General features: G+C 38.4%; 5 protein-coding genes across 6 annotated transcripts; 3 read left to right on the forward strand and 2 right to left on the reverse strand.

The window, feature by feature from the left end:
* Positions 1 to 1,487: 1,487 nt before the first annotated feature.
* Positions 1,488 to 5,848, forward strand: LOC137709979 (uncharacterized). Its single transcript, XM_068448954.1, has 4 exons — positions 1,488 to 1,609; positions 3,756 to 3,917; positions 4,026 to 5,703; positions 5,837 to 5,848. Exons 1-4 carry the CDS (start codon positions 1,488 to 1,490, stop codon positions 5,846 to 5,848), a joined length of 1,974 nt encoding a protein of 657 aa, XP_068305055.1.
* Positions 5,849 to 6,496: 648 nt separating this feature from the next.
* Positions 6,497 to 13,123, reverse strand: LOC137709980 (uncharacterized). Its single transcript, XM_068448955.1, has 3 exons — positions 12,974 to 13,123; positions 12,535 to 12,765; positions 6,497 to 6,577 (listed from the first exon to the last, which is right to left on the reverse strand). The coding sequence occupies exons 1-3, from the start codon at positions 13,121 to 13,123 to the stop codon at positions 6,497 to 6,499; spliced, it is 462 nt and encodes a 153-aa protein (XP_068305056.1).
* A 1,569-nt stretch (positions 13,124 to 14,692) lies between these two features.
* On the forward strand, positions 14,693 to 36,156 carry LOC137709981 (flavin-containing monooxygenase FMO GS-OX-like 4). The gene is made up of 6 exons (XM_068448956.1): positions 14,693 to 14,749; positions 14,908 to 15,060; positions 15,157 to 15,239; positions 15,334 to 15,469; positions 15,580 to 15,753; positions 35,878 to 36,156. Exons 1-6 carry the CDS (start codon positions 14,693 to 14,695, stop codon positions 36,082 to 36,084), a joined length of 810 nt encoding a protein of 269 aa, XP_068305057.1. The 3' UTR covers positions 36,085 to 36,156.
* Positions 36,157 to 38,065: 1,909 nt separating this feature from the next.
* Positions 38,066 to 42,056, forward strand: LOC137710629 (flavin-containing monooxygenase FMO GS-OX-like 4). Of its 2 annotated transcripts, XM_068449703.1 has the most exons (7): positions 38,066 to 38,720; positions 40,070 to 40,140; positions 40,536 to 40,688; positions 40,816 to 40,898; positions 41,025 to 41,160; positions 41,267 to 41,440; positions 41,729 to 42,056. In XM_068449703.1, the coding sequence occupies exons 1-7, from the start codon at positions 38,069 to 38,071 to the stop codon at positions 41,927 to 41,929; spliced, it is 1,470 nt and encodes a 489-aa protein (XP_068305804.1). In that variant the 5' UTR covers positions 38,066 to 38,068; the 3' UTR covers positions 41,930 to 42,056. The 2 variants fall into 2 exon arrangements, 1 of the variants encoding a protein (XP_068305804.1); XR_011064987.1 differs by lacking the exons at positions 41,267 to 41,440; positions 41,729 to 42,056 and having other exon boundaries at positions 38,078 to 38,720; positions 40,536 to 40,707; positions 41,025 to 41,077.
* Positions 42,057 to 42,242: 186 nt separating this feature from the next.
* LOC137710630 (pentatricopeptide repeat-containing protein At4g18975, chloroplastic) lies at positions 42,243 to 46,703 on the reverse strand. The gene is made up of 6 exons (XM_068449704.1): positions 46,508 to 46,703; positions 45,725 to 45,844; positions 45,354 to 45,473; positions 44,147 to 44,290; positions 43,146 to 43,358; positions 42,243 to 43,000 (listed from the first exon to the last, which is right to left on the reverse strand). Exons 1-6 carry the CDS (start codon positions 46,535 to 46,537, stop codon positions 42,800 to 42,802), a joined length of 828 nt encoding a protein of 275 aa, XP_068305805.1. The 5' UTR covers positions 46,538 to 46,703; the 3' UTR covers positions 42,243 to 42,799.
* Between the last annotated feature and the right edge of the window lie 25,118 nt (positions 46,704 to 71,821).

Below are 71,821 nucleotides of genomic sequence, written 5' to 3' on the forward strand. Positions count from 1 at the left end.
CATTGGGGAAAAGATACAATGGTAGGAAATTCAGAAACCACGACAAATGGAACCTCGTATGTACAAGGATTTGGACCAGAGAGTGGAGACAAGGACGTAGCCCCACGATGGAAGTCATCAAGGCTCAACGCGATGGTAGGAGGAGTACCATCGTCGCGGAGCCGCGTCACCACCACCTCCATGACCCAGTAGCCATGGCAATGCCACCAAGCCATAGGCCAAGCTCATGCATCGCTGTCTTTGCAGCGCACAGGCCACCAAAACCCTGAGCAAGAGGCCCAGGTCCATCCACTAGCTTGCGGGTAGGAGGCCCAGGTTCATGGAGTAGCAGGCCGAGCCTAAAAGGCCGAAAACACTGCAGTTTAAGCCAAGATAGGCGAGGCCCAATCAGCAACTCAAATCGTAACAGTCCAGACCCAGCTTGCTGCCGAGGTAGCTCGAGCGCACTTGGTTGCCAATCGAGCCCAAGCCCATGAAGAGCAAAGCGCAGCCCAGAACGCAGCGCCGACCCAAGGCCCATCCTAGCCCAAGGCCAGCCGCCACACTCGTGAGCCCAACACACTTCTATGCACGTGCTGACTACCCAGCTGGGTTGCCCTGCCCAGCGACCTGTTTCGACGACCTGGCCCACGACCCAATCCAATCCAAGGTCATCTTCAGCAATCCAGATTCCGACCACAGGTCCCGCAATCGATTCAAAGTTATTTTCACCTCACTTTTCTGCATGAATGCCCACTCTGAGCTTAAGCTTTGTACCTGCAGTCCGCTACACTTCCACAACACATGGAGACACCCATTATCCAGACTCTTCCCATCTAAATGGTGAGCACCACCTACCTTAGCGGGTCATCAATTTGACGAGCGCCCTCACGCAGCAGACCACCTTTGTGAACCCGCTCCTCGAGCACATCGAGATGCAGAGCACCCCAGATGAGGTGTCCCGAAGCAGGATAAGGGCATAAGAACGTGACTTATTCCAGCGACATCCCGGCAAAGAGTCGCTCAACCCGCCACGAACTGTGTGTTCGGCTGGTGTGCACTTTCGTTTGGGTCCTCGGGGAAACGTCTTCTCCCGCCTAGATGTGCAGAGAAGCGTTCATTCCCAACTCGACTCATGAGTCATTGTGCATTCAAGGTTGGGTCCATACTCCGATGAGCATTAAGGACATTCCAGGAGAAACATCCACACGAGGCTAGGCCCACAAGGAGATCCTCTTACGAGGCACCGGAGTAAGCAGCTGCATGACGGACAGATGATAGCATGAGAGCATGACAAAGAGATAACAAACTATGTGCACCATAATCACGGCATAAACGAGCAGGACATGCTGAAGAGCAATATGGACCAGCAGGTTAACACCGGGGGCAATTAGAGGCTCTGTTGCCCCTACCAAGTTCAAATCCAGAAGGAAGTACAAAGGCTCGTAGCAGAGCAGTTACGCGGATTTCAGCGCATTGATACTACCGACAATGCCCTTCGTAGAGATATGGCTAACCTGAGAAGGTCACCATTCACAGACGAGATCGAGCAAATGGATCCACCGCGGAAGTTCAGCCCACCGCACTTTACCTTGTTCAAAGGAGATGAAGATGCGGATAGACACTTGATGTACTACCGAAACACCATAACCTTCTACACCAACTACGACCTTCCATTATCTCAAGATATTATTTCCCATTTAATATCTTGAGAATATTTCTCCATAAACCTTGGCCAATTGGATGCCGTCACATGTAGGGTAAAACCCTAACACCATGCCTGACCCTATCCCTATAAATACCCTATATTCTGCTAATTTTCAGAAGCTTTTGCTACCCCTAAAAAGCCCTAAACACTTTACTCTCTCAGAGAAACTGACTTAGGTATCGGAGATCCATTGGCCTAACCCCCCCTTCCCCCATCACGTCGTGGGCACGTGAGGCTTAGGTCTTTGATCAAAGGTGTTGATTGTTTTGCAGGTGCATTTTCGTTAAGATTGAAGACGACGGAAATTTGCATCGACAGATAACACCATGGATCACACAAAGTATGATTAATAATTGATCTTATTTCTTGATTATGCTATTGGCTTTGCAAAGACGAAGAAGGTTTAAATGCATTATAAAAGAGATAATTGCAGCATGATTGAAAACATGCTCATCACGTGATTAGGGTCCTAATTTTTCCAGGTTGTTGCAGGCTTCCTCTTCCTTATAGAATATTTTGTTCAACAATCCCAAACAAAAACAACTATTTGATTTGTTTCAGTTAACATATGAGTGGCTTAATTAAGAACTTGCTTTTGTTGTAGAAGTTTGGACTATACAAGTGCATGTGCAATGTGATACACTCAGTGAAATGATATGTCATTTTCCAATCTAAAGTTCATTATTTTGTAGTGATTTTAGGAATTTAATTTTTTAATTTATTTGATTGGGAGCAGTGACGGAGCCAATGGGGGGGGGGGGGCATTGGGCTCCCTTGACCCCAATAGATTTATAAGTTATCCCTTTAAAAAAATATTTGACAATAAAAAAATATTTGACCCCTTTAATAAACTTTCAATTTTCCAGTCCTGCCCTCTTCTATCAGAAAAGTGACTTTTCCCAAAACCCATTTCTCACGCTATCAGAAAAGTGACTTTTCCCATAATCCAGTCCACACCAGAACCCAGAACACACCAGAACCCAGTGATTTCTCTTGTTCTCCAGGTGCGTTCTTCCGGCATTGCGATCTCTCTTATTCTCCAAGTTGCATTCTTCCGGCTCAGCGTCCTTCCTCTAGTAAGTTTCTCTAATATGAAATTTCATTATTTATTTGTTTGAGTTTTTAAATTTGGAGAGGGGAGAATCTGAGTGAAAGAGGGGTGGGAAATTTGAAACCATCGTAAGAAAAATTGAATCAATTCATTCATGTTAATTAATTCCTGTATTGTAATTCTAAACCAAAATGAATGATAACAATGTAAGATTTTAACATACGATGATGAAGTTGTAGCAGGAAAAAGATAAGGCAATCAAATGGAAAATAAAGGAATAAGACAAATTCAATCACATGTAAAATGAAATCTGAATTGCATAATAGAATGGATTGGGGAAGGAGGAGGTTTGGGTATTAGACTTAATATATTTCATAAACAACTATAAACACTAACCTGAAAGAATCCATAAATTATGCTCAATTGACATAGTATTTGAAGTCAACATGGCATGTAGGAAACTGATTATGCAGAGTGATGCTGCAAACTGATTCTGCAGAGTGATGCTGCAAATTAATGCTGCAGATTGATACTGCAAATTGATTCTGCAGATTAATTGTGCGGTTTATCTTAAGGTTTGTGGGGTTTGTATTGGTCTATGATTATGTGAGCTCTGCTTATGTTAATTTGATCAAATTTTTATTATGTTGTTGACTCTTTTTGGTATTATTTAAAACAGTTATGGAGATGTATTTTAAGAGAAAAATCAACCGAAGATAACCTCTCACCCTCTACAACGGATATTCCTGAAAGTTTAAATGAAAATAACATAGAAAGTATACTGGCAAATCTTCCAGGAGATCCTGGGCTTCGACTCTGGATATTAGAAAATGATCCAAATATTAGAGATCAAGTTCGAAGAGCTTATTTACAAAGGGAATTGGTTCAACCTCGAACCCATCAACTTCCATATACGTGATTTGCAGGAGTACAAAGTCGTTTCAATCCGAAATGGTTCGATGACTTTCCTACTTGGTTGAAGTATAGCATATCCAAAAATGTTGTTTTTTGTTGAAGCTATTATCTCTTCAAGCTAGAGATTCTGGAGCAAGTAGGTAATGACAATTTTACTAGCAAAGGGTTTCATAATTGGAAGAAAAAATGTCGACTTCGAGTTCATGTTGGAGGTCCTAATAGTGCTCACAACCAAGCTTTACTTCATTGTGAAGCTTTAATGAATCAGAATCAACATATTAAAACAATTGTCCACAAGCAGTCGGATCAAGCACGTATTGATTATCACACTCGTTTGAATGCATCACTTGATTGCATTCGCTTTTTATTGCGACAAGGTCTTTCTTTTCGTGGTCATGATGAAAGTGAAGATTCAAACAATAAGGGTAATTTTCTTGAGCTTTTGAAGTTTCTTGCAGATCATAATGAGGGTATTAAAGATGTGGTGTTTAAAAATGCTCCTGAAAATCTCAAGTTAACATCACTTGAAATTCAAAAAGATCTTGTGTATGCAGTAGCATGTGAAACCACCAATGCTATCATGTTTGATATTGGTGATGTTACTTTCTTTTCTGTTTTGGTTGATGAATCACGTGATGTATTAGTCAAGGAGCAAATGGCAGTTGTACTTCACTATGTGAATACGAACGGACAAGTAGTTGAAAGATTTATGGGCATAAAGCATGTTCCTAATACCACTGCTTTTTCACTTAAAGAGGCAATTGATCAGTTCTTCTCTATAAATGGATTAAGCATATCTAGATTGCATGGACAAGATTATGATGGGGCTAGCAATATGCAAGGTGAGTTTCATGGCCTTAAGACACTTATTTTGAAAGAAAATGAAAGTGCATTTTTTATTCATTGCTTTGCACATCAACTTCAACTTGCTCTTGTAGCCGTGGCAAAAAATCATATTCAAATTGGCTCTTTTTTCTGCATGGTTAATAAAGTTGTTACTATTGTCGGCGCATCATATAAATGTCAAGACATGGTTAGAGAAAGACAACAAGCCAAAGTTATGGAAGCTATTCAAAATTATGAGCTTCTAAGTGGGCAAGGCTTGAACCAAGAAACTAGTCTTAAACGTGCAAGTGATACACGTTGGGACTCACACTATGGTACCTTAGTAAGCTTGATTAATATGTTCTCTTCTGTAATTGAGGTGCTTGAGATGATTGTAGAAGATGGTGTAAGTCTTGATCAAAGAGGTGAAGCGGATATTTTGTTGAATCTTTTGCAATCTTTTGATTTTGTCTCCAGTCTTTTTTTGATGAAAGAAATATTGGGAATCACAAATGTGTTGTCACATGCATTGCAAAAGAAAGGTCTCGATATAGTGAGTGCTATGGCTTTAGTCAAAGCATGTAAGCAACAACTACAAGCAATGAGGGCTAATGGATGGGATGCTTGGCTTGATAAAGTTTCTTCTTTTTGTGGCAAGCATGATATTGATATTCCTGATATGAATGATATCTTTGTAGCTCGAGGGAGGTCACGGCATAAAGTTGAAAATTTGACAAACCTTCATCACTACCATGTTGATCTCAATGTTATTGATAAGCAACTTCAAGAGTTGAATAGTCGTTTTAATGAGACAAGTACAGAGTTGCTTCTTTGTGTAGCATGCTTAAGCCCAGATGACTCATTCTCAGCTTTTGACATTGAAAAGTTAGTTCGTCTTGCCCAATTTTATCCAAAAGATTTTTCTGATATGGAGCTCACACTTCTTGAAGATGAACTGAAGAATTATATTTTTGATATGCGTTTGCATAATGAATTTTCTGCGTTGAAAGGAATTAATAGCCTTGCACAAAAGTTGGTGGAGACAAAGAGGGATAGACAGTATCCCTTGGTGTACTTGCTAGTGAAATTAGTATTGATTTTACCTGTTGCGACTGCTTTAGTTGAAAGAGCTTTTTCGGTCATGAAAATTGTGAAGAATCCACATCGTAGTAGGATGGGTGATCAATGGTTGAATGATAGTTTGGTTGTGTACATTGAGAAAGAGGTATATGATTCTATGAATAATGATGTTGTAATACGATATTTTCAAAATATGAGAACACGTCGTGGACAATTATAAATGAAAGTATATCGATTTTTGAAAGCTATTTTTTGACCCTATTGTCTTAAATTCCTAGCTCCGCCACTGATTGGGAGGCAAGACGAGGAATTGGAGATAATTAATTATGTTGGGGGTTAATTGGTATCCTCCAGCAAAAGGTTTATTTTTATTTTTTTTATTTTTTATTTTTTTATTTTGACGAGTCCTCTAGAAAATGTTAATATTATTTTAAATTTTTATGTGGTTCTTGGGCTTTAATGAGGCAATGTCCTATTTGTAAATAAATGAAAGTTTAATTCTAACAATAGTGGGCTGACAGAAGTCAGGGGCATGGATGGAAAAGGAATTTCTTATTTTGCACGTGAGGCTTCATTGTTTTGGTTGTTCTTTCTAGTTTTTTTTCCTTTTCAATAAAGATTAAGCTATTTTTATTAAATAAAGTTAGTAAATGGTTTTTGGATAGTAAAAGTTTGGACAATCATTTTTCATTGAAGTTCCCTTTTCTAAAAGCACCACAATCCCAAAAATATACTACCATATGATATTTCGTGCTAATTAAATAAGGACACGTGAATAAATTTACACATATATTTATTTTATTAGCACATAACTTTAAACAAAAAAAAATATATGATCAATAATAGTACCATTTGACAACTTGACAACATAAACATCTAGACATCCTACTAGTATACATACATCCCAGATTTTACTTAATTCGTTCTTTTAAATATGGCTAAAATAACAAAGACTTGTAACTCAGTTGGTTAAAAGCATTCACATTTACTCTCGGAATCTTGAGCTCGTCCCTCAATATCTATAGTACAAGAAAGAAAAAAAGATAAGGTAAAAGTTATAATACATGCATGATTGTGTTTACTATTTGCTATAATTATACAAGAGATCTATGTCTTTGTGATTGTAAGGTGGCGTCAACTCTGGCTCTCAGGAGATTTTCCAAGGCAGCGGATTCTTTAGATGACAGAAAACTTGAAGAGATAACATGGATTCCATCCATGTTAATTTTCACAAACAGACCCTTTCCGCTGGTTTCAACTAGTTTACCATTAGGAGCTTTGTTTTGGACATTTTCGGAAGAGCTTTTGTTGCTTGAAGATTCTTCCCAAATTATGATCGAATTGGAGGCAACCCACAACTTGAGCAGAAGCAGTTATGTTTTTATTTATTTATTTATTTTTTGGAATAATAAAAAGAGAAATAATTAGCAGAAATTAAATTTTCACTAATTAATTCATACAAAATCTTATACATAAATTTATACAAAACATGAGGAGAAAATGTTGTAAATGTTTGCAGGGCACAAATAAGAATTAAATCATTACAGAAATATGAAAGAACTTGTCAATTTGCATATAACAAAGTTTATAATTGCAATAAAAGACATTAAGAAATAAAGAATAATGTAATACTGTAAGAGATATATAATATCTATGCATTGTTGAAGTAGATTTGGTAATTAAGAAACAATGACGGAGAAACCAAAATTGTGCATGAAAATGGAAGAACAGATGGTATGCTTGGACAGACCAAAAAATCAAGGTATCATCAAATCTTGACAAATTATATTCAATCTTTTCGGTAGCCTCTACCGAAATTATGAATCAAACGTTGCCTATTGTCTTCCAAATCACAATGCATACAAAAAATACGAAATCATTAATCCAAAAGAAGATTTCAAATTTCAATCAATACCCATCTCAGAAAACAACAAAATATCCATACCCAATTCTCAAAATTCAAAATTTCACTGATATATTCAATCAAATAAGCTCAAAAACAACAAAAATAAGAAATTTATAAGAAAAAAATGGCACCTTTGGAAAAGGGGCTCAGAGGAAACCAAAGAACTGGTCAGGTGGTTTGTTATTGCAAAAGAATAATCTGATTAGGAATCATCTGAAACTTTGTTCAGAGACAACAATCTGATGATATCTCTCCACCTGTCCCTATTCCATGATATCCCTTACAGAGATGGTATGCGTATTCGGTGGTTTTGAGCGGGGCAATGAGAATGCTATTTGCTCAGCAATGCCTCACTAGTTCTTGCTGAGTTTTGCATGTGGCTGGGTTTTCTTTCTGTTATGTGTTATAAAAGGATTAAAGTTTGAGAGATAACCTTTTAAGTGGTAGGTACAAGGTAGATGTAAAATGCCACACTAAAATTATAGCACAGGCAGATAACAAATAAAAGGCAGAGGAGTAGATGATGTTACTAATATTTTTCTCTAGTTTTCTTTCTTCTTCTACTTTCTGTTACATGCGGAGTGCTCTATTTATAGAGCAACTCCAAACTGATGCAGTTAATGCATCTTGAAATTTAAAACGCGTCCTCTGACATTACAATTCACTTTCCACTTTCACTTTGCATGGGCATTGAAAACTTTGCCCATGCAGAAGACTTTTGCTTTGTGGGCATTCAATGCCATCAGACATCAGACTTTTCAACACTCCCCCTTGGATGCCCACATATCAACATGAGTTGCCTCGTTAAAACCTTGCTTGGAAAAACCCAGTGGGAAAAAACCATAGTGAAGGAAAAAGAGTACAACTTTTCCTGGATCGTTGATATAGTGTCAAGTATGCTTATGTTGCCTCGTTAAAACCTTGATAGGAAAAACCCAGTGGGAAAAATCCTAATCGAAGGAAAAAGAGTACAACAAGCATGTATCATGGATACTCCCCCTGATATGTATCTCCCCCTGATTCCGCATTCTCCAAATTTAGCTGTTTGGTAAGTCGACGTAATCCGATGCCTTGCACTAACTTCTGAAATGTGCACTTTGGTAAAGATTTGGTGAACAAGTCTGCCAGATTTTCATTTGAACGGATTTGTCTGACTTCAATAACTTTAGCCTTCTGAAGCTCATGTGCACTGAAAAACTTTGGAGATATGTGTTTAGTCTTATCGCCCTTGATGAATCATTCTTTCATTTGGGCAACACAGGCTGCATTATCTTCATGGATGACAATTGGATTGTCTGTCTTCGAAGTTAGACCACATGAATTCCGGATATGATGGATCATTGATCTTAACCAAGAACATTCACGACTTGCTTCATGTAAAGCAAGTATTTCTGAATGATTTGAAGATGTAGCAACTAATGTTTGCTTGGTTGAGCGCCATGAGATTGCTGTATCTCCATTCTTAAACACATATCCGGTTTGTGAGCGGGCTTTATGCGGATCAGAGAGGAAGCCAGCATCTGCATATCCAACGAGGACCTGGTCATCTGTGGAGTTCTTTGAGTAGAAGAGACCCATGTCTGTTGTCCCACGAAGGTATCGCAATACATCTTTGATACCCTTCCAATGGCGAATTGTTGGAGCAGAGCTATACCTTGCTAACAAATTAACTGAAAAAGCTATATCTGGTCTAGTACATTGTGCTAAATACAACAAAGCACCTACTGCACTCAGATATGGTACTTCTGGACCAAGGACCAGCTCATCATCTTCTTTTGGACGAAATGGATCTTTCTTAATGTCCAAAGAACGAACGACCATTGGCGTGCTTAGTGGATAAGCCTTGTCCATACCAAATCGCTTCAGAATTTTTTCAATGTAAGCTGATTGGTGGACCAAAATTCCACTAGCACAATGCTCGATTTGCAGGCCGAGACAATATTTTGTTTTCCAAGGTCTTTCATTTCAAATTCGCTTTTCAGATATTCAGCAGTTTTATTGAGCTCTTCAGGAGTCCCAACTAGATTCATATCATCAACATATACTGCCACTATAGCGAATCCAGAATTGGATTTCTTAATGAACACACAAGGGCAAATAACATTGTTGATATACCCTTCTTTGATCAAATACTCACTGAGACGATTATACCACATTCGTCCAGATTGCTTCAAACCATACAATGATCGCCTTAATTTGATCGAGAGCATACCTCGTGGTTTATTACTTGTTTCAGGCAACTTAAGTCCTTCTGGGACTTTCATATAGATGTCAGTATCTAATTCTCCATATAGATACGCAGTGATGACATCCATAAGTCGCATGTCAAGTCTTTCTGAAACCACTAAACTTATTAAGTAACGGAACGTAATTGCGTCCATTACAGGAGAGTATGTCTCCTCATAATCAATTCCAGGTCTTTGGGAAAAACCTTGTGCAACGAGTCGTGCTTTGTATCTTGCGATCTCGTTTTTCTCATTGCGTTTCCTTGTGAATACCCATTTGTAACCCACGGGGTTTACACTAGGCGGGGTTTGGACTACTGGTCCAAAAACATTCCGCTTTTCCAAGGAATTTAATTCTGCCTAGATTGCATCTTTCCACTTAGGCCAATCCTGTCTCTGTTTGCATTCATCAACAGAGCGGGGCTCAATATCATCACTTAAGATGATTTCAGTGGCTACTGCAAATGCAAATATATCATCGATGATTATTTCATTCCGATCCCACAATTCATTTGTACATGCATAATTTATGGAGATTTCTTTGCTTTCATGTACTTCTGTCTCTTCAGGGACAGATGTCTCATCAAGGACATTTTCTTTTTTCTGGAAGTCCAGAATTATGAATTGTGGATGTATCATTCATTTTCTCTTCCTGAATGACTTCATTTGGATTCAGTTGTGCCCTCGACTTTCTCTTTCGAGGGGCAGAATCTTTTGAACCTGGGGGTCTACCACGCTTCAGGCGTGCACCAGATGAATCATTCGCTGCCACTTTATTTTGTCCAACAGGGACATCAATTCTTGCAGGTGCATTTGCAGCTGGTATATGTGATTTTGTCACTTTCATAGCATCATTAAATGCATCTGGCATTTGATTGGCAATGCTTTGAAGATGAACGATCCTTCTCACTTCATTTTCACATTGAATGCTGCGAGGATCAAAATGAGACAAGGTGGGAACAACCCATGTCAGCTCTTTCCGTTCTTCTGGAACGGTCTTTTCTCCCCCTAACGACGGGAAAATTGTCTCATCAAAGTGACAATCAGCAAAACGAGCTGTAAACATATCACCTGTCAAGGGTTCCAAATATCTAATGATAGATGGTGAATTAAAACCCACGTAAATTCCCAGTCTACGCTGAGGTCCCATTTTAGTGTGTTGCAGCGGTGCAATAGGCACATAAACAGCACAACCAAAAACTCGTAAATGGGAAATGTTTGGCTGATGTCCAAACACGAGTTGTACTGAAGAGTATCGATGGTTGGCTATAGGTCTCAATCGAACCAATGATGCAGCATGTAAGATGGCATGTCCCCATGCAAAGACTGGCAATTTGGTTTTCATAAGCAGAGTGCGAGCTATTAACTGAAGCCGCTTGATCAATGCTTCTGCTAAACCATTTTGAGTATGGACATGAGGAACAGGGTGTTCAACATCAATGCCCAATGTCATGCAATAATCATCAAAGGTTTGAGACGTAAATTCACCAGCATTATCAAGTCAGATTGACTTAATGGGATAATCTGGGAACTGTGCTCGTAACTTAATTATTTGAGCAAGAAGTCTTGCAAAGGCTACATTCCGAGTAGACAAGAGACAAACATGTGACCATCGGGTAGATGCATCAACCAAAACCATAAAATATCGAAATGGTCCACATGATGGTTGAATAGGCCTACAAATATCCCCTTGAATTCTTTGCAGAAATGATGGGGATTCAGCATCAACCTTTAGTTGTGATGGTCTAATTACCAACTTCCCTTGAGAACAAGCTTTGCAAGGGTTATCATTTAAGGCAGCAATGTGTCTGCTCACTAATGGATGTCCATTAGAGTTGGTAATGATCCTACGCATCATGGTAGATCCTGGATGACCCAGACGGTCATGCCAAAGCATGTAAACCTTTGAATCAATGAACTTCTGGTTCATGACAGTATGTGATTCAATTGTCCTTATGTATGTATAATATAATCCACTCGACATACCATGCAACTTCTCCAATATACGCTTCTGAGTATCATTGGAGGTAATGCATAGATACTCCACATTTTCTGCACTTTTTGTTTCAATGTGGTATCCATTTAGACGTATGTCTTTGAAACTCAACAAATTTCGAGTAGATCGAGTAGCATACAATGCATTCTGTATGGACAATATTGTTCCATTTGGTAACATAATCTGGGCTTTCCCTGAACCTTGAATTACATCTGAAGGTCCTGATATTGTTGTTACCCCTACTTTTGTAGGTATTAAGCTTGAGAAATACTTTCGATCACGAAGTATTGTATGTGTGGTTGTACTGTCTGCAAGACAAATATCTCCGCCATTTCTCATGTTCTGAGAATAACCACAATTTTTATCCATGCTCTCTTTAATGATTCAATCGGACCGATATACTTCATTTCCCCTTTCCACAATATAGTCTGAAACATCTAGATGAGTTGTGTTCAACTGCCCTGATAAGTCAAACACTGGATCAGGTATATCCATTGGTCTAGCCTGGTCGAGAAAGTTGGTCTCGACACCCTTCTCCTTGAGGGAGGCTTGATACAGATCCACTAGATGTTTTGGGGTACGACAAGTACGCGCCCAATGCCCATTGCCACCACACCTATGGCAGGCTTCTTCAGAGTTTCTAGGAGCATTGTTCATATGAGCTTTGCCTTTGTGGCGATTCGCATTTTTGAAGCTCGGGCCTGAATTATGCCTCGGAACCTGGTTGTGAAACTGAACTCCATGGTTCTTGCCTTTCCTATTCCATCGACCTCGCTTGTGGCCACGTCTTCGTTTATGATTATCACCACCAGAGGATGTGGCGTTCACTTCGAGGGAAGCAGCATTCACTTCTGGGAATGGTGCAGATCCAGTAGGTCGGGAATTATGGTTTTTCATCAGGAGCTCATCATTCTGTTCAGCTACTAAGAGCACAGATATCAGCTGGTTGTACTCAGTGTAGCCTCGCGCTCTATACTGCTGCTGCAGGAGCACGTTGGAGGCATGAAATGTGCTGAGAGTCTTTTCCAGCATATGCTCCTCAGTAATAATATCCCCACAGAGCTTCATCTGAGAGTAATTCTGAACAATGCAGAATTGTATTCTACCACTGACTTGAAGTCTTGGATCCTCAGATGAGTCCACTCATAGCGGGCCCTTGGAAGAATCACCGTTGTCTGGTGATTGTATCTGTTTCTCAAGGCATTCCAGAGAGCTAACGGATCTTCAACCGTTAAGTACTCTTTAGCGCCTCATCAAGATGGCGGCGAATGAAAATCATGGCCTTTGCCCGATCTTGAGAGGATGAGTTGCTCTCTTCCCTGATGGTATCTCCAAGATTCCCTGCTTCCAGATGGATCTTGGTATCCAGTACCCAGGTCAAGTAATTCTTCCCGGTAATATCCAGGGCAGCAAATTCAAGCTTCGCCAAGTTCGCCATTTTCTTTTCTGAAAGAAAATGAGATGTGTAAGAACTTGCAATAATATGTATTCCTGGAGGAATATGATGTTAGAACTTCTGGTTCTTACAAATTTTTCATTTTGATCTTCAGGCCAAAATGATAAGCACTCGAAACTTCTGGCTCGAGATTTTCAGGGTGAATGAGAAGGGCGATCGTACCGCACCATTCTCATTGAAATAATGTAATATAGAATGGGCGATTATTCCGCACCACTCAAGTAACAGGAAAATTAAATATGCAGAGCAGCGTGGGCGATTATACCGCACCACATAAAATTGCAATGAAATTAAACAGCAGGTAGATTCAAATATGCAGGGTAGGGTGTGCGATTATATCGCTCCACCTAAAAATTGCAGTAAAATTAAATCTGCAGTCCAAGATAGGCGATGATACCGCACCGTCTTGGATCGCAGTAAGAATAAATTTGCAGTTCAAGATGGGCGATTGTACCGCACCATCTTGGATTGCAGTAGAATTAACATAAATAAATACTGGGTTAGTAATCAATCTCTACACCAAACAAGTAATCAAAGATGTATGTAACCGTTAGTTGGAGAACTAAGAGCAGGCATGGAGCAAACAACTCGTCGCGAGGGTACATGGCACAGTTGAGACAGAGGAAGAAGATGAACAGTAAAAACCTTAAAGGAAACATTTTTTCTTTCTTTCGTTCGTTCGGCGAAGAGAGATGAGAGAATAATTATATTTAGAGACTCGTGCTGATAACGTGTTATAAAAGGATTAAAGTTTGAGAGATAACCTTTTAAGTGGTAGGTGCAAGGTAGATGTAAAATGCCACACTAAAATTATAGCACAGGCAGATAACAAATAAAAGGTAGAGGAGTAGATGATGTTACTGATATTTTTCTCTAGTTTTCTTTCTTCTTCTACTTTCTGTTACATGCGGAGTGCTCTATTTATAGAGCAACTCTAAACTGATGCAGTTAATGCATCTTGAAATTTAAAACGCGTCCTCTGACATTACAATTCACTTTCCACTTTCACTTTGCATGGGCATTGAAAACTTTGCCCATGCAGAAGACTTTTGCTTTGTGGGCATTCAATGCCATCAGACATCAGACTTTTCAACATTATGGGCATTTTTGAAAACTTATTTTGGTTTGTGTTGGGCTTTGTAACCCAGCTCGTTTAGAATTTGGGGGCTCTGTCCTTATGATTAATTTTGAGATGTTTTTGGTTAAAGAAAGATATAGGGTGATTTTTTTCTTAAAATACTCTTGTTTCAAGCCCTTTTCGTTAAAGCTCCCTTATTTTTAGTCTAATTAATAGAAATTAAGTGAGGGCAGTGTTGGTATAATCAGAACCATGTAAGGGCATAATTGGTAAAGAAAATCCATTTCAATCCCCACATGTCAAGGAATTCAAATGCCTCCCTCAGGTAGTCCAATTCCTCCAAAAGGAGAAGTTGATTCCTAAATTCGTGTGGACAGTATGCATTTTGATTTCCCAAAGTCAAAGCAAATAAAGGAGTATCTTGTAATCGGAATCTAATTTCATAAATTTATTCCAGTCATAGACACTTACACATGTCATCTAATTACAATGTTGACCTTTGTATTCTAATAGATACTATACTAATAGCGGTATATAAATCAATTATATATCTTGGAATCTCTCATTGATTGAAGGAAGCAAATCGGTTCCGGTAGAGTACTAAAGTTATTACTTGTTTTTGGTTTCCTTTGCTCAAAAAATGTATATGGTGGTTAGCTTATCTTATCCCTTTCCATGCTTTGCATAGGTTGTAATCTTGCTAGGGAGCGCACCTAGTGCCATTGATATTTCACGGGACATAGATGGAATCGCTACAGAGGTTCACATTGCATCTAGATCTCTCCCGGATGAAACCAATGAAAAGCAGCCCGCCTATGATAATATGTGGCTCCATTCTATGGTAATAGACTTTACCAACGGAATTTTCAATTTGGTTTAAGACTGATGCTGGGAAATAGGTATATCCAAGGTACTGCTATTGTTTCAACAAATGCAGATCAAAAGTTTCCATGAAGATGGTAGAGTTGCTTTCGAAGATGAGAGCGTTGTCCTCGCTGACGTCATTCTTCACCGCACAGGGTACACTGCTCTGGCTAATTTTAGGACTTCAAGCTATCAATTAGTTTTCTGTATTGAATGAAAGAGGTGGTAATATATATTTTTTCTTTTTAAGGTACAAATATCATTTCCCTTTTCTTGAAACCAATGGCATTGTGACCGTGGATGATAACCGTGTTGGACCACTGTACAAGCACATCTTCCCACCCGCCTTGGCTCCAACACTTTCCTTCGTTGGGTTAACATGGAAGGTATTTCTCTTCTGTAAATTGTCTACCATATTTTTGTTGGGTCTTTTGACTCTTTTTGGTTCATTCTTCTTTTTATGTTTGAAGTAAATGGTTGAACATTTTGGTGCCAGGCTGAGCCTTTCCCTATATTTGAACTTCAAAGCAAGTGGATAGCAGGCGTTTTGTATAATCGTATTGCACTTCCGTCACAACAGGAGATGGTGGAGGATGGCAAAGTTTCCTACTCTTCACTCGAAGCTTCGGGCACCCCTAAGCATTACACTCACAACATTTATGCTTATAAGGTAAACTCAATCTCTTTGTTTCCCTGCCTATTTTGTTTGCTAGTCTCTCTGCCCTCATAAGCTTTCTTAGTGGTTAAGACTTAAGATGCTGGGTTCGGAGTGATCGGTCAATGAAGTATTGTTTTAGATTTCCTTGACTGGATCTGCATATGATAAACTTAAGAAGATAAGATAGTTTAAGCGCGTCCATCTAAACATAAAAGATAAAGTCTTTACTAACCAAGCGATGTGGTTCTTGTTGGAATTAATGCACTACCCTAAATGTTAAGACTCTAAACATTCCCAAGAACAATTATATTCTGTTGGAATTAAAATGTTAAGACTCTGGACATTCCCAAGAACAATTATTCTAGAGTTATTGTATTAGAGTTCCCAGCCTATGTTTGTTAAGTTATCTAGGAAGAACTCTCTAGTACTTTGTATTCTATATATAGCCTTTGGCATATCATTTTGTATCAAGAGAGTTATAATAAGACCTAATACAAGAGCTCCGCTGTAGCAACTCAGATTTCCCATAAACTTGTGAAGTATTTCCATCCTTTTACACTTCCTACAAATTGGTACCACATCCGTGTTCGTTCATATCTGGGCATTCTAAACATCTCTAACAGATGGCTTCTGGTGGGAAAGAAGGTCCATCAGTTTCCTACTCTATTCTTCCAATTTTTGGAGGAGAGAATTATGATTTCTGAAAGGTGAAGATGAGGACTTTGCTTTGGTCAAAATGACTCTGGAGCATAGTTGAAACAAGACTTGAAGAACTACTGCTGATGCCGAAGTTCCGGCTGCACAGAAAGAAAAGTTTGAAGCAGATGTAATGAAAGATGCCAAGGCTCTCTCAAAAATTCAAAATGGAGTCACTGGCAACATTTTTCCAAGAATCATAAGAGCCCAAATAGCAAAAGAAGAGTGGGAGATATTAGAAAATGAGTTCCAAGGTGACAGCAAGGTAAAAACCATCAAGCTCTAGACGTTGTGCAGGGAGTTCCACAATATGAAGGAATTAGAATGCATCCAAGATTACTCTTCCAGAGTTGTTGAAGTGGTGAATCAAATTAGAACACTTGGAGAAAATATGTCTAACTAGCAGGTTGTTGAGAAGATCTTGATCAGCTTGCCGGAAAAATGATGGTTCTCGCCACTTTATCACTAGAGCAATTGATGGGTTCTCTAAAGTCTCATGAGCCAAGAAGGCTGAGACGAAATAATGAGCAATCTGTTGAAAGTGCTTTCCAATCGAAGCTCACATTCAAATCCAAGGAGTTCTTCAAGAAAGGCAATGCTTGAGATGACCAGCAAGGCAGGAAGCAAAGAATATGGAAGAAAGGCAAGTCTAGCAAAAGAGATGATGCCAAAAACAACAAAGGTAATAAGCCTTTTTGCAAGATTTGTAACAGAAGTAACCATGATACAGTTGATTGTTTTAACCGTGGGAAGCCAAAGTGTCATTATTGCAACAAATTTGGACATGTTGAAAAGGAATGTAGATTCAAGAATTATAATCAAGCAAATTTTGCAGAGAAGGATGATGCAAAAGAAAGAATTTTATTTTATGCTGGTCAATCAAAATCCGCAGAAGGAAATAATGTTTGGTACGTGGATAACAGCTGCAGCAATCATCTGACATCAAATGAAAAATTATTTGTTGATATGGACATTTCCATTACTCCCAGAATAAAGATGGGTGATGATTATTATCACTAAGCGTTGGGGAAAGGCACTGTTCCCGTCCAAACAAAAAGGGGAGTCAAATATATCCGTGATGTTTTGCTTGTTCCAAACATAGCTCAAAATTTATTAAGTGTTGGGCAGCTTATGCGAAATGGCTACAAAGTTGTTTTCAAAGATGTGGATTGCACTATTTATGACAAGAAGGATAATGAGCAGCTCATCCCATCGGTTCCGATGGAGAAAAATCAAACTTTTCCCCCTTCAATGCGCTATGGAAATGAAGTTTCTTTGAAGGTTGATATTGTGCAAGACTCTTGGTTGTGGCACAAGAGGTTTTGTCATTTAAATTTCCAGGGGCTAAGCTTCTCCAGAAGAAAAGCATTGTTAAAGGGTTATCGGAAATTGAAGCAACAACAGATGCTTGTGAAGGCTGTGTCATGGGCAAGCAGCACCGTAATTCATTCCCAAGTCAAAGCACGTGGAGAGCAAAGCCACCGCTGGAACTTGTGCATACCGATATTTACGGCAAAATGCCAACTCCTTCCTTAAGCCAGCACAAGTACTTTCTCGCGTTCATTGATGATTATTCAAGGATGACATGGGTTTATTTTTTGAAGGAGAAATCAGAAACTTTCACTGTCTTCAAACAATTCAAAGCATTCGTAGAAAATTAAAGTGGTTGCAGCATCAAAATCATAAGAAGTGACAAAGGAGGCGAATATACCTTTCATGAATTTGAAGACTACTGCAAAGATGAAGGCATTTGGAAGCAATTGGCAACAGGGTATAGTCCCCAGCAAAATGGGATTGTCGAAAGGAAGAACCAAACAATCATAGAGATGGCTAGATCCATGACGAATGAGAAAAGGCTACCAAAATTTTTTTGGATAGAAGCTGTGTATAGCAGTATACATTCTTAATAGATGTCCAACCAAAGTATTGGAAGAAAGAATGGCAACTAGGGTTAGGTTAGGTTGCATGTTCACTGTACAAAGGATTTTAGGGTGATAGATAGTGTTGTCAATTCCCTTAATTCAAGGGATGTGTCTCTTGTTGTCAATTTCCTCAATTTGTCTTCATGTCCAAGGTCATGACTTTCCTTCGAACCTCTTCTCTTTGAATTGTGGCACACACACTTGAAAAAGAAGGCAGGTCGGGATTCATGAGGATATGGCTTCGAAGATCTTCGAATTCAGGGCTCAGGCTTGCTAGGAGTTGGAATATTTTGTCTTCCTCGGCTCTTTTAGTTAGCACAGCAGCGTCGATAGTGTGTGGTCGATACACATTCAGCTCGTTCCACATAGTGGTCAGCTTTCCAAAATGTTGCACAAATGGCTTCCCTTCCTGTTGCAAACCAGCAATGTCCTTCTTTAACTGAAACACTCTAGCCGCATTGTTCTGATTTCCATACATTTCCTTGAGATTTTTCCAAAGAGTCATGGAGGATTCAGCATAGCTAAAAATTTCTGCAATCTTACGATCCATGGAATTGAGTAGCCACGACATGACCAACTGGTCTTTGCATAGCCAAGCATCATACTTCGGTGAGGTAGTCTCAGGCATTGGAATAGCACCATTAACATAACCAAGCTTTGATCGTCCTCCCAGAGCAAGAGAAACTGCTCTCTCCCATGGAAGATAGTTAAACTCATTTAGCAAGACAGAACTAAGACGTTGATTTGCGTTGATATCAATATCTGAGTGTGGTGATGGTGGAGTAGCATGAAAGCCGTCTCCTTCCAAATTTACTAAGCTTTCTTCAGCCATGATTGAAGGACAAGAAGCTCACGAATCTCTCAAGAGAACACCACAGAGACAGGCCGGTTAGGGTCACTGCTCTGATACCATATTGAATTTTGTGAATGGTATATTCATCATAAGACAATCAGGTACAAGAGATAGCAATATATATGTGCTAGAGGGAAGAAAACAAGACTACCTATCCCTCCTTGATTTACATCTAAAGCTAACAAAAAAGAACAAATAAGACACATCCCTTGAATTAAGGGAATTGACAAGACAAATAAGACAAATTGAGGAAATTGACAACAAGAGACACATCCCTTGAATTAAGGGAATTGACAACACTATCTATCACCCTAAAATCCTTTGTACGGTGAACATGCAACCTAACCTAACCCTAGTTGCCATTCTTTCTTCCAATACGTGTGATAGTCAGATAAATGAGTTTGCCAACCATTCTTTGATAGTAACTTAAATTGGGAACTGGATCACCGTGAGTTTTTAGCTTCAAGTTGCTATCCAAGGGGGTACGAGCAGGCTTGCAATCTGTCATTTTTGCTTCGTGAAGAAGATCCATGACATACTTGCGTTGGTTGAGGAAGAAACCCTTGTGAGAGTGTGCCATCTCGATGCCCAGAAAGTATTTGAGAGTGCCAAGATCCTTGATAGCAAACTTGTTGTTGAGATACTGTTTAAGAGCATTAATCTCTGACATATTATCACCTGTCACAATTAGATCATCAACATAAATGAGCACAACTACTATACCCACTAAGCTGGAACGAACAAATAGGGAAGAATCCGCAATACTTCGACAAAAACCAACCCTTTCCAGAACATGACTGAGCTTGGCATACCATGCACGTGGACTTTGCTTGAGACCATAAATGGATTTATGGAGTTTGCACACCATTTCTGGATTGTTTGATTGAGGATGACCTGGGGGTAGCTTCATGTAAACCTCTTCTTCAAGTTCACCATGCAGGAAATGAAGGATTATTTTTGGAAGATGACATGTTCATTTAAGCAACATCATTAGCATGCAATTAACAAATTAAAGGCGGAATCATGCTAGCATGCACTTAAAAACAAAACATTACCCATGAATGTTCAAAGCCTAGTAAAATGGTGAACCAATAATCAACTCAAAACAAAGTGAGTTGAAATATATACCTTTGTAGATTCCTCTTTGTATTTAAACAAAGGCTAATCACCCAAAGAGAGGGCCTTCCTTGCATCTTAGATCTATGGATTTGGATGGATGAAAAAAGGTTTCTCCAAAGTTCCCAAAATTGAGAACCTCTAATGATTCATCACCAAGGCATAATGAAGAAGAAAAATGAGTGACCTTGGAGGAGTTTGATTGCTAGATGATCCCTCCAAGGTGGCCGAAATTTTAGAGAGAAAGGAGAGCTTGTGTTCTCATCCTTTCCCCAAAAACAACCCTTAATGAATTTTAGGCTATAAAGTCCTTTATATAGTCCCTTCAAATAAGTGACCTAATGGACCAAAAGCCCTATTCTTCTAACATGGCCGGCCTATAGGGTTTATTGGGCTTTCAAGCCCTTTGTTTATTCAAGTTGTCATACAACTTGAGTTAATGGGCTTGACATTCAAATCCCATTGGGCCTTGCGGCCCAAAACTAACCCGAGGTCTTTAACGAACTTATTCGTTTGATTAATTAACATATTAATTAATCCTAGCCTTAGATAAATAATTAAACCATTTAATTATTCTTACTCATCTCCGTTGTTTCTTCAAACTCTACCTTACTCGGTGAACGATCCATTAGGTTCCTTTTAGCGAGGCAGTGGGCGATTAAAACTCTTTCTAATCGATTGTGAATTGAAACTTACTTTCAATTCTCCCGTTAGTGATAATACACTTTTAGGGCTTCCACAAACCATGGTTGACGCCTAGCAGCATGTCATGGTTACCCAAGCTAATCAGAAGAGGTGGAGAACCTATTCAGTTTTAGGATTACAAATGCAATACGGTCTTTCTCTAATACAATACTCTTGACCACATTGTTTGGTTTGATAGTTTATTCATGTCTACTATCCAATGTGAGTCATGTGCTTATATGATTACCTTGAATGTGATTTGGAACACATTCCTAAATCTCATTCATACTTTGGCCAAAGATTCTTAATCATATCATAGAGTATTCTCCCTCAAACAGTTTGAAGGTTAGAGATCCCTTGTTGCGCATTCACTTGCCTCCATGGCTAAGTGGCTTAACCCCAACGATGCCGTGGACACCCTCCTGATGGAGTGACTTTGACATAATCAAAGATTAAGGACCTAACCACAAGACAACTGTGATGCCTCAGGTCAAAAGACTAATTTGCATTATCCCAACCATGAGTTCTCATGTGACATGAATATGAGAACTCTTCGTTGATCGTGTTCAGTGAACTCATTCTCTATTGAGCACCTACGTACTTGTCTTGATGTCACACACACCAATGACTCGAGACTAGTCACTCTCCCTGAGAGAAGACATAGCACGTACTGATCTTAACGGACTGTCAATGCCCAATTGACAATCCTATGATCAGGAACGTTTAGGATGTGTCAACGAAAGAATGGTCTCATGAATCTAACTTCTTTAGATCGCATTCTTCCAATCACATATTCCTTGGACTTATCGTTTAAGCATATAACATTTATATGAGACGGCTCAAACAATAATCTTTGCCCTTTACATTTAAACTACATTAGTTTAACTTTGTGAAATGTCCGTAAAGTATCATCATATGATTGGTTTTAGGGCACATTTCCAACAGGAAAGCATTTTTAACATCCATTTGAAAGAGAGGCCATGCATTGTTAATTGCAACTGATAGGAGCATATTCATGCGACTTAAATGGCTTGTTCTCGTGCATTTACGTTATGTTTCTCTAGTTATTTTAGTCCTTTATGCTTCTTTTGTGTGTTTTCAGGTTCTAAGGGCAAGGTATGCAAAAGGATGCCTTTTGGAGCCTTTTGGAGCAAATTAGAGATTGGAATGGATATCATATGCTTGGAGCCAAGAGGATGGACGAAATTAAAGACTTGAAGTAGGAAAGTTAAATCCTAAAAGACCTCATGTTTAAGCATCATTGAAGACTCCTACGCATTTTAGAACACAAAAACAACATTCCTTGCAACCTTAGGACATTGTCGTGTGTTTCCTTGTGTCTCCCTTCCTTGCCATGCAAGGAAGGGCTTTGTTCCCTATTTTAAACACTTAAAGCATTCATTTATCATATCATTCACTTATTATAAGCATTCACTTATCATATCATTCACTTATCAAACCATTCACTTATCACTTCCATTCACTTATCACTTATCACTTCCATTCACTTATCACTCACCACATATCATTCATTTATCACTTAACATATCATTCATTTATCACTTAACATATCATACACTTATCATAATCATTCACTTATACACTTATCATAATCATTCACTTATTCTTTCATCATTCAACCACCAATTCAACACATGCATTTCAAACCTTTCAACACCCTTTAATCATCTCCCTTTAAGTTATGATTTTATTTCCTAACCCTACATGCATTATTTATTAGCATCTTCACATGCATTCACACACACTTCACACAAACAAACAACTCAAAACCGTGAGCTCCCATTCCCTTATGCCATTTTCAGATTTCCACCCACTAACCTAGTCATCAACACATGCATTCCCTTCACATTCACCCACATGCACTCCCACTCTTTAATCATATGCACTCCCATCATAATTCCACCACCAATTCAGCCACAAAACATTATCATTGCACCACATTCAACCACTCCACATCCTTCACCAAGAAACCATTCAACACACACATGCATCCTGAAATTCTTTGTCATGCAATCACATGCATTTCCCTTGACATTTTCAGCCATCACACTTCATCATTACACCACCATTCACTCTTTAACCCACACACACTTCACACAAACAACATTCACATGCATTCACATGCATTTCCAACACAAAACACACTCAAAACCGTGGCCACCTTTGCATTTCAGGATTCCCATTTGCATTTTCAGATTTCCAGCTTTCCCTTTTATTTTCCAGCTTTCATTCTTCATCATTGCAGCCATTCCACATGCAATTCTCCATCATTCCTCCACACAAACACCTTAAACAAATAGCCATATACATCTCCACTCCTCCTATAAATACCCTTGCATTCCCATCATTCAAAACATCTCATTCCATTGTAGATACCACAACACAAACACTCCATTCCTTCTCTAGCCGTGAGTTTCTCTCCATTTTCTGCACCATTTTCTCTACCACTCCTCACCTATTTCCATAATTCCTTTTCCATTCCACACTTCCATCCCCCAAACCAATTATCCCTAGACCTTATGCTACAATAAAGAGGAAGAGAAGAGGGCCTAAACGTTCATACAATTCAAGTTTGAGTTGTTGGTATGTTTAGGCGTTTCTTTGATTTCAATGTTTAATTTCAATTCTCTTTGTCATGTATGGAGATGAACCCCTTAGCTAGCCATACCATCCATTCATTTCCGTCAATTTCATATTTACAATTTGTTTTCTTTACAATCTATCCATTTTAGTTTAAATTCGTCCAAAATCAATCCCCCCATATTTCGTTTAAGTCTTAGTCTTAATCTTTCTTATTTTTAGTTTTGCATTCTTTGAGTCTAAGTTAGTATTTCATATTGTTATTTTACGTTTTTGAGTCAGTTTCCAAGAGATTTGCAATCCCTCCTAATCCCCGGTCCAGAACGATCCCTACTTGCACCTATACTACAATTGATAAAAAGAGGGTTTAATTTGTGTGCGTATAAATCTCGCATCAAATTTTGGCGCCGTTGCCGGGGATTAGCAACTTTGCTAATCCCTTAGTTCTTTTCTTTTTTTTTGGTTTAGTTGTTTTCGTTTTAGTTTCTAACTTAGTGTTGTTTTCTTTGTTTGTTGTTACTTTTGATTTTTGATTTAGTTCTCTTTCTTTTTAGGTACTAGAGAAGTAAGTTATGGATTTTGCTAGCATTCAAGCTCAATTGGCAAATCTTACTTCTAAATTGTCGCCGTATGCCGAAAGGACCACAATGCAGAGTGTCCCTACATTTGGTGCTTCATATAGGCAAGGATTTCAAGCCAATCAATGTCCACAAAGAGATTGGAGGGATCATTCAAACTCTATATGGTGGGAAGATCAACAAGTTCAACGTGAAGCATATTGGCAACCATATGAGGAGTTCTATTCAAGACCTATGCAGCCACCACAACTTCATATGCAATATGCTCAATTAAATTCAAGTTCGCCAGTAGATTATATTCAAATTCTTAATGAAATAAATTCTTTGGCGCAGGGGTCACAAAATCAAGCCAAGGAGGCTCAACAAGAAGCATATTGGCAACCATATGAGGAGTTCAATACAACACCTATGCAGCCACCACAACCTCCCCCACAACAATTCCAATCAAGTTCAAGTATGTCCATGGATAATGATAAAAATTTTCAATTACTAACCTCTTTGACGCAGGACGAACAAAATCAAGACAAGAAGTTGGGTAAATTGGACGAGCAATTTGGGCAGATTATGGAGTTCATGAAACAAATTCAAGAGCAAAGTGAACTTTCCAACTCAACTATTGAAAACTCGAAGGAAGATTTTGAAATCCATAATGCTATCACTTTGGGAAGTGCTATGGAGGTTGGAGCAGACCTAAAAATGTCCAAACATAGCCTAGAAGTGGATGAAGAGCTGCTAATTGAGGAGGAGGAAGAAGACATGCACACGGCAAGGGTAGAACAACCCTTGCCGCAGCCCCCTAAGCCCTCTAAACCACCCACCACCAGTAAGGACGTCCCAATTTCATGTTATTCTGATGTTATTCCACCCAATGTCCCTTTTCCTAGCAGGTTTTTGATTCCCAACCAAGAAGAGAGTAAAAAGGACATCGTGGAAGCCTTCCCAAAGGTGCAAAATGCTATTCAAATTCTTGGTGCAACACAGCAAGTTTTAGATGGTGTTGAATTCTTCAAAGGACTTTGTACACCAAGAAGAATGATTCAAGAGAAGGTAGTGGCTGGAGAAGATGTAGAAGGCATCAAAGAGGACATATTTGAAACCACAATTCCCAAGGAAGTTGGATTTTATGACACGGGACAAGTCATAACTTTCGAAGGGGTGTTTATTCTGGAGTTCATTTTGGAGCACACAGGTAAGCCGCCTCCCCGAATTTCAATTTTCTTTTATACTAACATGTGGTTAATGATTCAGGCACCCAATCTGGAATTTAAACTATTACCGGATCATTTCAAGTATCACCGCCCATTCAAAGATAAATTCCATGCCGTTTGATTTTATTTATGTAAAAAAAAAAAAAAAAAAAAAAAAAAAAAGAAAGATACTAAACATAGAGAAAGGTGGAGCTTCACAAAGGTTGTTTGCGTGAAGCCCCACTACGAGGAGCAGAAGCGGAAGGCATAGAAGCGGGAGGCATCGGTGCAGAAGGCGTAGGAACAGAAGGCATCGGAGCAGAAGGCATCGGAGCGGGAGGCATCGAAGATAGAGCATTCCAGGCCTCAATACTTGGCCAAGCGCTGGATGAGCCAGGAAAAAGGTGCCTCTGGAGGAAAGACGAAAACCTTTGACGGTCACTGTGAATCCGACCTTCAGACTCTTGCAGCTCATCAAGCTTCCTCTTCATCCCCGACGAATAGTTATTTGCAAGCACATGCAAACTTCTATTCTCGTACTTAAGCTGCTGGATCTCTTGCTTAAGTCTTTCCACCTCTGCCATCAACGATTCCACCTGACGGGAGCGGGCAAGCAGGCGTAGGCCCATGTTGGACACAGAGCTCGCACACTGAACACTAAGTGCGAGGGACTCTTGAACGGCCAACTCATCGGACCGTCCTGACAGCAGCCTACTATCTTTTGGAGTGAGGAGGTTTTTAGCTACTATTGTAGCTGTTGTGGCGTCCTGCATCATAGAGTCTTCACCTGAAAGAGGACCGTTAGAAGATAAAAAAGAAGGGCGCCATACATTACCTTGACGGGGCGCAACCGGATCGCTGCTGAGACTCAAATCTAAGCTAAGGTTCGATGAGTTTGCCATTTTTTTCAAAAGTGTTCAAAGAGAAGGGGTGGATGGAGTTAAAAATTTCACAAAGGGCCGGAGTCGAGTTTCAGGAATGGGAAATCTTCAGAGTGTGTATGTTGGCGGTGATCGATAGCTCTATAAAATGCCAAGGCGACGCGTCCACTGATTCAAAGAGCCGGATTTTCCGGCGTAAGTTAGGCGACGCTTTCCCTCGGCTTTTCAGAAAACGCGTTCAACTTTGTCAAAAGATTTCTGACAAAGCTGAAAACACGTGGAGGCCATCATCGCAACTACACGTCTTTAGCCGACAAGCGCAAAGTTCGGCGACGCTTTCTCTGCTTTTCAGAAAACGCGTGCAGCTTTGTCAAAAGGAGCCGCATCTGCATTACCACGTGTCGTTCAGAAAGCGAAGGGGCGTCGTTCAGAAATCGAAGGGGCGCCTGCTCAGAAATCGAAGAGCCGAATTCAAAGATCGAAGAGGCACCACTATTTCAAAAAGCCGGAGTTGCGGGATCAAAACGTTTGTCGACAAAGGTAAAAAGTACCACCACTTGATATTATCTCTATATATGTCGACCTTCGTCTTTTATGGCAGGGAAAACCTGAAGAAAATGCCCAACTCTCCCTCACCTCTGAGGGCGCACTCCCAGCAAAGCCTTTCAAAATACTCAATTCTTTCTTCTTCCCCAAAGATGATACCAGATGCCTGGAGTACATATGACCCAGGAGGAAACGGCGGATTGAAGCATGTGCTGATTCATTCACCGCTTCTTCAAAGCAAAGGTATCTCATATCATCAAGGTCAAAAGCAAAAGTATCTCATATCATGCTCTTTCCCTGTCTTTTTCTTTGTCCTTGTTCTTACTCGCATGGCAAAGTAAAAGAAGCAATCAGCCGGCACTTGGAGTCAATCTTCCGATCTGGAGCCAACTGCCTGGAATCTATTCCTGATTGCTTACCTAGCGTTGCTCTCGAGTAGTCATCTTCAACGGTTGATACACTTCCGGAGAAAGGGACCACTTCTGCAAAGGGGAGCGAGTAAGGCAAGTGAAAATGATACATTGAAGCATGTGGAGACAAACATAGGCTGAGTTATCCTCCAACCCTTTTCAATACGAATTGGAAAGATTGAACAAAGAAACAGATAAAAGGGATAAGCTCAGACCTTCGGGGGAGACCAAATGAACCATCATGCTGCCCAGTTCAAGAAGTAGCACAAAGGAAAATCAACGATGGGCAGAAACCAGTTCAAGAGTAAGCCTGTGGAATCACAAAGATCAAAAGCCTCAATGCAATTACCAAGGAGAAGATGGAATTTACACTCTATAACCAGATTTGCGTCTCTAAACTCTTCTCTTTGTTAATTACATTCTGCCATGTTTAGTATGTTTAAGTGCTTTTTGTGTATTTACTTATGCTTTGTGTGAATCTATGCTTAAAACATTGAGGACAATGTTTGATTTAAGTGTGGGGGGGGTAGCTAAGTATGTTGATGCAAATTCGTTGAATTTTATCACCCATAACTTCAAGTGTTGTTCCTTGCTGTTTTAAATATTTTTAAGGTGTTTTTAAACTGTTTTAGCGTGTTTTGTTTTATAACTCCGAAAATCACATAAAAATTTGAAAAACATTTTTTTGAAAAGCCTAAAAAGAGTGTTTTGAGTTGTTTTTGTGTCTTAGGAAACCTTCCAACGTTATGATGAGGATTTGGTTTGTAATTGCATGACTGTTAAAAAGAGTTATAAACATGGATGAAAGTTTGATTTACTCTTGGTATATGTTTAGTTATGGTTATAATGTATGACTTCACATGCAATCATAAAAGAAAAATTCGTTTTTGTAACATGCTTGAAGGAAGGAACTCAAACAAACGCTACAACCCTGTGAGACTCGAGCCATTACCTTCTTTGGAGAGTTATTTTCTGTGATTCTTTGTTTTCTAAAGTTGTTGAATGATCTCATTATTCCTTGCTTGGTTGCTACTTAGAATGCAATTGTATCATGATAGAACTAAATGCTAGAACTTATATCCGTTTCATTCAAAGCATGATATTGAGTTGCATAACATATATCAAGATGAAGTTGTGTAGTTGCCACCATAGCCAAATAGCCTTACTTCCCATATTTCGTATATATTGTAAGTCTTAACACCGTTGAGCCTCATTTAACCTATTTTTTGCTAACCATATCACCCCTTACCTAGCCTAGATTAGGACCATCCGTACCCTTGTTCTTAAAAGATAGTGAGCATGACTTAAATGAATTCCTTTTGAGTACATTTTGCAAGAAAATGAGTGTGGGGGAGTAAAAGTTTGTTCTTAAGTTTGTATGTTTTGAGAGTCAAAAGAAAAGAAGAAAAAAAAATTTGTGAAAAACATATGAAAAAGAAAAAAAGAGAAAAGAAAGAAAGAAAAAAAAAAAAAAAAAAAAAAAAAAAAAGAGCTTGTTCCCCCTTGTTGTTCAAAAGTTGAGTTTTCATTCAAAAGTGAATTCTACGTTAATTCAAATGCTTTGCTCGCTATTTCTTTAAGAACCTTTGTTTTCCATATACCTTCTTTGTTAGCCAAACACCTTTAGCCCCGTTACACCCCTTTGACTTCTATCTTGATCGTTATGTGTTCAATAATGTGGAGTTTGAAATTGATATGAGCTTATGGAATCACTGGTTCTCATTCTAAGTAGTAGCATTCCATTCATGAGATCATATTCATGTCATTATCGTAAATCCAGAAAATGCTTTCCTTGTTATAACATATGTGAGTGTTCGTCTACATGTTTACATCAATCTTCTCACATATAACTAGTGTAGGGTGTGTAGTCAGAAAATCTGTGTGAAAAACGAGTGCATATCTTGTAAGGATTTGAGCAATTTCTCTAAGGCATGTTACTACATTCAAAACATGGTTTTAAATGCTTAATTGTGAACTAGTATATGGTGACTATGATTAAGAATGTACTTAAGTGTGAAGATGACTAAAATCTGTGGGAATGATGATTTTTAACGTGTCATGTGCATTGGAAATCCCTAAGACGGTTGTTGGAAGGTTTAGGTTGTGTTTTACTTGTTTTGTTTCGTTTGGTTTTGTTTTGTTTTTCTTTCTGTTTTGCTCGAGGACTAGCAAAAGATAAGTGTGGGGGTATTTGATAGGAGCATATTCATGCGACTTAAATGGCTTGTTCTCGTGCATTTACGTTATGTTTCTCTAGTTATTTTAATCCTTTATGCTTCTTTTGTGTGTTTTCAGGTTCTAAGGGCAAGGTATGCAAAAGGATGCCTTTTGGAGCCTTTTGGAGCAAATTAGAGATTGGAATGGATATCATATGCTTGGAGCCAAGAGGATGGACGAAATTAAAGACTTGAAGTAGGAAAGTTAAATCCTAAAAGACCTCATGTTTAAGCATCATTGAAGACTCCTACGCATTTTAGAACACAAAAACAACATTCCTTGCAACCTTAGGACATTGTCGTGTGTTTCCTTGTGTCTCCCTTCCTTGCCATGCAAGGAAGGGCTTTGTTCCCTATTTTAAACACTTAAAGCATTCATTTATCATATCATTCACTTATTATAAGCATTCACTTATCATATCATTCACTTATCAAACCATTCACTTATCACTTCCATTCACTTATCACTTATCACTTCCATTCACTTATCACTCACCACATATCATTCATTTATCACTTAACATATCATTCATTTATCACTTAACATATCATACACTTATCATAATCATTCACTTATACACTTATCATAATCATTCACTTATTCTTTCATCATTCAACCACCAATTCAACACATGCATTTCAAACCTTTCAACACCCTTTAATCATCTCCCTTTAAGTTATGATTTTATTTCCTAACCCTACATGCATTATTTATTAGCATCTTCACATGCATTCACACACACTTCACACAAACAAACAACTCAAAACCGTGAGCTCCCATTCCCTTATGCCATTTTCAGATTTCCACCCACTAACCTAGTCATCAACACATGCATTCCCTTCACATTCACCCACATGCACTCCCACTCTTTAATCATATGCACTCCCATCATAATTCCACCACCAATTCAGCCACAAAACATTATCATTGCACCACATTCAACCACTCCACATCCTTCACCAAGAAACCATTCAACACACACATGTATCCTGAAATTCTTTGTCATGCAATCACATGCATTTCCCTTGACATTTTCAGCCATCACACTTCATCATTACACCACCATTCACTCTTTAACCCACACACACTTCACACAAACAACATTCACATGCATTCACATGCATTTCCAACACAAAACACACTCAAAACCGTGGCCACCTTTGCATTTCAGGATTCCCATTTGCATTTTCAGATTTCCAGCTTTCCCTTTTATTTTCCAGCTTTCATTCTTCATCATTGCAGCCATTCCACATGCAATTCTCCATCATTCCTCCACACAAACACCTTAAACAAATAGCCATATACATCTCCACTCCTCCTATAAATACCCTTGCATTCCCATCATTCAAAACATCCCATTCCATTGTAGATACCACAACACAAACACTCCATTCCTTCTCTAGCCGTGAGTTTCTCTCCATTTTCTGCACCATTTTCTCTACCACTCCTCACCTATTTCCATAATTCCTTTTCCATTCCACACTTCCATCCCCCAAACCAATTATCCCTAGACCTTATGCTACAATAAAGAGGAAGAGAAGAGGGCCTAAACGTTCATACAATTCAAGTTTGAGTTGTTGGTATGTTTAGGCGTTTCTTTGATTTCAATGTTTAATTTCAATTCTCTTTGTCATGTATGGAGATGAACCCCTTAGCTAGCCATACCATCCATTCATTTCCGTCAATTTCATATTTACAATTTGTTTTCTTTACAATCTATCCATTTTAGTTTAAATTCGTCCAAAATCAATCCCCCCATATTTCGTTTAAGTCTTAGTCTTAATCTTTCTTATTTTTAGTTTTGCATTCTTTGAGTCTAAGTTAGTATTTCATATTGTTATTTTACGTTTTTGAGTCAGTTTCCAAGAGATTTGCAATCCCTCCTAATCCCCGGTCCAGAACGATCCCTACTTGCACCTATACTACAATTGATAAAAAGAGGGTTTAATTTGTGTGAGTATAAATCTCGCATCAGCAACCGACAACAATACTCTAACAGTGTTCATTTTTGCCACCGGAGCAAATGTCTCTTTATAATCGACGTCATAGGTTTGTGTAAAACCTCGAGCAACCAAGCGAGCCTTATTCCTTTCGATTGTGCCATCTGAATGAAACTTAGTTTTGTACACCCAACGACTCCCCACTGCCTTCTTTCCTTTTGGAAGTTTCACTATAGTCCATGTGTTATTTTCATGGAGGGCTTGAAGTTCCTCTGCCATAGCATTTCTCCACTCACTGTGAAGATTGGCTTCTTGAAAACTTTGAGGTTCTCGAGCTTCATTAATGGCACTTAGGAATGTAGCAAAAGAAGATGAGACTTTGCTATAATCAATAACATCAGTCACGGGATACCTGGCAGTGTAGGTCACATAATCATGCAACTTGGATGGAAGTTTCCTCTCTCGTGCAGGATTGCGACGAACTGTAGGAGATTGAACTACAGGTATTTGAACAACATCATGGTTGGAAGGATCACTGGAGGGTGCAGTGTGAATCTCCGATGAGGAAGGGTTTCCATCTTCAAGATGTTCCACCGAGTGAAGGTTAACATCATCCGGCACATGATCACTAGGAGTGCATGTTGCATCTTCTCCGTTTGGATATGGAAAAGGAAATAAGTCCATCAAATGCTCCCCCTGTCTAGAGTAATCCAGTGATTGTGAGAAGTAAGGAACATGTTCTTCAAATTTAACATCCCTTGAAACAACCATTTTTCTAGTTGTTGAATTATAGCACTTGTAACCTTTTTGGGTAGATGAATAACCTAGAAAGACACATTTGGCAGCCCTTGGGTCTAGCTTGTCACGATTTTGAGTTTGAATGTGAACAAAGCATGTACACCCAAAGACTCTCAAATGGGAAAAGTTGATCTTTCTATTTTTCAAGACCTCATAAGGTGATTTAAAATTCAACACTTTACTAGGCAATCTATTGATGAGATATGCCGCAGTAAGGACTCCTTGAGACCAAAACTTCTTAGGCACATTCATGTGAAACATAAGAGCTCTAGTCTTCTCAAGTAGATCTCTATTCTTCCTCTCGGCCACCCCATTTTGTTGAGGTGTTCCAACACAGCTTGTTTGGTGTAATATACCATGCGTGCTCAAGTAGTGTGACATGTTATGAGACATATATTCTGTGCCGTTATCTGATCGTAAAATATGAATTTTTGAAGCAAATTGGGTGGCCACAAGTCTATGAAAATCTTGAAAAACTTCCATCACTTCACTTTTAAATTTCAAAAGATACAACCAAGTAATCCTTGTGAAATCATCCACAAAAGTTACAAAATATTTGTATCCATCAAAAGACTCTATAGTTGGTCCCCAAACATCGGAATGCACGATTTCAAAAGGGTTACTAGCCCTAGACAAAGAGGAAGTAAATGGTAATCTAGTAAACTTAGAAAAATGACAAACATCACAAAGACTTGTAACTTTGCACATATTTGGGAACAAGGTGGATAGAACTTTTTCAGAAGGATGTGCTAGACGTTGGTGCCAAAGTTGTTGTTCTTGAGCTAAGCTTGAAGTGACTTGAAAAACCTTGGGAACTTAAATATGCTTGGAAAGATAGTAGAGACCATTTAAGAAAAATCCTTCACCAATCGTCTTCTTGGTGACTACATCCTGAAAGATCACATTTTTGGGAGAGAAAATGGCAAGATTGTTCATCGTGTGCTACGTTATCTTAAGGGTTCCATTGGTAGAGGAATTCTTATGCGCAACAATAGTCACACTCAGATCTCAGGCTATACCGATGCTGACTGGGCAGGCAATTCTCTCGATCGCAAGTCTACCACTGGGTTTTGTACGTTTGTGGGAGGCAACCTAGTTACCTGGAAAAGCAAGAAACAAAGTGTTGTTGCACGCTCTAGTGCAGAGGCAGAGTATCGTGCTATGGCGTCCACTGCTTGTGAACTTATTTGGCTCAAAAGCCTTCTGTTGACTTTAGGTTTTCCTCATCAACAACCCATGTCCCTACACTGTGATAATCAGGCCACGATGCACATTGCATCGAATCCTGTATTCCATGAGCGAACTAAACATATTGACGTTGATTGTCACTACGTCAGAAATCAAGTTCAGTCCAAGGTGATCGACACTCACTACACGCGCAGTCATGATCAACTTGCGGATATTTTCACAAAAGGATTACCCTCTGCTGATTTTCAACGTCTTTTGTTCAAGCTTGGATCAATTAATCCCTTTGATCCAGCTTGAGGGGGAGTATTGGAAGAAAGAATGGCAACTAGGGTTAGGTTAGGTTGCATGTTCACCGTACAAAGGATTTTAGGGTGATAGATAGTGTTGTCAATTCCCTTAATTCAAGGGATGTGTCTCTTGTTGTCAATTTCCTCAATTTGTCTTATTTGTCTTGTCAATTCCCTTAATTCAAGGGATGTGTCTTATTTGTTCTTTTTTGTTAGCTTTAGACGTAAATCAAGGAGGGATAGGTAGTCTTGTTTTCTTCCCTCTAGCACATATATATTGCTATCTCTTGTACCTGATTGTCTTATGATGAATATACCATTCACAAAATTCAATACAAAGCCATAAAGAACAAAACTCCATTTGAAGCTTGGAGCAGATTCAAACATTCGGTGAGTCATTTCAAAACTTTTGGCTACATTTGTTATGCTCATATTCCCGCCGAAAAAAGAACTAAGCTTGATGAAAAAATGCCAAAAATGTGTCTTTTTTGGCTATTGTTCCAACACCAAAGGTTATAGGCTTGATAATGTTCAAACTAAGAAATTGATTGTGAGTAGAGATGTGATTTTTAATGAAAAAGCTAGCTGGGATTGGAATGAAAATAAAATGCAGGAGATGCCATATGCAATTATACAAGAAGAAGGTGAAATTCCAAGAGAGAAGCAGCAAGAAGAAGTCACGCCTCAACTCCAGTAGTTGCTAGAAGAAGAAGTTCTGGAAGCAGTTTGAATGCAGAACCTGGTTCTCCAAACTACTCTTCATCAGAAAGTCCTCCATTAAGAACTCGGATTTCGTTGGTGTAGAGCCGGAAAAGAGGCACAAAATCATGAAATATGGGTGAAAGCCATGAAGGAGGAGATGAGAATGATCGAGAAAAATCAAACATGGGAGCTGGTTGATTATCCACAAGATAGAGATGTCATAGACGTGAAGTGGATTTTCAAGATGAAATTCAATCAAGATGGGAGCATTCAAAAGCACAAGCTCATGGCAAGAGGCTTTACTCAAAAGCCAAGTATTGATTTTTCTGAAACCTTTGCTCCAGTTGCACGGTTGGAAACTATTAGGACTTTAATTGTTCTTGATGCTCAAAAGAATTGGTTGATTTATCAACTTGATGTGAGTCTGCATTTTTTAATGGAGTGTTGGAAGAAGAAACATTAAACAAGTTAAAGCAAGCACCTCGAACGTGGTATGCTAAAATTGATAAGTATTTTGCCAAACGTGGTTTCAAAAAGAGCCAAAGTGAGCCTACACTCTATGTTTTGAAGAGAGGAGCTTCAATTCTCATTGTTTCCTTATATGTGGATGACTTAGTCTTCACTAGAAATGATCAAAGTTTGTTACAGCAGTTCAAGAAAGATATGATGAGCACCTATGAGATGAGTGATCTGGGTTTGCTTCATTATTTCTTGGGAATTGAAGTTTCTCAAACCAAAAATGGGATATTTATTTCTCAAAAAAAAATATGCAGAAAATCTGCTCAAGAAGTTCAATTTATCTGACTGCAAAACAGTGGCTACTCCTTTGATGCCGAATGAAAAGATGAAGAAATGTGATGGTGCAAAGAAATCAAATGGCACAAAGTATTGAAGTTTGATCGGTAGTCTTTTCTATCTCACTACCACTATGCCGAATATATATTTTTGCTTCAAGTATGCTTTCAAGATACAAGGAGGAACCAAGTCAGCTTCACTTTGGTGCTGGAAAAAGGGTGTTAAGATATGTGCAAGGCACGCTTGACTATGGAATTATGTACAAGGCTGAAGCACGAAGTTCAAGGCTTATCTGGTACATCGATTATGATTGGGCTAGATGTCTTGATGATATGAAAAGTATGTCGGCCTACGTTTTCTCTCTTGGCTCAGGGATATGTTCTTGGCATACGAAGAAACAAAGTGTGGTGACACAATCGTCTGCTGAAGCAGAGTATGTGGCAGCAGCAAAAGCAGCATCTCAAGCCATATGGCTTCGGAGAATTCTTGAAGATATCGGAAAAAAGCAAGGAGGCACTGTATTGTACTGTGTCAACAAGTCAGCCATTGCAATTGGCAAAAATCCATCTTCCCCAAATCATGTACCTCGCATTGTTTAGTATCTATCATCTTTCGCACTCAATCATGTCAACTGTAGGTTTTCTCAGTCACTTGTGAATTCATTTTTTTCCATCAGATTTCAGTAGTCCCCTTGCTTTTATCAAAGAACAAATATTTCAGTGTTATTTCTTGCAGTCTGGATATGAGGATTGGCTTGCAGTTCAGTGCGGGTGTCCAGTCTTTGAAGAATGGAGAAAGCAAATGTTTGTTGCAGCAACACAGAACCTGATTAAACGACCAGAGACGTACCGGGACGAGTGGGATGACCACCATCTAGTATTGCAAGCTCACGAGGACTTCAGAAAATACACCTTCAATGGAATTGGGGTAATGGACAAGTGATATCGAACGTTGTCCTGATATGATCAAGCTGAAACAAGCGAAAACAGATATCCCACGAAATCTTGGCGTGTTGTTGTCCTTCAGAAGGTTTTGAGTTCAGCTTCAAATCACAGATGTACGTAATTTCTAGGAAAAACTAAAATGAGTGTTGATGTCGTTCGTTGGCATCCAAAAGTGGACCAACATTTGTGATTAATTAAGACCGTGGAATCCACAACCACACAAAGATTTACGTGTTTCACTCGACTCAATTCGAGTACCGGGCTATTTTCACGGGTTCTTAGCTTGTATTGTACAATAATGAAAATGTTACTTTGTGATTGATGCATTTTAGACTAAATTGTGTTGGAGCAGCTATCCTTCAATTAAAAACCAATGGTTCCCCAACTCATCAAAACGTGCAGTCATGGTCATTTTTGTCAACACCGTTAGAACTTCCGTTAAAATGAGTCACGTGTCATGCACGTCAAGCTGAATCAAGAGGCAAATATGTAAAATCAAATAAGAAAAATTGTATTAATGGTCTATCAAATTTAATCCAACTGGAGAAATAATCCCTCAACTTTAATCCAATTGTAGCAATGGTCCTTCCAATATAACTTATTTTGACAGAATTCTGACGGAGTTGATAAAAATGACCATAGGTACATGTTTTGATGAGTTAAGGGACCAATAGTAATGAATTTTTCGTTGAGGGACCATTGCTCCAATTTGATTAAAGTTGAGGAACCATTGGTACAATGTACTCTAAATTTTATAGGCCCATGCAAGTTCATCCTTAAAATTATCAATATTGTCCCCCGTTAACAACTTCTCGTTAGGAGTGGTTTTACCATAAAAGGTTTCAGTTATATTTTTTGTAAAATATCTCAAATAATAAGATGTGTATTGTATTTTGTTATATAACTGGTGTGAGATTCTATTCTTCAACATTAATAAGACGTGTAAAATCTGTGTTTAATTCAAGACTATTAAGGGCTGGTTTGGTATTGCTGTGTTTTGAAAAAAAAAACTGTTTTTGCTGTGCTGTGAGAATGAGCTTATTTTTGCTACTTCACGCTTTTAGTTTTTTTTTTCATCCAAAACTGTGAAAATAAGCTGTTTTTAAGTGTTTACCAAATAGTTTTTTGAGCTCAGCTTTTTTGAATACCCATTTTTTATAACAGCATCTTAGTACCAGACCAGTAGTAAGTGTACTAAACTTGTCAATGGAAAGGTTTGGTGAATCGTATTGTTAGTTTTTGTCTTGTTTCGCGAATGTTTGCTGGATAGTTTCATTTTGCCATGTTTTGCACAATGATTTTAAATCAATAATTCATACATTCGAGTTGAATACGGACGTTGACCCAATCCAAATTTCATTTTTACCGAATAATGTGTTAAATGGCATCGCTTTTACAGGCGTGCTACTATTTGTAATAAATTGTGATGATATAGACCATTAAACACTGATTAAGAAAAGATTGAAAAACTTATATGTATTAGACCATTTCCGATGGTTAGGCTAAAAGTCAAATTTTTTAGTCCGAAAAATTTAGCTTTTAGCCCAAAAATAGCTTTTCTACTTCAACCATTCTACCCTAAAATTTTAGTCCGGGATTATTAAAGAATGAATTTAGGCTATTTTTTTTTTGTTAAATTAAATTAAAAAAAAAAATAAATATGTAGACTATCGTAAATTAATTTTATGAACATTTTAATCTAAAAAAAAATTTAAATTCCGATAAATATTGGCTAGAGTCCACCTCGATTTCTGGGCTAAATTTCGGGGAGAATTTGACATTGGTTTAGCATTTAGCATTTAGCTCAAAATTTCCCCTTGGGTTGGAGTGCGTTTGGGGGGAAATTTTGGGGGGTAATTTGGTTTTTAGCCCACCGAGTTGATCTTAGGTAAAAACTTAAACATCAATTTTAAGATTCACTAGGACTTTCTATTAAGATTTAATTTTCTATTAGCCTAATGATGAAAATTTTACAAAAAATTATGGTATTATCTCACAACAGCATCGTTTTATCGCAATCCGCAACCACACGGCCTATGTTCAAAACACCAAGGTGCCGTCTTTTGTCCGACTCTGTTGTCCACAATTCGACAATGCAACCCGCGCTGGCCTCGCGCCACGTGGCGGTGATCGGCGCCGGCGCCGGCGGCCTGGTCGCGGCACGTGAGCTCTGGCGAGAAGGTCACAAAGTGGTCGTGTTCGAGCGAGAAGACCAAGTGGGCGGCACGTGGGTCTACACTCCGAAGGTGGAGTCCGACCCGATTGGGATCCACGCGAATCGGACGACGGTCCACTCGAGCATGTACGAGTCGCTGAGGACCAACCTCCCGAGAGAGGTGATGGGGTTCAGAGACTACCCATTTGTGGCCAGGGAAGGAGACGAAGAGAGAGACCCGAGAAGGTTTCCGGGTCACAAAGAGGTGCTGATGTACTTGAAGGATTTTTCCCGCGAGTTTGGGGTATCGGAGATGGTGAGATTGGAAACGGAGGTGGTGGTGGTGGATGCGGCGGAGGGTGGGAGGTGGAAAGTGAAGTCGAGGAGTAAGGGAGGTGGGGGTGTGGAAGATGAAATCTATGATGCGGTGGTTGTGTGTAGTGGCCATTTTACTGAGCCTCGTCTTCCCCAATTTCCAGGTATCAACCGTGGATTCGAATCTTTTGATGAGTTGGTTTATAAGGCAGTTTGATAACCATTTTATTTTCAGTTTTCGATTTTCAATTGAAATATATAATTTGGATGATGGGATTGGTGACTTGGATAGGAGGTGCTTATATCTCTTACGGGTTATAATTTGCACAAACTTTGTTACTTTATTAGTGTAATTGCCTGATTGATTCTGCATTATGCGAGTATAAATTGTATCGACCGATGGTAAGAGATTACTTTTGGTAGAGTGCAATCCATGAAAATCTTCAGGATGGGAATTTTTGAGGTTGCAAATTTGAATTGCATTACTAACTCATGGACCGGAAATGGTGGACTAGCTTGTAAGTAGAGCAGGGAAAAGAAATATGTTTACTGCCCTAATATGTGTAGAAAAAATTAGGACAAACTACGAATTATTGCTGCTATTTCACACTCGGCTACTGCATTCAAGGATGCAAATTCTATCCCGCCCAATGCTTTTGTGATCAGTCCTCAGGTAACAAATCGTGTTGTGAGTTGGTCTCCACCTTCGTTCGGGGTATATAAAGATATATGTTGATGGCAGTTGGTTGGCAAGGGACGGACTGGGGTTCACGGGAGTGGTGGCAAGGGACGCGGAGGGTAGATTCTTGGCGGCTTGCCAGTATAAAGTGAAGGCCACCAGCGTGGCAATGGTGGAGGCGATGGCTATTATGCATGGATGTAATTTGGGAATCAGCAGAGGGTGAAATTTGATAATGGTGGAGTCTGATTCTTTGGAATCTATTTCTTGCTTGAAGGTTTATCAAGGAAGGGCAGCTGGGAAGCTTTCCCTTTTATTGCGAAATGCATTAATTTGAGGGGGGGGGCTTTCAAGATTGCCGCTGGTCTTGGGTTCCAAGATCGGCCAACTCGGCAGCAGATCTTTTGGCTTTGTGGCATTGTAGGGAAGTATGTGATCTTATTTGGGTCGACAGACCCCCATCTTCCCTTATTCATGTTTTGTGTAATGATGGTCTCCCGTGTCTCCACTAATTGTATTATGGTAGTGTGAGGAGGGACGCTTTAGCACTAGGTGTAGCGTCTAGGTCTCTTGTAACCTCCTTGCACTACCCTTCTCTAGTTGTGTTGTTTTAATTGGCTGTTTGCCTCTTTGTAGGCCTTCTGGTAACTTTGGCATCTTTGACCGGATAATGCTATATCCTGATTTCCAAATAAAAAAATAAAAAAAAAACTACAAAACTAATATGGACGCATCTTTATGTTGAGTTTGTGCTTATGCAATCCATTTTTCAGTTATAACAAAAATATAGTTGGTTGTTAGTTTTTCTCCAACCTCTGAACACGTTCTTTTCAGGCATCAATACATGGAAGGGGAAGCAATTCCACAGCCATAATTACCGTAATCCCGAGCCATTTCGAGATCAGGTCCGTCTCATTTCTGCATTCTGTAATAACTTCTAGACTGTGTTCTCTTTGATTTACCAATGCTATGTTGAAATTAACTATTAACAAAATAGTGGACGTGAATACCTCAAATGCGGAAGACTTAGGATCCCTGCACAACCCTAGAAACACCGCACATCGTCTTCTTCACCAGGAACAAGCACCACAAAGAGGAGACTTCCTTACACGCCCTGAGAGTAATCGTTTTGTAGCAAGTATTTTTGCTGTTGTGCTTGTTCCTGGTGAAGAAAAAGACATGATGAAAACAGCTTCAAGTACTAATGAGCAGCTCGCAATTTATAGGTTGATTCCTTGGTTTTTCTTTCTTTCACCTCTAGATAGAGGTTAGCTTCTCACCAATTTCCTGCTTTGCATAGGTTGTAATTTTGATAGGGAGCTCAGCCAGTGCTGTTGACATTTCACGAGAAATAGCTGGAGTTGCAAAAGAAGTCCACATTGCCTCTAGATCTGTTGCTGATGAAACCTTGCAAAAGCAGCCTGGCTATGATAACATGTGGCTTCATTCTATGGTAAAAGAAGTCACCCATGGTAAGAGCTGGGTGGCTATGATGAGAATTTTATCAACAGGATTTTTTTCAACCCTGATGCCGGAAGATGGGTAGATTGAGTGTTTTGATATTATTTGAACTCCTGCAGATTGAAAACGCACATGACAATGGCAGTGTTGTTTTCAAAGATGGAAGTGTTGTCCTTGCTGATACCATTCTCTATTGCACAGGGTATAACTTGCTTCGACTTGTTTTTAGAACTCGATGCTATTGTGTACTCTTCCATGTTGAATGTGAAGTAAGTGAAAATGGGACAAAAATGGAATACTGAATGTAATCTCCTTTGTTCCCTTCAAGGTACAAGTATCATTTCCCTTTTCTTGAAACCAATGGTACTGTGACTGTGGATGATAACCGTGTGGGGCCACTGTACAAGCATGTACTCCCACCAGCATCGGCTCCTTCACTTTCCTTTGTCGGGATACCATGGAAGGTGTTTCTCTACTATAAATCATTTGCCATGTATTGGTTGAATCTTTTGGTTCATTCTTTTGAATTTGGAGTAAATCTTTGAATGTATTTGAATATTGTGGTGGCAGGTTGTTCCTTTCCCAATGTTTGAATTTCAAAGCAAGTGGATAGCGGGTCTTTTGTCTAATCGAATTGCACTTCCTTCCAAAGAGGAGATGATGGAGGATGTCAAGGCTTTCTACTCTTTACTTGAAGCTTCTGGCACACCTAAACGATACACTCACAACTTGGGTGGTTGTCAGGTAATTCAATATTTGTTGCCTGCCTAGTGCCTATGACCTTACCTGAAGTTCATCCATTGAGTTGGTTGAGCACTGCCTTGGCTTCGGAATTACTTTTAAATGAAATCTGGTTTCAGATTAATGAACTCATGATTCTAAATGAAATCCGAGGTCTCTTTTTTGAAACGCTGCTTAATGTGAGTTGTAGGCGAGCGATAGTTTTAGCTAAAGCTCCACTGTTCTAGTCCCGGTACTTATATCTTTGTATATGTCATGAACAGAGTAAATAATTCGGTGTTGTGTTTGCAGTTCGAATATGATGATTGGATTGCAGCTCAGTGTGGCTGTCCAGTCTCAGAAGAATGGAGAAAGCAAATGTACTCGGAAGTGTCAAAAAATAGGCATGCCCGACCAGAGACGTATCGGGATGAGTGGGAAGATGACCATTTGGTGCTGCAAGCTCATGAGGACTTCAAGAAATACACCTTAAATGGAGTGAGCAATGGATAAGTGATATCAAATGACCAGAACTTTTACCCAAGCAAATTGTCTTTCAAGAATGTCCTATATAATCTTTTGTGTTCAACTTTATACTTTTACCCAAGATCTTATATTTGACACACATCATGAGCCGCAAGATCTTCTGAGTCCTTTGCATTTCTTTCAAATCAAAACATTTTGATGCATTTCGAATTGAACTTTACAAATGAAACGCGTATTTGGAATAAAATATCAAACCAAACGAGCTACAAAAATGGTGAGTTGAGAGTTGAGATCGGTTCTACGGAAACAGAACCATCACACCAACGCAGGTTCAACCATCCAAATTTCCCAAAGGGCATGCCATTTAACAAGTTACACAATTTTGTTTGCCTTTATTCTCAAAACCGCATCTACAGTGCATAATTCCTCGTACAATTGACCGATTAGTTTAAGGGTTCGTTTGGATATGTTTTTAAAATAACGGAAAACGCTTTTGGTTGAAATGTTTTTTTAAACCAACCCTCAATAACAATTCTTGTGGATTTTGAAAAAACACTTTAAGTGATTCCTGCAAGAAGTATATATCTGGTGCTTCTTCCAAAAAGTACTTAAAAGTGTTTTGGATGTGCTTTTAAAATGGCTGAAGCACTTTTAGAGAAAATGTTTATGTTCCAAAAGCACTTGAAGTGCTTTCTACAAAAAGCATTAGTTATGTGCTTCTTCCAAGAAGCACTTTTAAGTGCGATTTACTTGCATTTTTACTAAAAATATTTTCACCAAAAGCGTGTTCAATCATTTTAAAAGCACATCCAAACGAAAACGAGCTAGTTCACTAAAAGCGCTTACAATCATTTTAAAAGCTCTTCCAAATGAGCCGTAAATCATTGATCGAAAGTTCTAACCGTGTTTCTTCTTTTTCTTATACAAGGCCATTGTGGATTTCTTGAGTGCTACATTTTCTGTGAAAAGATAGTTGTACTTCTGTAACACCCTCTCTTTGTCTTCAAGCATGCCTAACATCTCATATGCATCTGCCACTCTCCGGACAATTGACTTCTCTGGAGGTTTCCGATCAAAAGCTTCCAGGCCCTCAAAAAGCTTTGGAATGCAAGCATGATTATGTCAGGATAGTCTAGTATAATATACAAAGTAGTTGATTCAAAAAGACATAAAATTGAAACAGCCAAGCATCAACCGATTCCACAACACTTGATTAACTGAGTCTGAATTAAATAAACCGTACCTTTACAAGATTCTTCAACATGTTGTTTCGATAATATATAGCTATCATACTTTTGCATAACTTCCATGGAACTGCATGCAAATCCATGCCAATCTTCTTCTCCCAAAACTTGTGTGCTTCTTCGGGTCTCTGGTCCATATCTAAAGCTCGGATCAGTTGCCCATATGTTCCCATTGTGTTTCCTTGTCCCTTGCTTAGCATCCATTTGATTACCTAACAAGTTCCCTTTAATAAAACCATGCTTTACAAATCACAAAAGTAAATAAAAAGGAGGCCTCGCTCTTCTTTTTTAAAGAAAAAGTAAAAACCATTAACACACTCAAAACTACTAAATTTCCTAGTTGGTACGAATTCTGAAAGATAATCATGTTCTCAAATTTCTCCATTTCCAATGGAAGTCCTTCCGTTTCGTCTGTAATTGTCAATTGAATATTGAGTGAATTTAAATCATGAAATTTTTTGTTCAAGAATGAAATCTTATTGGAACTGTCCACATCCAATTCATCCTTCGGAACCATATCACATCCTGGATCTGCTGAAATAGGATGAATTGAGACAATATGTTGTAAATACGTAATTATCTTGAATATATTAACTATTTCTTTATTTTCCAATTGCCTGGAAGGGACAAAAGAAACATCTTGTTATTTCTTCAACAATTTCTGACTAGCTGTACCGACCGTTTCTTTTTTAGGGTCAATATAGAGCTACGATGGAAAAAGAAGTTTCCACACATCCTTATGCAAGCACTCCAAAAATAATGCGAATACTGGGACTGGACGTTCAAAATTAATAACAAAGAAAACAAGCTAGCCTTGACGCACTACGCTCTTCCTAGATGGTTCTTCCCGAATGGTAAGAAGTCTTTTGCTGCGATGATTATTGGAACTTTAATACATGATGGAAACTTTTTTCTAGAAAAGTATTCCCAAATTGAGTGCTTTGTGTAGAAGTGTGCTTGCAATTGTTTAATCCATAAAGAGAGACAGAATTGATCGTACCTGAACTATTCTATGCCACTGCTGTTCCTTCTCAAGAGCAATTAACGCCATCCTAATTTTTCCAATGGGAAAGTCTTCCTCCCATGCAACCCATCCATCAAGAGAACCGTAAACAGCCTCCTTACTGTCACTGAGATCTAGAAGCTGCAAAATGCGGAAGTTATTTAACAACTTTCCCATTCCGGGCTCAAAACAAGAATCGAACAAAAACACCACTCGACATTTAGACGATAAATACAGGCATTAAAATTAGCATATCAATGTAGTAGCGGAGGGGATTGTTGCCACTGCAAGTAAAAATTTAAGGAGGGGTCAATTTTAAGTGACTATAAAATTATGATAAATTGAGCTTGTAAATGAAGATTACTTAAGAAATGATCATAAGTATCAACGTACTTAGCATAAAAAATATTCTGAGTTTCCAACCTTGATATCGTTATGATTTAATTAATTACATTATAGCAGATGACGCTTTACAACAATGACGGAAAGCAATCATGCCTATGCACCTTAGCGCGAATTCAAATAGAAGTAATTGGATATGAGTATGAGGACATGAAATTAAATATCTTTTATTTGATTAAGAGGCAAAGAATGAAATTATGAAATTAAGTTTTGGACCCTCAACTATGAGCAAATTACATTTGTGAGGAGGGTCAACTATAAATATAAAAGCCAAGCTACATCAATATAGCACATATAAATACAACATTTCCAAATTGTGAGAAGGTAATATGACCCCCTTGGCCTTAACTGGCTCCGCCAGTGTTTGTATATAAAGATTCAGAAAAATAAATACAAAAACAAACACACAAAAGCACAAATTTCCAAAGAAGCACTTTTGTGTGATATTTGGAACTGATTACCCTATTTTAGGCAATTCTCTTTGAGACATGTCCGTAGAGCAGCCACAAGTTGGCCACTCATGTAAACCAACCGGCTACCAATACTATTTGGCATGCTGATACGCCTATCTTGGTTGTATCTCTGTTGCTTTGGATATTTCTGATTAAATTCATGAGGAATTAATCAAATGGAAAAAAAAAAAAAAAACGCAAAAATGGCTTGAGCTTTTGATTAAATCCAGTATCAGCCGGCTACAATAGTTAAAATCCAGAAATTTTCACTGTATTACAAAGATTCAACTAAGAACACAAAGTTCAATAACTGTAAATTACCGAAAAAGGGTTGAGATATGTATACTTACAGTTTTTACAAGAAAGTTAACCTTATCCTTTCTAGGAACATTCCATCCTATTTGGTCCCTTTTCTCCCCTTCAGCATTCTTCTCTGGATCGTAACTGTTACCTTGGTGGTTGTGTTGATCCTAGATCATTGCCATATGCAAATCGATTAGTCAATCATTTAATGAATATCAATTTGCGGGGTGTGTGTGTGTGTGTGTATTACAACAGGAAACTATCAGATGAATGGCCGCAGGGGATGTCATCCTTTCCCAAAACTTAACAATGTACATGCAAGATACAATATTGTCCATATTCTAACATTCTCGAGATTCTTTTAAGAAAATTTGCAGTTCTTTTCATTTATTATGTGCAGGGAATAGCTCTAAGATACCTCCAAGGCCACCGTAGTCTTTGCAGCTCTTTGGTTAGATATTTGAGCTTGCACCACAGTACTGTAAGTCGAATTCAGAATTTGGGCCCTAGTAACTCCAAGCCGAGTCAACCGCCCAACCTGGTTTCGATAACAAGTTAGAGACATCCGTTTGTAATTCTATAGAAGTTCAACTGCATCCATTTAATTAAAACCTCGATATAAAGGTACATTTATTAGTATTCATAATATTGATTAATAATCTAAAAACATCAGTGGCCCAAGCATTTACACAGCTGACTACACTAAATCTGTTTAAGTTAATTCAAGCTTATCCAGCTTTTTGAAGTTCAATTTTGCAGTTGGTCGAGTTATAAGTTTAAATTAGACCGAAACTAATCTCGTCCACAAGAAGACATTTATTTCGGCACATTGGTTGGAATTCAGTAGTAGTTTGACTCCCTGAGTGAACAGCCACCCGCCCAAACCGAAACTAAGTAACTAGATTGACCCCTTTATTGAACTTACTTAGGAGACTCTCGATATGGGTAGCCTATCATCCGTTTTCAAAGAGTTTCACCTGCTTAAACAAATTATTGACTTCCCCAATACAAATGAAACAAAGAAAACGATTCCCAAATGAAAATTAATTAGAATCTACAAATGAAAGGACCAAGACTCAAAATCCTAAATTTTGATTGCACTCGGAAGCGAAAACCAACAAATCATATGATAATCAGAGACTCAAAATCCTATATCAAACCAGTAGAGAGAGAGAGAGAGAGAGAGAGAGCAGGTACTTACGAGAATGGACATGGCAGGAGACTTCCACATGAGTAGAAAGTGGGTGCAACAATCTCAATGGTTAAGCGTATTTGGTTCCATAAGAAGCAAGCAAAACCTGACGGACGGAGAAGAACTAAGATTCTGGTCGCTGTGGCGGAGCCGTCTGTTTCTCCAAAACTCTCTCTCTCTCTCTCTCTCTCGCAAGCGCGATCGTGAGAAGGCTATAAAGTCGGGTTTGGGTTTCAGAAGTTGGGTGGATTGAGTTTATCATGGCCTGGGCTGTGGGCTAAGCAGTATTAAAATGTGGTGTTTTCAAGTGGTAGATTACGTACATGGAGTAGGATTCTCTTCTATTTTTTTTTTCTTTTTATTTGAAGGATCACGGTTAAATCACATCAATATTTTATATTAATTAATTTTCAGAGTTTTAATGAAAATAGCTTGAGCTAAGTTTATTTTAATTAAAAAAAAGTAAAAAAATCATCCTATAACTTTATTTAGTGAAAAAAACATAAAATTTAATAAAAAGTGCTTAAGTTTTAATAAAAATGACAAAAGTTTAATATAATAAAAAATAAAATAGAAAAAAAAAGTAATAAAAAACTGACACGCGCACACATCCATCACACACGTTATTTTTGAAATTGAATGGTACAACACTATTTTTGAAACTGAACAATATTTTTAAAAATTGTACGCTAATTATTTCTGAAACTAAACACGAGTACTACATTACTTTTGAAATTGAACACAGATACAACACTATTTTTAAAACTGAATGCAACATTATTTCTAAAATTAAACACAGATTGACGTGCACTGACTATTTCTTAAACTAAATATGGTATCTCTTTAAAAACACTAACGACCATTAAGACAAATTTTCTTTGTTTTCCAGTTAGCTGTTTCTTTACAAAGACAAAGGAGAGAAATCCATTTGATTCGATTAATTGAATAGGAAGAATGTTTTACCAAATCGTACATTCCATACGGCTAACATTGCATCATTGGAAATTCATCTATTTTGTTCATATTTTGTTCTGTCTGAATTTGCCAGGTAGAATTTTAACTTATGGGCAACATCAAAGGAGAGGCAGACACCATACATTAAGTAATTTAACCAATCTTCCTCCGATCTGAAATGTTTATGGTTTTGTAGTACATAATGAACGTTAGGTTTTGATTAAAACGTTAGGTGGCGTACAACCTTTAGTTAGTATTTTTTTTCTTTTCTTTCTCTTGTTCTTATCATTAAGGTCTGGTTTGGGTGTGGTGCTTTATTAAAAAAAAAAAAAAACAGCTTATTAAAAAATCTGGAACATCAAATGTGTTTGGTAAAACAAAAAAAAAAGTGGTTTTTTTTAAACTGCTATCAATGATAGTAGAAAAACATAGAAAAACAAAAGTCAGGTTAAAAAAATGTTTTTCTTTCTTCAAAGCATAGTAATCAGTACGCATTTAATGAAATTTTTAAATGCCAAGCATACCCCCACATATTTTACAAAATCACAATCATTGTCCGTACATTATTTTCTTTAACAATTATTATATCACTAAATACCATATTTTTTTTAGTCATTTAACATATTCACAACAATTTATATAAAAATTTACTAAATACTCAGTGACACACCCCGACCTAAATCGAGGCATGCTGGCCGTCACATGAGGGTGACGTAGCCATGTGCACAGTGCAGAAGTGATAGTGATACGAATATGTAGGTAAATAAAAACCAAACTAGCTAATTTCCACTAGGTAAGTATATAAGTGTGAGTGAAGATGTTTAAAGCACGGATACACATCATCAGAGCATAGATAACCTAAGTGCAGTCCAACAAGCTAAGTGTTAATTATACAAGATGTGAAGGAAACCCTACATTGTTTGGAGTCTGTCAAAACCGTCGTAGAGTCCTCGTGAGCCACCAACAAGAACCTCTAAGTAGAACCTGGAGGGGCGCAAAATAGAAAACGTGAGTGGGCAAAAACAAAGCTTTTAAAAACCATTTCTCTTTCCAAAAGCAATAACCCTAGACAGCAAACCCGTATAATTTCCCAGAAAATATTAATACATATGTATTTATAGAAATCAAGCTCGAGAGTAATAAAAACCAGGTATATGCCATGTCATTATCTCAGTAGTAAATATGTAAGACAGGTGATATAAATCAATGTAAAAGTGATATGCCAGCTGGAGTCACCTAATGTGACCTGTACGGCACTAAACCTGCATACGAGTAAGAACCACCTAATGTGGTATGTATGATAGGCTGGGTGTAAATAAGTACGCTCAAGTGCTATGATCACGTGAAGGCTGTGCGACGAATCATAGGTCACCTACGAGTTGGAACCACCTAATGTGGTTGATGCGAAAATTAACTTAACACAGAAATTAAACTCTCTTTTGACAATTGTAGTATAGATGTAAGTAGGGATCGTTCTTAAACCGGGGATTAAGAGAGATTGCTAAACACTTTAAACTGATTCAAATTGATAAAACTAAGCTTTTAAAACACTTAACTAAACTTAAAAGACTCAAAACAAGTTCACAAGACTCAAAATAAGCTAAAAACACTCAAAACTGCCTAAGAACACAAACTGGGCAGATTTGACTCTAAACACAAATTTGGACGAATTTTGGTTTTAACTTGACTCAAATCACTTGAAAACACAATCTAAAACAGATTCTAACTAGTTAGACACTCTAAAATAAAGGGGGATTTGGTTTTCGACGAAAATAAAGTAAACAAAAACAAGACTTTAAACTATGCAGATTTGCACGAATTGGGTGAAATTAGATGGATGATGGCCTAGCTAAGAGGTCTTTCTCCACCCATGACATACTTGCATACAAAACAATCTCCAGTTGCTTCTTCAATGAACCATGAACCTCAATACCCCAAGTTAATTAGGTACGCTTAAATTAACCCTCAGATTTTCCTTAAGTCATTGAATTGAATGGAATTAGCGCATTGCAATCAAATCATTCCTCAAAAGTTCTCTACATGAAAGCGCATAATAGAGAAACAATCAAAGATCATTAAATTCTATGAAAATCATAAGTGTTAACGAGGCATTCGTAACTATGAAAGCGCATGATACTTATGCCAAGAATTTACTTAACATGATTGTGACTAACAACCTTTACTACTTATGAATATAAGTTCCCAACGATTAGGTGAAACTTCCTTATATCCTAGCATTAGATTTATGCATGCAAATTAAGTGTGCACTCTCAACCCACATACAAAAACAAGTTTTAATTCAAACAGATAAGTAAATTGGATTCTCAATTCATGAAATCACAACTGGAAGTAATCAAATCATAATGCAAATATAGCCATGGTTTCGAAATTCCCCCTAGCCAAGAGGAGATTAGTTCCTCATACTCATAAGGCAAAGATTCTTGAATTTAAACATTGAAAAACACAAGAAAGATTACACCTAAAACGTTCCAGCAACTCCAAGTCGAATGGCATGCACGGCTAAGGCTTTCCTCCTTCTTCCTTGCTGTGGCACAAGGTGCGGGTGATGGTTTTGGGGGTTATGAATGATTTATTCTTTCTTGGGATGATGAATGATGGCTGATTAGGGTGAAAGGGTGCGACAGATTGTGTATGGAGGTGTGGGGATTGAATGAATGATGGAGAATTAGGGTGGAAGGTTGCGGCAAGGGTTTTCTGAATAGCATAAAGGGTTCTTACGAATTTGTGGCTAAAAATATGTTTATATAGTCCTAGGGTTAATTAGATTAGGGTTACACTTAGCAGATTTATTGGATTAGGGTCCTAGGGTTCGACACAAGTGAGTTAAATCCACTTAGGAGTGGGTTTGGCCCAATTAGTTTCATAAAAGGATTTGTGTAACCCAAATCCACAAGGAATGAGGCCCTATAAATCAGAATCCAAAAGGAAAAAGGTTTAGGAAATTCGTCCAAAATTGGGCCTTCTAGAAACTAGGTGTTTTGTGGCTGATTTTGGGTTTTCTAGAAGAGATAAAAGGGGGAAGGGTGCAGCACCCTTTTAGGGTTAGATAAGGCTTCTAGAAATCATGTTTTTAGGTCCACTTGCAGCTAGGATTAAGGTGGAACAAGATTAGGTTAGCATAGGATAAGATAAGATAAGGTTTGGATAATGTTGGATAAGGTTTTGGATAATGTTTCCTCTTTTGAGCTAATTCATTATCCACTTTTTCTTGAGTTTAATTTCTTCATCTTCTTAGCAGATTTCTAGCCTTTTGAACTCCAAATTCGTCCATCCATGTTGGCCCATATACAAGCTATCCATTTAGTGCCCAAAACAGCTCCAAAATGCACCAAAATGCACTTTCTTGGTACTTTAACCCTTTGGACCTACAAACACACGAAAATGAGTTGAAATACTACATTAACTAAGAAATAATAACACAAATGAACAAGAATAAGCTAGCTAAGTCGCCTAAATATGCTCCTATCAGTGGTATGTACGACAGGCTTGCACTTGACTTGGATTAGCGCTGAGCATGCGGTGCGAGAGGTGAATGATCACGTGAAGTCTAGGCCCTGGCCACGGGTGAAGCACTAACACCGGGATGCATGATAATGAGCTCTATGTGCATCAACTCATAATCAACTACCATGCAACCATACCAACAATATATACTCACCTGAACTTACCTAGGCCTCCGTAGCATCATGCAATATTATGCAAAGCTATACTAATGCATATGCTAAAATGTAAAGCAAACATGACATGGCATTTTAAACGAAATTCCATTTAAAACAATTTCTGGGAGACGCATATATATATATATATATATAGAAAACCAAAAGCCCACTCACTGGTATGTAACAGGGTCGTAACCCTCAAGTCTCGCCTGGCTACGCTCGTACTTCGGAAATATCTCACCTATATGTGAAACAACTATTTTAACGTTAATTTTAAGCACATAACAAAAATCGTGTAATAACTTCTCATATGTTGCTCAATTGGGATGTTTGAATATATCATCGTGGCCTACTCAATAGCACGAGCATCCCCATATTTTTAGAATAATTTTTCAATGTTCCACGTGCCCTCATGTGCCGGCCAAGGTACGGCCACGCACAGGCACGTACCTGGCACACAGACGGAATCCTTAACGACGTTGGGGAATATTCCGTTAAATAATAGCATATTCCGTCTAAAAACTAACGGTGATACCTGACGCCGTTGACGGAATATTCCTTGTCTTCTCCGATGGTCATCGCCGGAGCCGCCGTCTGTGTCATTGGTTTCTGGAAAAACTTCAAACTTCAATATCTTCTTCAAAACTCAACCAAATTCCATGAATTTTATATGGATTTACAGCTCTCAAAGAGTAGAATGCAAGTCGAAATTCTGGCTAAACCTGTAAACCCACGGTCGAGCTTATTCTGACGTCCACAATACTCCAAAATTGTTCCAAAGTGCTAGGGAAGCTATAAAAGTAATTTCTTAAGTCTTAAAACTAGGTAAATCCTTCGTGATCACGTCGGAGAAAATTAAACCCCTCGCCGAAGCTCGGGTATCTTGAGTTCTACACGCCTTCCCCTAAAACAAATGGTACGGCTGGACTCGTGAAGTCGAGGGGAGTATGATGGTATCGACTTTAAGCTCGATCTGTGTATGTGTGATGGTATTTGAAGGTTAGGGGGTTTAATCGTACGGACAAGAGGGAGAGTTCAAGAAAGAGGAAAAGGATGATGGAGGTTGGCACGTGTATGTATGTGCGTGTGTCCGGATTGGGCAATTTTAAATTGCCTCAAGCCCTAATTGGGCTGCATGTTTAGGGCTAACAATTGATCCCAAAACAAACCTAAAATTCTAATTGGACCTAAGAAAGTAGGAGGTGTGGTGATTGGTCCATTTCCTTAGCCCAATTACACATTCATTTATTCGTAACATTTTCATTACAAACCCAACTCGGCTCTAACTTGTGTCAATGCTCTCGTGACGTCGAGTACAATTTAATCACATTAGCTGGAAAAATAATTTAAAACTATATACATACATCCACGTCACTAAGCCTCGAGGGTATAATCCTCATCTTCACTCATTCGAGGATAAAATGTATATTAATTCGGGACGGGTTGTCACAACCTACCCGCCTTAATAAAATTTCATCCTCGAAATTTCTATACAATAACATAACAAACCACTAATATCCATAAAATAAGCGTGAATACATATCTCGTATATGATCCTTTGTCTCCCAAGTGGCTTTCTCCATTAAGTGGTTCCTCCATAAAACTTTCACCATGCGCACAGTTTTGTTCCTCAGAACATTATCCTTCCAATCTAAAATCGTCACTGGCTCCTTATTGTATGTTAAGTCTGGATTAATTTTTAGTGGTTGAGGAGGTATCATGTGTGATGGATCAGAGACATAATGACGAAGCATAGAGACGTGAAAAGCGTCGTGCACCTTTGATAACTCTGGGGGTAACTCAAGTCTATAGGCAACTTCGCCGACTAGTTCGGTGATCTGGTATGGTCCAATGTAGTGAGGACTTAACTTACCTTTCTTATCAAACCGTACAACGCCCTTCCACGGAGATAGCTTCAGAAACACCCAATCTCCAACTTTATACACCCTATCAATGGCGTGTTTATCAACAAGGCTTTTCTATTAATCCTGTGCTGCTTTCAGGTTAACTTTAATTACCTGAATATTCTGGGTAGTTTCATCAATAATCTCTGGGCCCACTAACACCCTCTCACCAACTTTTGACCAACAAAGAGGAGTACGACATGATCTGCCATAAAGTGCCTCGAAAGGTGACATATCGATACTAGAATGGTAGTTGTTATTGTAGGCAAACTCAATCAAATCCAAATGCTTATGCCAAGCATCGCCAAACTGTAGTACTGAAGATCTAAGCATTTCTTCTAGTGTTTAGATAGTTCTCTCAGATTGCCCGTCTGTCTGTGGATGATATGCCGTACTATAGAGTAATCTCGTACCAAGAGCTTCCTGGAAAACCACCCAAAACTTAGAAGTGAACCTAGGATCCCAATCAGAAATAATACTAACTGGAACCCCATGGTATTTAACAATCCCTGATATAAATAACTTAGCTAATCAGCTTAAAGAATAGTTCTCTCGAACTAGTATAAAGTGTGTTGACTTAGTAAGCCGATCCACTATTACCCAGATGAGGAAGCTTATACACGAACATGGTAATATTTTCCCATTTCCATTAGGGAACGAGAAGTGGCTGCATTAATCTAAAAGGCTTCTTCCTCTCAGCTTTGACTTGCTGACAAATTGCACATCGACTCACATATTCAGCAATCTCTCATTTCATGCCAGGCTAGTAATAGAAAGGTCGAATAGTGTGATACATCTTGGTACTCCTAGGATGCATTGCATATGCCGATATATGTGCTTCATTGAGAATATCTTTCCTTTGTTTTGCAATATTTGGCACGTACATCCGACTTCCTTGCATAAGCATGCCATCAGATTCCCAAATCCTAAGATCTTTCTTTTTCCCTCAGGATACTGCCTCTAATAATTCCTAAGATTCCATATCATTCATTTGAGCCTTGAGCACATGATCAATTAAAATTGGTCTGACCCAGAAACTAGCAAGTAAAGCTTCTTCCCGATCTATTGCGCCCAAATTAACTCTAGTATATCTCAATTCCGTGAGGAGAGGGATATGGCAAGCATATAAAGCATTAAGTTGGCCAAGTGATTTCCTGCTAAGCTCGTCAGCCACCAAGTTTGCACGACCATAGTGGTACTCAATCGTGCAATCATAATCACTGAGCAGTTCTATCCACCTTCGTTGTCGAAGGTTAAGATCCTTCTGGGCGAAAAGGTATGTGAGGCTTTTATGATCTATGAAAATTCGGCACTTTTCCCCATACAAATAATGCCTCCAAATCTTCAAAACGAAAATAATGGCTATTAGCTCGAGATCATGGGTAGGGTAATTCATCTTATGTGGCTTCAATTGTCGACAAGCATATGCAATTACCCTACCATGCTGCATTAATACGCAGCCTAAGCCATTTAAGGAAGCATCATTATAAATCTCAAAACTACCACTGTCGTTTGGAAGCGCCAAAACAGGTGCGTGAGTGAGACAATACTTTAGCTGCTGGAAACTCCGCTCATAATCATCATTCCGCTCGAATCTAACATCATTTCTAGTCAACCTCGTTCGACCGCAGCTACTATTTATGGGTCCACCTAAATACCTAAGCTGATATTATATGCCCCAAAAATGCCACTTGATCTAGCCAAAACTGGCATTTGCTAAACTTAGCATATAATTGGTGCTTCCTCAATTTCTTTAAAACCAAGTGAGATGTCGAGTATGCTCAGCCTTAGACTTAGAATACACCAAAATATCATCAATAAAGACAATAACGAACCTGTCGAGGTGGCTTGAATACCCGATTCATCAGGTCCATAAAAGCAGCGGGTGCATTCGTTAACCCGAATGGCATCACAAGGAATTCGTAATGACCATATCGAGTCCTAAAAGTCGTCTTAGGTACACCTTCACTTCTGATCTTTAATTAATAATACATAGATCTCAAATCAATCTTGGAGAACATGCAACCGCCTCGAAACTGATCTTTAATTCATTCGCGGCAACGGATAACAGTTTCTAATAGTTAGCCGATTTAGCTGTCGATAGTCGATAAACAGCCTCAAAGTCCTGTCTTTCTTCCGTACAAACAAAACAAGAGCTCCCCAAGGCGAAGTACTAGGCTGAATGAAACCCTTATCAACCAATGCCTGTAATTGAGCTTTCAATTCCCTCAACTCAGTAGGAGTCATTCGATAAGGAGTTAAGGAGATAAGATCTGTACCTGAAAGTAAATCAATAGTAAACTCTACCTCTCTATCTGGTGGTAATCTAGGTAAATCGTCAAGGAAAACATCAGGGAAATGCCTAACTACTCGAACATCCTCCACACGGATATGAGTATCCTCATTCAATACCACGTGAGCCAAATAACCCTGGTAACCTTTCCTCAATAGCCGTTTGACCCTCACGGCAAAAATGATGTTGTGTTTCAATCCACTATGTACACCCACAAATGTAACCACAGGTAGGTCCGGCCGATCAAAAGTAACTATCTTTTCATAACAATCCATCATGGCATGATTGTAATGTAACCAATCTATGCCTAGAATAACATCGAAGTCAACATTATCTAATGGTACCAGATTAGCTGGCATAATAATGTTCTCCACTAGAACAGGACATCCTTGATATACCCAGCTAACATAACATGTCTCACCTCTAGGCATCGAAAACTCTAACTTATAACCGAGAGGTGTGGGGTAGGGTTGCGTAGTCTGAGCAAACGTATGAGAAATAATAGAGTGTGTGGCATCATAATCAGTTAATACTCTAGCAAAATGGCTAAGAATATTCAACATACCCATAATCAGATCAGGATTGTTCTAAGCATCCTGCAAGGTTATATGGTGAACATGGCCCTGTGGCTGTTGTCGTCCTCCATGACCCCTGTTACTTTGATTTCCACGTCCTTGTGTACCGCGTCCTTGACCAGGCTGATTAAGCTGCCTCGACGATCCTGCATTGCTAGAAGTAACCTCAACGTTCTGGGACTGCCCTCCAAGATACTACTGTGATCCACCAGCTGAATATGTCTGATATGGTGCATAACCTTCTGGATACTGAGTGTAACCACTCTGCTGATACGGATCATGTGGGTACTGATATTGTCCTACAGAATATGGAGCTATATCACCCTGATAATGATGTGCTCCACCATAACTCGCCTGGGTATAATCACTAGGCCCGGGAATCTGCTGAATAGGAACTGATGGTGGCAAAGCAGATTGCTGGGGTTTCTATTGGCTTTGTGGGTATTGGATAGCCCGATGTCCCATCTGACCACAAACAAAACATCCACCTCTGTTGCCTTGTCTACAATCCCCAAAATGTCTACTATTACATCTGCAGCAAAATGGACCACCAGAACCACCAAAATCTCTTTGTCTTTGAAAGCAGGAATCGCCTGAGCGTCCGCCCCTCTGCTGCGCAGTGGAACTCGAGCCCCCACTAGAAGAACTAGAACTAGTACCACTTCTCTTAAAACTCTGTGTCTTGCTAGGACCTTGCGATGAATGACCTTTATCTTTATTACGATTTTTCTTCTGATTATTATCTTTTTCTTCTTCCTCCTCACTATCATCTGGAGCATTTTCAGAATCCTCAACTCGAAGTAGAACTTCATAAAACTTTTGATATGTCAAACATGGAGTAGTAGTCGCCATGGAACGCCACTTATTTCTAGTACCCCATTTAAATCGTCGAAGCAGTAGGATTTTTAGGAATCTTCGGACAATACTGAGACAAATCAGTCAACTTTCTATAATACTCATTAGCTGACATTTTCCCTTGCTTTAATTGCGAGAATTCTTGCCTTATATGATCCAAATACTCTGGGGGTACAAATCTCTTTTGGAATAATCGCTTAAAAACCTCCCAATCTGCAGCTTCTTTCGGTGACAACTAAAAAGATTCTTGCCTCCACCAGGATGCAGCCTCCTTACCCAAAAACCAAGTAGTCGTCCCGATACATCTATCTTCAGGGAAATTCCCCTATCGTTGCATCACTCGATAGGTTTTCTCGACATGATTAAGCCACTGCTCGACTACCTCAGGTTCCTCATTACCCACTAAATTATTCAACTTTAAGTTATATACAGTCTCTAAGGGAGTTTTCTGGGGAGGACGAAGTGAGGACTGAATGGCATTAGTGATAGGAGCATATTTAGGCAACTTAGTTGGCTTGTTCTTGTGCATTTACGTTGTTATTTCTTAGTTCTTTAAGTCTTTTAAGTTATTTTCGTATGTTTTCAGGTTCTAAGGGCTAAAGGAGCAAAGAAGTGCATTTTGGAGCCTTTTTGGAGCACTTTTGGGCTAAGGATGGATAGCTTATACTTGGAGCAAAAGGAATGGACGAAATTGAAGAGTTGATGTCACAAGGATTCCTACTTGAAGTAGCCACACACCTTCCACCATTTCAGCCGCACCTTTGTCCTAACACTAGAGCATTAATCATTCACTTTTCATTATATAATTCATGCACCATCATGCATATATTCCCCCCCTAGCTGTCTCTCCCATGGATTAATCACCCAAGCCATATTCAATCCTTGAACCCGTGCATTCACCAAAAATTCCAGCACCTCCACACACCTTGCCGCAGCCTTTCCAGCTTTCCCCCTTCATGATTGCAGCCACATGTTTTCCCATTCTATCATTTCAACCACATGCACTCTTCATCATTAAGCCAAATTCACTCCCATTTCTCTCCCATTAATCTTTTCAGCCGCAACTCCCATCAACATTCTCCCATTAAACAATCAGCCACACTTCCACATGCATTCCCTCTTTAATCATTCACTCCCTAGCTGTCATTCCACATGCATTCCCTCTTTAATCATTCAGCCACATTCTCTCACATTCTCTCCCATTTTCTCCCTATAAAACCATACACACTACACACCATAAAACAATCCCTGAGCCGTGCAAAACCATCCATTCCAGCAGGAACCCTTGTGTGCCGTGCACTCCCATTCCACATTCCAGCTTTCCTACAACCTGGCCGCACCACTCCAACCACTCCCCATCCCTCCAAAACACTACCCTACCATCACACATCCATTCCTCCATACAAATACCACCCCAAAACCTATCCTTAGACCTTGTGCCGCAACAAAGAGGAGGAGAAGAGGGCCTAAACGTTCATACAATTCAAGTTTGAGTTGTTGGAATTTTTAGGTGTTTCCTTTCCTTGATTTCAATGGTTAAATTTACTTATCTTTGTCTTGTACGTATGAGGAACTAAACCCCCTTTGGCTAAGGGTGTATTCGAAACCATGATTATATATGTGAAATAAGTTGATTACTTCCAGTTATCGTTGCATAAGTCGTGAATACAATTTGCTTAACCGTTTGATTTAGAACTTATTCTTGTATGTTGATTGAGAGTGCACGCTTAAGTTGCATGCTTGAATTTGGTGCTAGGATATAAGTTTGTTTCACCTAATCGTTATGAGTTTATATTCACAAGTAGTGAAGGTCGCTAGTCACGATCATGTTAAGTAGATTCCTGGCAAGAGTATCATGCTTTTCATAGTTACAAATGCCTTGTCGATGCTTATGATTTCCAAAGAACGTAATGATTCTAACTTGTATCTTTATCATGCTGTTCATATAGAGAACTTGTTAGGAATAATTTGATTGCGATGCATATTCATCCAATTCAATGATTCTAGGGAAATCTGAAGGTTAATTTAAGCGGACCTAATTAACTTGGAGCGTCGAGGTTCATAACTTATTGAATTGATAACTGGAAGTTGATTTACGTTGCATATATTTCATGTGTGGAGAAGAACCCCTTAGCTATTCCATCATCCATTGGTCTATCACAATTTGTCTTACAATCTGTTTTCTTTACAATCTGTCCATTTAATTTAATTTCGTCCAAACACAATCCCCCCATATCTTGTTAAGTCTTAGTCATTCGTATTTGTTTTATTTTGTGTTTTTTTTTAAGTATTTGGAGTCTTGTGGACTTGTTTTGAGTTTTTGTTAAGTGAGTTAAGTGTTTTAAAGGTTAGTTTTATTTATTTGAGTCAGTTTAAAGTGTTTAGCACCCCTAGTTAATCCCCGGTTAGAACGATCCCTACTTACATCATTACTACAATTGTCACAAATAGGGTTTAATTTGTGTGTCACATTCGTAATGCATCAATTAGCGATAGCCTCCCCAAGTTAGGTAATATTCGGAAAATTAGACTCAGAAGAGGTACGTGGCTCTCTACGAGGCGGCATGGTTCTAACATAAGACATCAAAATGATTAGAATACCCACAAAATATGTAGGACTGCCAAACCTAACATGACGGCTAGCATGCCTCGATTTAGGTCGGGGTGTGTCACTCAAACACTATTTTTTTTTATATATAGAAAGAAAGACAAAATAAAAAGTGTGAGAGAAGAGGACGGAAGGAGAGGGGAATAGGAGGTCCAAGAATCCTACATTGGGAGACATAATATTATTACATTTGCTATCACTTAATTTAGGCTTATTTTTAGCTACGCCCTCTAGAACTTGATTTTAATCTTATTTTGCTCCCTGTAATTCAAAAGTCACCAATTTACTCCTTGAAACTCAAAGTTTGATTCACTTTACCATCTTGATTTTGATCTCATTTTTCTTCCTGAAACTTGAAAGTTGTCCCTATAAAACTCAAAATTCGTTCAACATTACCCTAGATCTGTTAATTTCTTATGTCGGTTTGATTTGGGTAAGCCAGGCTAATCAATTTTTTTTTTTTTTCATCTCTTCAAAATTTTCTAAACTTAGTATTCTCTTATTATTGAACTTTAACACATAATGAAGATTTATAATCAAATTTATTGCACATATGGCATAATCTTATTGGGTGTCGGGTTCCACATATGTTTTAGGAGGTGACTTATAAGTTTAAAGGGGAAGAAAGAGTCCACATGTCAAAGTAAACGAATTTTGAGTTTTAAAGATTAGAGTGGTGACTTTTGAGCTACATGGACCAATCTGAGCTCAAAAGGGACTTCCAGACAGAATGATTAAAAATAGACCTAAATTTATATAGTTAGTATTTTATCTTTACTATTAGAAAGTCAGGTCACAATGCTTCACAAAAAAAAAAAAAAAGTTTGAACTAAAAAGCTCGTGAAACAAAAAAAAAAAAAAAAGTTTGTTATAAACTTTCCTAGTTTAAATGTGATTGTGTAAATCCTAGATTAGATTTGATTCTAATTATTCTTTCCTATATGAACTTGTATTCCTTGGGGATAAAGGATTTTATCTGTTTACCGCTTGTTTCATGGATTGTCACTTCTATGAGACAGTCTTCCCGTCGTTAGGGGGAGATAAGAACGTCAACGTTCCTGAAGAACAACACGAATTATCGTGGATGATTCCCACTTTGTCTCAATTAGATCCCCGTACTGCTCAGTCTGAAACTGAAGTGCAGCTCATATTAGATCTTCATAGTATAGCTAGGAGCATGCTAGATGCTTTCATTGATCTAGCGCGAGTAACAAGATCACATATTCTAGCTGCGAATGTGCCTGCAAAGATGAATGTACCAAATGTACGACGGACTTCCCTCCTGGAGGCCCAGGACACCAACTTTGGTGATCCACGTACATTAGTGGCTAGCTAATCATCTGCCCCTACACATAAGCATGGCAGACCTCTTGGTTCAAAGGATTCACACATCCAGAAGAGGAAACCCACGACACAAGCCCCTTAAGAGCCTACCATGAATCCGACTGTCGTTTACTCATTGTAGCCAACTCATGAGGAAATTCTAGATTAGGGAAGCATCCTTGAAGAGACGAATCCACCTCCCAAGAATCGTGAGATTTCGGGTAGAAATGAGATGATTGTCGACGATGCATTAGCATATGCAGTAGCTACTGAGATCATGTTGAGTGATCACATCGAACCCCGTTTCGTTGATGAATGTCGATGTAGAACCGATTAGTCAAACTGAAAACAAACAATCCAAGTCGAACTCGATTCACTTGCGAAACGTAAGGTGTTTGGACCTGTAACTCACATCGAACTCCTCCACATGTGAAGCTTGCTGGCTATAAATGTGTTTTTGTTCGGAAGCATAATGAGAAAAATGAAATTGTGCGTTACAAAGCTCGTCTTGTTGCACAAGGCTTCTCACAATGCCCCGGGATATGTAAACAATGAACTATGCCCTTGTGTGTTCATTAAGAAGTTACATTCCAGTTTTACAATAGTTACAGTATATGTTGATGACATAAACCTTATCGGAACTCCTGAAGAGCTCGCAAGAACTGTCGAGCACCTGAAGTTGGAATTTGAGATGAAAAATCTAGGAAAGACTCGATACTATCTTAGTCTCAAGATAGAACACCGTTCGAATGGAATCTTAGTACATTAATCGAACTACACCCACAAGGTGTTGCACCGCTTTAATGAGGATAAAGCGAAGCCTTCGAGTACTCATATGGTCATTTGATCACTAGATGCAAAACGAGATCCCTTCCGTCCAAAGGAGGATGATGAAGAGATTTTGGAGCCTGAAGTTCCTTATGTAAGTGCGATAAACGCTTTATTGTACTTAACTCAATGCACTATACCCGACATCTCCTTCACTGTTAATCTTTTGGTGAAATACAGTAATGCATCAACATGCAGACAATGGATTGGCATTAAAGACATCTTCCGTTACCTTAAAGGTATTACGAATTTAGGCTTGTTCTATCCCTACGGATCCTCGAGTGACACTGCATCCCCACTTCTCGAGTCGATTCTCGCCTTGTTGGTTATGCCGACACAAGTTACTTATCTGATATGCATAAGGCGCGTTCTCAAACGAGTTATGTCTTTACCATTTGAGGCACTGTAATCTCTTGGAGGTCAACTAAACAGACCTTAGTTACCACTTTGTCTAACCATGCTGAAATTCTCACCTTGCATAAAGCAACTCGAGAATGCTTTTGGCTAAGAGCAGTTGTGGGCCATATTCAAAGCTCCTGCGATCATTACCCCGTCGTGGATGTCCCGACGACGATCTATGAAGACAACATAGCATGCATCAAACAGCTCAAGAAGGGTTACATCAAAAGAGACAACACCAAGCATATTGTGGCAAAGTTCTTCTTCTCACATCAATAATAAGAGCATCAAAAGATTGAAGTAACGCAAATCCGTTTACAAGACAATCTGGCCGACCTCTTCACCAAATCACTACTAAAGGCTAAGTTTCAAAAGCTTGTTCAAGGAATTGGTATGCGTAAACTTTCTGAGTTGCAACATTACTAGTTTTCTTTGGAATTATGTCAAACTCAAGGGGAGTATCCTAAAGAATACTTGTTTGATCTTAATTTACTATTTTCCCCTATGATTATGAGCTTTTTTCCCACTAGGTTTTTGCTACCTAACTAGGTTTTAACGAAGCACCCACCTTGGGTTGATCATATCCATGATGATGTTCCGTAGACATTTCATTTGACTTTGCACTACTCACGCATTTTTCCTTAAACTATGGATTTTGTCCCTACTCTGGTTTTTGCCATAGCCATAGGGTTTTTTAGTGAGACTTACTTCCTTATGCAAGTTCCTACCTTATTGAGAATAACGTTGTTCCCAGAATTGGTGTCGACGAGTCGACTTCCTCAACTTCTACATGATGCCGAATCTACCTTGAGTATTTACACACTTAAGGGGAGTGTTATAAACTTTCCTAGTTTAATTGTGATTGTGTAAATCCTAGATTAGATTTGATTCTAGTTATTCTTTCCTATATGGACTTGTATTCCTTGGGGATGAAGGATTTCTTCTCCTTCTTCTTACTATAAATAAAGGCACTATGTAGGGGGAATAACACACACATTCCTCTACACAATTCTACAAACACATATGTGTCTTCTCTCTCTCTATGTTGCCAACCGCCTTCTCTTATCAGTTAAATATAGGCCACAACAAAGTTAACCAAATATAAAAGGTAGATATTGACAGCGACAATTTTTTTAATTGAAAATACAAAATGGAAGGAAGGAAATATACATAAATAGAAAAAGAAAAAAAAATAGTTGAAGTTGGGATTCAAACCTCCACATTTTTGGCACGCTTGGAGATTGGGAAGATGGAGTTCAAAACGTGGAATAGTGTTCAGTATTATTGTTACTGAGATTAGTGGTACATGATGGGTTTTGGAGACCATTAGTAGAGAAAAAGAAGATGATCACTGATTGCTTGTTTACCAATCTGTAAGAACGAGGGGAATTGAATAGAGGATGAGTTAGAATGAGGTGAAATCAGAATTAGTTTCATGTTGAAACTGTTTACAAAAATTTCTTGGAATCAAAGCAGAAATCATATTTATTCATATTAGTTGTTTACTAAAACGCATGAATCGAAATGAAAACTAATGTGATTACTAAAATACCTCTATGCCAAGTAATCTTTTTTTTTTTTTAAGTATAATTTAGTTCTTTTTTTTTTTAAAAAAAAAAAGAAAAAAAAACTTTGTGAGAAGCTTTAATATTTTTTTCTAATTTCTTTTTTCATTCTTTCCCATCTCCAAATTTCTTTTTTCATTCTGGTGAAGTCTGCACCGCCTCTCTCTCTCTCTCCCCAACCATCCATGTGTTTCTCATCTCTCTCTCCAAGCACATAAACACCATAATACACCCCATAACCACCATAGCTATAAATCAACCACCACAAACTTCAATTCCAGATGTAGGAGTGTCATCCTAATGTCAAATGTCACATCGAATGGGTTTTAGATTCAATGTTCACCAACTACAGCCCATTCTTCAATAACTCCGGCTTTGAAACCTATCCTGGCAAAAATCATCCCAAACATAAGCAACTTAAGGCTAGTCATCGCTGATAGACGATGTGCAAGCAAGTTGGCAAACTTGATAAAGGGAAACAAATACGAAGGGGGAGGGAAGGCTGAAGGTAGATTGATAGTCTTGGGAAGAAAGTTGGATTCTTGAAAGTGTCTTTTCTCCGGAGTCCAAATACCTTGTCCATCCAGAATTCAATTCCGGGAGATTTAAGAATTGGATTCCTAATTTGAAGTGGACCCTACTACTTTTCTGATTCCTGAAATGTTTATGAACTCATGAATGTTTCGAACACAGTGCAATTCCTATTCTTGCTATTCCATTCCCATTTCGTAAACATGCTCTGAGATTGGTGTTTTGTGAGTGAGTAGGGTTTTGGTATATAGATGGTTTCAGAGTAAGAACATGGGGTTTTGATAAGAAACATTCTCCAGACTAGGGTCCTAATAGATGTTCGGCAAGGAAGCTGAAAGAGAATTGTGACGAAGGTGGTTTTGAGGAAAGATATAGGTTGGGAGATGACTAGAGGATTATTGTTCAGTTGGGCTATAGTATTAAACCATTGAAGTACAACCTCCTCATCTCATCTCATCTTCATCTCCATTACTATTATGCTTTTTAACCGATCAATCAAATATGGAAAAGTGAAAGAAAGATTAGAGAGGATGAATGAATAACAATAAGGTACTCATCACCATTGGAGCTTACGAATGCCTTTGTAGGTTTTTCTTCTCTTAACATATTAACACCCGAATCCAATAAACAAATATGATCCTTCACCATTCTCATTTGAGAAGCTGAATCTTTTGAACCTGAGGGTCAACCACACTTCAGGCGTGCAATAAATGAATCATGTGCTGCTATTTTATTTTGTCCAACAGGGACATCAATTCTTGCAAGCACATTTGCAGCTGGTACATGTAATTTTATCACTTTTGTTTCATCATTAAATGCATCTGGCATTTGATTGATAATACTTTGAAGATAAACGATTATTTTTACTTCATTTTCATATTGAGTGCTTCGTGAATCAAAATGGGACAAGGTGGGTACATCTCATGTCAATTCTCGCCATTCTTCTGAATTGTCTCATCAAAGTGACAATCCTCAAAACAAACTGTAAAATACCACCCATCAAGGGTTCCAAATATCTAATGATAGATGGTGAATCACAACTCACACAAATTCCCCATCTATGATGAGGTCCCATTTTAGTATGTTGTGGCCGTGCAATAGGCACATAAACAACACAATCAAAAACTTGCAAATGTGAAATGTTTGGCTAAAGCCTAATCACGAGTTGTATTGAAGAGTATTGATGGTTGACAACATATCTCAATTGAACTAATAATGCAATATGTAAGATGGCATGTTCTCATGTAAAACCTGGCAATTTTGTTTTCATGAGAAGAGCAAGAATGATTAATTGAAGCCACGCATCTTTTCCAATGTACGCTTCCCGATATCCTTGGAGGTAATGCATAGATATTCCACATTATCTACATTTTTCGTTTCGATGCGGTACCCATTCAAACGTATATCTTTAAAGCTCAACAAATTTCTTGTAGATTGAGCAGCGTATAACGCATTTTGTATGCACAATATTGTTCCATTTGGTAACATGACTTGTGCTTTTCCTGAGCCTTCAATTACATCTGATTGGCCTGATATTGTTGTTACGTTTACTTTTGTAAGCATCAAGCTTGAGAAATAATTTCCATCTCGAAGTACTATATGCATGGTTGTGTTGTCTGCAAGATAGATACATTTGCCATTGTTCTTATTTTGAAAACAACCATAATTTTTTTTTTTATGCTTTCTGAGTAAGATAATCAGAGTTAAAAAAAAAAATTATTCATAATAAAAAGGAAATTTCAATGCCACTTTTATTGAATTTGGAATACAATCATTAGACAACAAGTTCAAGTGGTGAAAACAAGAGTACATTAAAAAATAAAGATGATTTGATCAGACCAATAAACTTTATTCCCTCTTTGCACAACAATGTCTAAACATCCAGACAGGTCGTGTTCAATTGACCTGATAAATTGAATATTGGATCAGATATATCCATTAAATCAAATTAGTTTGACACATTTTTTGTTTGAGGGAGGATTGATATAAATCCACAAGATGTTTTGATGTTTTGTCATGTACATGTCCATTGCCCATTGCCGCCAAACCTATGATAGACTCCTCCAGGATATCCAGGAGTGCTATTCGTAAGAGTTTTACCCTTGTAGCGGTTTACATTTTTAAAGCTTGGGTTTGGATTATGACTCAGACCCTAATTGTAAAATTGAACACCATGGTTCTTGCCCTTTCCATTCCATCGACCTTGCTTGTAGCCACGTTCTTGTCTATAATTATTGCCATGAGATAAGATGGTGTTTGCTTCAAGAGAAACAACATTCACTTCTAGGAATCGCGCCAATCTAGTTGGTCAAGTCTGATGACTTTTTATCTAAAGCTCACTGTTCTGCTAGGCTACAAGGAATATTGATATCATCTGGTTGTACTCTGTAAAATTGTGCTCTCTATATTGCTGTTGCAGGAGTAAATTAGAGGCATGAAAAGTATTGAATGTATTTTCCAGTATGTTTGCTATCTAGAAGCTAATTCTAAACATTGTAGAGTTATACTCAGCGACCCACTTAAAATCCTAGATTCTCAAGTGTGTCTACTCATAACATGCTCTTAGGAGAATCATCGTTTTCTAATAATTATATCTATTTCTCAATGCAATCCAGAGAACCAGTGGGTCTTCAACCATCAGGTATCTATCCTTCATGGATGTGGTGACGAATAAAGATCATGGCTTTCGCCCAATCTTGGGAGGATGCAGTGTTTCCCTCCTTAATGGTTTCTCCAAGATTTCCAACCTCAAGATGGATCTTGGCATCCACAACCCAGGCAAGGTAGTTTTTTCTAGTGGTGTCAAGTGCAACTCAAAATCAAGCTTTGCCGAGTTTGCCATTTCTCCTTTTTGTAAAAGAAAAATGAGATGTGCAAGAACTTGCAATAATCTAGATTATGGAGGAATGCAGTGTTAGAACTTTTGGTTCTTACAAAATTTTCGTTTTTGAACTTCATGCCAAAATGGTAAACACCGAAACTTCAAGCTCGAGATTTACATAATTTAGACATTAATTAAAAATTATTAGGTAGTTAGTAATACTTACTACACAGGCACTGCCATCAGTATCGAATATTACTACCAGAAAGAAAGAAAATTAATAAGGAAAGCAATTGTACCAGACCACTCTCATTAAAATAATGTAGTGTAGAATGGATGATTGTACACCATACAAGTAGTAGAAAAATTAAATATGCAGTGCGAGATGGGCAATTATACTGCATCATCTATAATGCAGTGCAAGATGGGTGATATAATGCACCATCTAAAATTGCAATAAAATTAAAATAAATAAACCTTGAATTAGTAATCAGGAGCTACACCAAATAAGAAATAAAAATAGTAAGTAATAAATTGAGGACTAGGAGAAGGCATGTGGTAGTAGTTCTTCATTGTGGTGGTGATGGATCACAAAGCAGGTAAAGAACAGAAGGAAGAGGAACAATAAGGAAATGAAATTATTAAGGTTAGAGAGTGATGCGAGTTTTATACGCGCACAAATTAAACCCTCTTTTTGTCAAATTGTAGTATAGGTGCAAGTAGGGATCGTTCTGGACCGGGGATTAGGAGGGATTGTTAATCTCTTGGAAACTGACTTAAAAACGTAAAAACAATATAAAACACTAAACTAGACTCAAAGAATTCAAAAATACTTTAAAACATAAACTAAACAGATTCTAACAAGTTCAAAAGACTCAAAACTCTTAAAAACACAAACTAAATTGATTTCTAACTAATTTGACATTAAAGTAAAGGGGGATTTAGGTTTTGACAAAATTAAACTAAATGAACAAATTGCAATTAAAACAGAATGTAAATATGAATGTGAATAAAATATGGATGATGGAATAGCCAAGGGGTTCTTCTCCACACATGTTACACTTGCATACAAGATTGATTCTCAGTTGGTCTTTCGATAAATTATGAAACTCAACGCCCCGGGTTAATTAGGTCCGCTTAAATTAACCGTCAAGTTTTCCTTAAGTTAATGAATTGGATGGGTTAGCGCAACGCAATTCACCACATTCTCCAAAAGTCCTTTACGTGAACAGCACAATAAAGATACAATCAAAGATCATTAAGCATTATGAAAACTATAAGTGTTGACGAGGCATTCGTTACTATGATGAGCATGAAACTCGTGCCAAGAATTCATTTAACGCGATTGTTTATAAGCAACCTCCACTACTTGTGAATATAAGTTCATAACGATTAGGTGAAATTCACTTATATTCTAGCGTCATATTTATGCATGAAAATTAAGCGCGCATTCTTAATAAACATTCATAAATAAGTTATCAATCAAACGGTTAAACAAATTGAATCCACAACTTATGAAATTCCAACGAAAGTTAATCAATTCATATTGCAAATATAAACATAGTTTCGAATCACCCCCTAGCTAAAGGGGGTTTAGTTCCTCATAACTTTGAAATCAAAGAAACACCTAAACATTTCAACAACTCAAACTTGAATTGTATGAACGTTTAGGCCCTCTTATCTTCCTCGTTGTTGTAGCACAAGGTCTAAGGTGAGGTTTGGGGAATTATGGAAATGGATGAGGAATGGTGGAAGGGGGACTCACGGTTTGGATTCTAAGGGGAAGATGGGAAGCTCACGGCTAGGGAATAATGGAAGTGTTTGAGGGGTGTTGTGTTGTGAATGAGATGTTCATGAATGAATGAATGCAAGGGTATTTATAGGAGTAGTGGAGGGAACATATGGCTATGTCATTTGTAGGTGAAGTAGGTGGATGTTGTAGGTGAATTAGGTGGATGTTGTAGGTGAAGTAGGTGGATGTTGTAGGTGATTATGAGTGATAAGTGATAAGTGTATGATATGTTAAGTGATAAGTGAATGATTATGATAAGTGATAAATGAATGTATGATATGATAAGTGGTGAATGATATGTGGTGAATGATAAGTGGTAGTGTTTAAGTATTTAAAATAGGGAACAAAGCCCTTCCTTGCATGGCAAGGAAGGGAGACACAAGGAAACACACGACAATGTCCTAAGGTTGCTAGGAATGTTGTTTTTGTGTTCTAAAATGCGTAGGAGTTTTCAATGATGCTCAAACATGAGGTCTTTTTAGGATTTAACTTTCCTACTTCAAGTCTTCAATTTCGTCCATCCTTTTGGCTCCAAGCATATGATATCCATTCCAATCTCTAATTTGCTCCAAAAGGCTCCAAAAGGCATCCTTTTGCATACTTTGCCCTTAGAACCTGAAAACACACAAAAGAAGCATAAAGAACTAAAATAACTAAAGAAACATAACGTAAATGTACGAGAACAAGCCATTTAAGTCGCATAAATATGCTCCTATCAGAGAGTCGTGATGGTGATGTGTCATAAATAGGCAAAAGTGAGAAAAAGCACCTTTGTTAGAAACTGAAGTGGAACGGGAGTAATGTATCACACTATTTATTTCATAATTGTATCAAACAATGAATGCAGGTAAAGAGATGGGAGAGAGATTGATATTATTACTTTCACTTTTTGGTCTTGTTGTTTGTCACGAGGATAAAAACATGCCTCTATATATAGGTCTTAATCCAACAACACCTTATATGCATGAAGAAAACTTTTCAACTTCCCAAGACTTTTTCATCTAAAGCATTTAATTGTTGTCACCATAGTCCATTTTGGTTTGCTTCCTCATATATATATATGTAGCATTCACATTATGTTTCACTACAAACTTTGATTTTTTTTGTGGGATTGTTGCTTTCTTTTGAATTGGATAATATAAGGTTTTCAAATATGCAAAGATTGTTGTACTCAGGAAAACTTGAAACGAGACCTTTCGCATTCCCAACAAAGAAAGAACAATATTGAAAAGTAAAGCTAATAACATTTGTGGTTTCTTTTAGCATCCTTTAAAGTGGCAAACCAATATCCGCATAATAAACCATTAATGGTAGAGTTCATACAGTCTGTTAACTAAAACAATTAAAATAAATGTTTATTGACAAGTGTAAATGTGAACATTAAAATTAAACATTGTATGACACACATAGTGCGTTATAATTATAAAAATGCCTTTTTGCGTGAGCAAAAAGTACAATGAAAAAAATTTTACACGTAGCACACTTTTCGCATGCACATGAGCTCTTGTATAAAGGCTAGCTGACACACCCCGACCCGAAATGTCCACTAGGACCCCAAATCGAGCTGTGTTGGCCGACACCTGGAAGGTGACGAACCCATAAAGTGTGATGGTGTATAAAATGTGAATAAATTTGAACCTAAAAGTGTCTAAATACCAGAGTGCGCTATGAGTGGAAGCGAACCTATTTCACACGTGATGTCAGAGCATAAGTAAAGTGTAGTAGTGTGGGTAAGAATCATACCCTTAAAAGTAGCCACCAATACTAAGATTAGCCATATATCCTCGTCAATACGGACTTAGCAATTATAACCTGAAGGGGTACAAAACAGAAAGTGTGAGTAAGCAGTAAAACCAAGCTTCCCAAAATTATTACCTTTCCTATAGTAATAACCCTTCACTGTAAATTCCTTATCGTTTTCTATAAAACAGTACTGCATATATATATATATATATATATATATATATATATATATATATATATATATATCTATATATCCACCCATGCTAAATAAAAATGGCCAAAATCAGGGGTATGCCATATCCATAGACTCTACAATGCATTAACAAGTAGGCCAAATGAACTTAATCGATATAAAATGATACATCAGCCGAAATCACCTAACGTGACCCGTACAACTGTACTCGTATCTCATCAATCAATGCTAGTATATAAGTCAGGAGTCACCTCCAGTGACCTATATGACTTATCCATATCTCATCAATCATCCTTGCACACGAGTCGGAACCACCTCTAGTGGTCTGTACGACAGGACTAGGTGTAAATAAGTACGCTCAAGTGCTACGATCACGTGAAGACTGGGTGAATAATCGCAGGTCACCTACGAGTCGGAACCACCTATAGTGGTCTGTACGACAGGCCTGTGCACTTACCTTGAGTCCAAGGTGAGCGTAAGGTGCAGGAGGTGAACATCACGTGAAGGATTGTGCCCTGGCCACGGGCGGGATCACTAACACTGGGATGCAAGTATCCATATCTCATCAATCAATGCTAGCATACAAGTCAGGAGTCACCTATAGTGACCTGTACGACTTAATCTATTGCTCATCAAACATCCCTGCACACGAGTCAGAACCACCTCTAGTAGTCTGTACGACAGGACTGGGTGTAAATAAGTATGCTCAAGTGCTACGATCACGTGAAGACTGGGCGAATAATCGCAGGTCACCTATGAGTCAGAACCACCTATAGTGGTCTGTACGACAGGCCTGTGCACCTACCGAGTCGAAGGTGAGAGTAAGGTGTGGGAGGTGAACATCACGTGAAGGATTGTGCCCTGGCCAAGGGTGGGAGCACTAACACCGGGGTGCAAGTTTATGAGCTCTCAATGCATCTCAATATAACATGTACAACTCATGGGCAACCAGTACGACAGTATTGGAGTTGCTTAACACATAGACGTAGTCATGCTATAACTCCATCGATTCAACTAATACCATAAACTTACCTGAATTTACCTAGGTGTCCTGTGTTCACTTTTGCACTTCAAAGCATTCACAATAATTATGTGCAAGTAATATACATATGGATATACCATGATGCAATCTAATACTCAACCATGTCGTAGCATTTTAAATTATATACAATACGATGTAAAATGTACAATCAATAACGCCCTACTCTCGAACTACTTATTTTCAGGGATAATTATCCGTGACAAGCCCAATTAACACT

This window comes from Pyrus communis, chromosome 12, assembly GCF_963583255.1.
Source record: "Pyrus communis chromosome 12, drPyrComm1.1, whole genome shotgun sequence".
Lineage (NCBI taxonomy): Eukaryota > Viridiplantae > Streptophyta > Magnoliopsida > Rosales > Rosaceae > Pyrus > Pyrus communis.

Excerpts from the sequence above, each read along its gene's own strand:
- LOC137710630 (XM_068449704.1), bottom strand. The coding sequence starts at position 46,537 with ATGTGGAAGTCTCCTGCCATGTCCATTCTC. Across the intron at positions 44,291-45,353 it reads TTAACTTTCTTGTAAAAACT|CTTCTAGATCTCAGTGACAG; the intron begins GTAAGTATACAT and ends CGCATTTTGCAG. Across the intron at positions 43,001-43,145 it reads TGTTGAAGAATCTTGTAAAG|CTTTTTGAGGGCCTGGAAGC; the intron begins GTACGGTTTATT and ends TGCATTCCAAAG.
- LOC137709980 (XM_068448955.1), bottom strand. The coding sequence starts at position 13,123 with ATGGCGAACTTGGCGAAGCTTGAATTTGCTGCCCTGGATATTACCGGG. Across the intron at positions 12,766-12,973 it reads ACTCATCCTCTCAAGATCGG|AATTACTCTCAGATGAAGCT; the intron begins GCAAAGGCCATG and ends TGCATTGTTCAG. Across the intron at positions 6,578-12,534 it reads GATCTGCACCATTCCCAGAA|ATATTGAGGGACGAGCTCAA; the intron begins GTGAATGCTGCT and ends CTTGTACTATAG.
- LOC137709981 (XM_068448956.1), top strand. The coding sequence starts at position 14,693 with ATGTCATCTAATTACAATGTTGACCTTTGTATTCTAATAGATACTATA. Across the intron at positions 15,061-15,156 it reads ATATGTGGCTCCATTCTATG|ATCAAAAGTTTCCATGAAGA; the intron begins GTAATAGACTTT and ends CAACAAATGCAG. Across the intron at positions 15,470-15,579 it reads TCGTTGGGTTAACATGGAAG|GCTGAGCCTTTCCCTATATT; the intron begins GTATTTCTCTTC and ends TTTTGGTGCCAG.
- LOC137709979 (XM_068448954.1), top strand. The coding sequence starts at position 1,488 with ATGGCTAACCTGAGAAGGTCACCATTCACAGACGAGATCGAGCAAATG. Across the intron at positions 1,610-3,755 it reads GATGCGGATAGACACTTGAT|CTATTATCTCTTCAAGCTAG; the intron begins GTACTACCGAAA and ends TTTTTGTTGAAG. Across the intron at positions 3,918-4,025 it reads CATTGTGAAGCTTTAATGAA|ACAAGGTCTTTCTTTTCGTG; the intron begins TCAGAATCAACA and ends CTTTTTATTGCG.
- LOC137710629 (XM_068449703.1), top strand. The coding sequence starts at position 38,069 with ATGGTATTATCTCACAACAGCATCGTTTTATCGCAATCCGCAACCACA. Across the intron at positions 40,689-40,815 it reads ACATGTGGCTTCATTCTATG|ATTGAAAACGCACATGACAA; the intron begins GTAAAAGAAGTC and ends GAACTCCTGCAG. Across the intron at positions 41,161-41,266 it reads TTGTCGGGATACCATGGAAG|GTTGTTCCTTTCCCAATGTT; the intron begins GTGTTTCTCTAC and ends TTGTGGTGGCAG.